Genomic DNA, 72089 nt, shown 5'->3' with positions numbered 1-72089 from the left:
CTTATGCTCAGCGACCCTGGAATAAAGATTGCGAGACGTCATCCCGACGTACGCAGATGCACATTGTGCACAACGAAACGAAGACGAAAATAGAATTGGAATCATGTTAATGTTCTAATGTTCTAAATTTTCTTTGAAGGATTTGCAGGGATTCCAAGAAAGATACAGGCAGGATGCTGTATATAAGGCGTAAAATCCCAAAGATTAATAAGGTGAATAATAAAATAGATTTTAGAAAAGATGACTCCTTCCGTGCTGTTCGGCCAATCTGATGCGCGAAAATGAAACAAATTTTACATTTATTAGCCCAAAATGCATGCAAGTTAATATTCAGAAAATGATTCACCGATAAGGCATTCAAATAGTTTGAACTAGTTTTACACCAGAGTCAAGGTATAATAAAAGATCCTAAAAGATTTTTCTGCTGCCATTTTCTTCAACAAGTTCATTATATCGCTTAAATATGAACTTACACGCGAGTGAACCCAAGGTTTGAAGATCTCCCACTCGCTTGTACGTGAAATATTTTACGTGTAATAACTTGCAGGTATTATTGATAAATAAATTTAATTTTTTTATTTATTTATGTGTCAGGTGGCTATATATAGATAAGGGGGCGAGCACATATTACACGTCAGCTTACATTACACGTCAGCTTACATTGTACGTCAGCTTGCATTACACGTCAGCTTACATTGCACGTCAGCTCAATTTACAATTCCGGAGCGTCAAATTTGATTTTTTATGCCTTTTGATCAATAATCTTCTAAGTAATGTTCATTGTTCATATCTGTCAAAAATTAAAAAAAATGATGTTATGATTATAATCTTGTGTGATACAATTTTGAACCGATTTCGGTACCGTGAACTTTTTAATTGAAAACAGGCGAAAAAAGGCGAGAATAGATTTTTTATTTAGAACGATTAGTTTTATTATGCTATGGTCTGCTGATTATCTAGCGATTGCCGGAAATTAGTGTAGAAAATATCTAGAATATTATTTTATTCTTTTACACGCATTCATATATTTCTAATTGGTTGTATGCGAGTGATGGGTCGGCATCACGAATCTGCCTTAGACTCAACGGCATTCTCAACCCATCGTGGTCCACCACCAAATTTTGCAATTCACCGTCGAACAGAAATTTGCAATCTCATCAGAATTCACGAATTTTGGAAGTGAAACCTGTTTCGGCCCCATCTATTAACCTATTTTAATTTTCAAACAACATTTTCTACCCAAGCTTAGGGAATCTTCGTGACTTTTTCAGTGTAAAAGAAACATTTGTTCATTTAAGTCGAAAACGCGTCCTGTCTATCACCCTCCCTCAGCACTGGATTAAACATTACGAAGATGGAAGCTGACGGGAAAAATTTAGATATCTGGAGTACATTATCTATATGAATTTATAATCGGGTCGATGATTTGTCATCGCATATTTATAGAGCTCATATAACACGAGTGTCTCCTGCAGAGTAACTGATAACATACAGCTTTCTGCTTATGATAGACACTTTGCAGACTTATTTATTATTGCAGACTTATTGTTCCCTTTCAGACCTTCCTTCGAAGAATACATAAGGAAGCTAAGAAATTTAGGAACACAAGTTTATCAAAGAACAAGTTAGTGTTTCGCAGACTCTTGCTTCGATGTAATGTACTGTAATATTTTATGAAATAATAAATGCAGGCATAACTTGGGTGTATTGAGGCGAGAAAAAACGAAATTATCATGCAACTTTACTTGGAACTTCAAGTGAAACTGATGAGGCCAACCATTTGTCACTGTATGGCCACTCTCAATTAACTAATGTATGCCGTAAAATATCACAAATACAATCTCAGCATATTGCCATGATCCATTTCTTGTTCCCAGCACCTCAATGATGCCATTAAAGCAAAATGAAGAAGAGGCGTTTTGTTTAAATCATTCAGTAGCCTCGGCTTCATGGTGGTTAAATAATCTGGAGCTGCGCCAAAGCCTGATCATAAATTCATCCCAGGCATGAATATTCTGCATGAAACTCAGAAGTTCATCATGGTCGTTGCAAGACGTACGATGGACGTAACTGCAGCAGCGAGTTTATTTGAAAACCTGAAAACTAATTAGATAAATGCATATTATATCTTTATAATATATAATTCATAGTTCTTGGCATGATTCAGCAATGCGCATACGCAAACATTCATTCAGTAATTTGTGATAATCAGAAATGTAAATGTACTATGCTCAAAATAACATTTAATTTTTTTATACTTCTAATCACGAAATTTAATGGAACTTTTACTGGAAACTCGCTTCCTAAATAAAATGAACATTAAACGCGAAAATTATTCGTCAGGGACCACCTTCATTGCTGCATCACATCGACCGCCCTGACGACAAAATCTTTTAAATTATAATGTTAAAATTGTTGCAAAGCAAAACAACAATTTATAAATTCAGGCAACCATTATCAAAAGATGCACCACAAAAGAATACAACAAAAGAGAACTGTTTAAAATCCGCAGTAGCTAGTGTCGTGAGTAATACGAGCTAAACTCTTCAATAGATTAATTCAAAATGCCCGCAACATTCCGAGAAAATATTGCAAAATTTTTACATCATCAAGTTGGTGGGAAATGAGTGTGTGCCTTTGACAATGTTTGGGAGGACACGATGCACGAAATGGCCATTAATGAACTATGCATTAGAAGTATAAAAATAGGAGTGCATAAACAACTACCGACTTAATTTGACGTGAGTGAACTCGAACGGTCTTACCATTCTGTAGGCTAACTGGTTAAACTCCAAGACACCGGTAACCGGTTAACAGCCTCCAAGAAGAGCCGATGTATGCAGTACTTTGTCCATGCATGGAATCCTTTGTCCATGCATGGACAAAGGATTCCTTGAACGCGATAAATAAATTTTCATACAGCGAGCTTGGCACATTTGCCCATCGCAATGAATCTCATTACTCCGTGTTCCGTTAACCTCAGTCCTGTTGTTCCAAAACCCGTTAACTCGAGTCGCTTTGCCACAAATACATCAGGTACTTTAACATGCATTATTTTTAATGTTATTACTCACCAAACTTTATCGAACTCTCACTGAAAACTCGCTTCGTGAATAAAATGAGCAAAACCCGAGTTTTGCTCTCCCGAGTCATGTAATCGTTTAAAAATGTAAATTTAATTTCGCTATTGGCAAACATAAATTTAATTTAAAAGACGCAAAATAGTTTTATCCACATGAAAAGAAAATTGCGTGGAGTCCAATCTTTTATGTAAATGCTTATTATAAGGTTTATTAATATATATTTAATTTGCAGATTTGATCACAAAAAGTGGGAAATTAAACTGCGTTGTCCAGGTGACAGTCGCATGAACTTGTATTAACGAAACGTTAATGCCCAGGAACGACACCACAGTAGAGGATTCCCAAAGGAAAATAAAATAGTTGACAAAGGACTGGAGTACCTTAATGAATTCTTCTTTACGAGCGTCCGGAAAATTATTCAGGCTACCCGCACATTTTCGTGTCTCAACGCACTGGCATTTCTGAACGTCTCAACATTTCTGTGGTCAGTCAGGTAGGTATTCCTGACGTTCTGACCACATGTACAGCGCACTCATGCTCATTTTCAATGGCACCAGGCTGCAGTTCTACCCATCTCGTGAATAAAATAAGAGCTCTAGGGTGATATCTTAGCCATTTGCATACGTAAAATTGCACGTGGAAGAAGCGGCCACTTACCTGGAAAATTCCGCGCAAGAGAAATGCAGTTACGGTTCTAGGGAGAGGGTACAAAGCATACAATTTTCAAAGTTATGAAATTATCTTCTTTAAAAAATGCATGTTTTCATCTGCCAATTTGTTCACTTTTCTATGACACAGTCTTATAATAAGCGGTGATCAGTTATAACAGTCCGTAAGTTTAATTAATGTTTATAGCAGAAAGTGTTAATAACCTGTTGAAGTGCTCTGTTAGACACATAGGTTATGCACGATCGAGGGATAGATGGGTTCGATACATTAAAACCCTGAGGTGTGAAGACATCCATCAATAAGATGTATAAACATTGAAAATGAATGTATGTTACAACTTATTTCTACTTTCATTGTTCGGTTACTATAACTTTTCGCGTGATGGGTAATTGTACCAAAATTTCCAGTAGGAATTAAAATTCGTGCAATGCCAAACCATAAAATTTATTATTTTTTCAGTGTTCAGCATCTTTTCGTTCAAGGTTGCCGATCTTCACTCAGTAACCAATGAGGGTAAATTTATCTTTTTACTTTGTTTCTTTAAAAAATATTTCGTATCTCAAAAGCTTTTACAATTGAGAGCATAGAGGCGTTATTAGAAATTATTAATTGTTACAATGAAAGGAAAACTAGCAACACTCTCCTGAGTAGATACCGGATCCCAATACCCGAAGTAATTTTACAGATTCTGAAATAAGCGGAATGATATACAAATAAAGTCGACGGTTTCGTGCTCAACTTTTGGAGATATTGTACAAGTACACCTATGCACAATTTTCGTTATTACATTACATTTACGAACAAAGAAATATTTACTATTATTAAAATGCAAACTAATGCCTACTTAAAGTTCAGGACCCTTCAAACCTGAATGATGAATTCTTCCGCCCTCCTCTCCCCTTCAGAATTCCTAATAATCCCACGAAAATCTATAATTAATCAGCGGCCACTTTTGACATTGAATTGAAATCTAAATTTTTACCACAAGTTTGCTCGCTATTGAAAGCGAAGCCCTTGAACTGAAATCATTTCAAATCACAATAAGAATTTTCAATAATGTTAGTGAAGGTGGTGGTTTTCTTGATGGGCAAACACATTGCTCGAACCAAAATGGTTGCTCACATTGGAGCATTGCAGTTTCATCAGTGTCGCGAATTAATTCCGAACGTTATTGTTGTGGCGAGATGGGAAGCCTCTTTGTGGCGCTTGATGCGTGGCCACTCATGCGTTCTATGACATTGTGCCACAGCTGGCAGCTGTGCCAATTCCTGTCGTGGTCTGCAATGCAAGTCAAGAGCTACTCCTGCCATACACACAATTTATATTCATTCTATATTCGTCACGAATGACAAAAACGGCTACACGTGATGACCAGAATTGCTACAACTTATCTGAGGCTACCGACGCCAAACGAAATAATTCCAGGATCCAACTGTGATCAATGATGGCGGCAAAGGTGGTGATATACTTTACAATGAAAATGTATAGCACCGATGAATGGGAAACAAAATTAAATTAAAATTTATATTAAGCGAGCGAGAAATGTTTAAATTTAGGCGAGTTTAGCGACAAATGCGACAAAATAAAAAAATTTTTTGGTCACATTTTCGCATGGATGAGTTTAATTATAGGTGTTTTTCAATGGATCAAATTTTCCTTAGAAATGTTGCAGAATTGAAGAGTAACTCGATACCAAAAAATTCATAGAATTAGTAGTCAAAACGATTATTTCGAAAACACAAATAGCTCCCTCAGGAGCATTTTCCCATGTAGATTCAGCAGAAATGATGGACTATATTTTGTTACAAAAATAAAAATGTTATGTAAGGATAGTAAAGATGTAAAGGTGATTTAGCTTAAAAAGATTTAGGATAGTAAAGATGGATAAAAGGTGATTTACTGTATAATTTTGCTTGTGGCGGTCCCGTTGCTTTTGTTGAATATAAGACGACGCAAATTTCAAGGCATTCACAAGTGAAGAAATTGAGTCAATTGCATTGAATGGCATACAAATTGGTCTTTAAATGTAACATATACCAAACTATTCTAACGATAAATATGAAATGATGCCGTTCAATGGCTACATTTTCATAATCTCATATTATTATTAAGTATTAATGCTTTTAATTTGCTCTACAAAAACAAAGCTATAATTGCGCTGCTCGCTTCAGTTTCGGTAACTACAGGCAACATTTTAGGTTGCGTCCATTGGACTGACACAGGCATTGTGTTTATCGTTTACATATAAGGGAATTGTGACGCCATATGACTTGTTAATCCATATATCGCGTGCATATTAGTTAGTCTCGCAAACGTCATCATAGTTTCTTGTCATAAATGATTACATAATCACATGACTAAGCAGTAAACTTACAAAGGCGCCTCATATCTTTGCACATACGCCGAAGCACGTGTTATATAATATATATTATATTATATATTATATATAGCATGCCATAATAAAAATATTCATCACGTATCATCCGCAAGAATTATCGTTGTACGTCATTCGAAAATTTTCTTACATGACTTCAACCTAATAACCGTATTTTTCGTATCTTTTCCTACTTAAAACCAGAATTAAATTTCGTATTCATCGTTAACCAATTTAAAAAAGTAATACTTTAATATAAAAATGATTCCAGTATGTTGACGTAGACACGACTATTTAAAAAAAAGTTTCGCTCCTACGTTTTATCTGATTCTTCTTTTATGTAGTATCTGTTTTCATAACTTTCGTTATTTATATTATTTATTTCACAAATATTGTTAATTCTCATCTTGTTCCATGGTTTATTGAACGATGGTAATGTGCTGGCAAATTTGATCATTAAAAATTATAATGCGGAAATTTCATCAAGTGCGGAAACCGTCATTGAAAAATTTATCACCACAAGAAAGGATCAGCAATACAATGTCAGGGACATCACAGCAATAGCCTGGCTAGCATAACTCGCGTTATTACGTGGACATCAGCAGTGTTGGCAGAGCAGTGTTGGCAGAGCAGTGTTGGCAGAGCAGTGTTGGCAGAGCAGTGTTGGCAGAGCAATGTTGGAAGATCACCGTGGGCTGAGCAGGGTTGGCAGAGCTGTGTTGGCAGAGCACCGTGGGCTGAGCAGTGTTGGCAGAGCAGTGTTGGTAGATCAGTGTTGGCAGAGCAGTGTTGGTAGAGCAGTGTTGGCTAAACATTGTTAGCTGCACGTAGAAGCCCAACTTTATGCTGAGGTAAACTTTCCGCCATACAGCAACTTCCAGGCAAGAACAACATTGCTAGTAATATCATATAGCCGCTTGTACGAGAGAGTCAACATTAGATATTAGGTGCAGAAAATTCGAGAGCTCCGAAGACGAACTCCAGGCAGTTCATTGTACCAATGGCTACTTAGCCATTATAACTTTAGACGCTGAAGTGAGTGTTATTCATACCTCTATTCATTGCTAGACGTCGGAGTCCCGACCATCACTCAATATACTCTAGATACTCTGGATAGTTGGATTGAGAGTAGCGTCGATTGGAGAGAACAACCATTAAAAAAATATAACTCAATACTCACTGCAGTGAGTGACAGAGAGCGCATTTTCTCGTTGACGAAAACGTGAAGTCACGGACGGACAGACAGACAGACGGACAGACGGACGGACGGACATGGCAAGCACAATAGCTTTTTTCCATAAATGAGAAAATGCGCTAAAAATGAGGATAGACTATGTGGTGGTGTGTCGGGATTCAGGAAGTACACTTAAATTCCTTCAGGTCTATCTGTGCAGATTTCGAAAACACTCTGAAAATTCTCGGGCGACTAAACATCTTATGTGCCAGTAAATGCAATGATTTCAATCAAATTCTCATTCATTTTTTGAATTCATTTATTTTATAAATGTTGCTAGTAAGCTAAATTATAGTGATCAATGCACAGTCAGCCACCCAGCCATCCTAGCTACTGGTTCTCGGAAAAAGCAACAATACATTTTTAATTGAGACCTGCATGCATCTAAAAACAATAGCATAAACTTTATTTCTTTATAGGAAGCCATTTTTGAAACAAGGAAATTTATTATAACTATATATACGATTGTTTGTTTATTTATTTGTATGTTTATTTGCCTAAATGTTGAACGCTGCCACTGTAAAGATATAAGAGCTGTTGGTACATCGATAATACCAATCATTTTTTACTTTGGAGCTGAAATTTAACTTCTAGTAAACGGAATCAAATTTGCAAATAAAGAAGAATTTATCGTTTAAATTTATTAGATTTAATAGTGTTAAGAAAAAAAAAACATAAAAGTATTTCAAACTTCGAACAGCAGGTATAATTTCATGATAAATAAATTTCAACTACCTTTCTATATGGTATAATTTTAGTTTGGAAGTAGCGACGCGACTTAGGATAGCGCGATTCTCAATTCACAGGGATTATTTATTCATAGCAACGCCGGATTGAGCTGCTAATTGTGAAACTAATTGTTACAAAAGTTTAAACTAGCGTTGCACGGTAGGCTGTGCGTGCAGGAGGTTGACCCAGCCGGTAAATCCTGCAGGTTAACACAGGAGGGTAATCCAACGTAACAGCTTAATCCCTAGATTTCATCCTCTGGGACGAAGTTCTTCATTATCGAGGTAACAAATGTAAGGTAACATTGACATTTTGTTAATGCACAACTGCGGAGTCAAATACTAGAAAAATACGTAAGAAATGCGCGAGCGGGAAAATGTGTCAATGAAAGGAGCATGTACAATACAAAAAAGGTATCCATGAGACTCGAAGGAGCAGACAAATCACTGCGCTTTAAAATACATATTATTCATTTGGTAATAATACGATAAAAGTTACTGTAACAATGACCAAATTACTCGTGATATTTATCTGCAATATTGACAGATATAGTCGCTAAATTCATTTAAATTACGACATAGATTTTGTACATTTCAGTGCAACGACAAGCTACTACACTCACGCGCCAGATGACGGGCAACACTTTCTGCCTCAACGGTGGCCCCTGGGGCGTTGGACTAGTAGATGAATTTACTACTTAACTGTGATGAGGCTTACACCTGAATGGAGTTTACATGTAAGAAATTTTCCGCATTTTACCACGTTTTTCTTAGCTCGCTTCCGTGTCCGTCTGTCTGTGATGATCAAATCTTGCAATCGATATTTCACCAACTTTCCCGCTAGCTAGCGCTCTGAAACTTTTAGGGAAGCTCAGCTCCCGATGACAATACAATAATCAATAATTTGTTGCACGTTTCCAGGCGTATTTATTCAATGAAATGCGTGGAATTTATTCAATTGGTGCATGAAATGAAATGAAATTACATGCACCAATGTATCCCCTCGAATACAATTTTCTACAGAACTTCGAAAAGAATTTTCTTTCGTGCATTTGCGTGGCCAACTGAAATAAAATGAATATTATGTAAGACTAAAGAGGAGAAAATAAAATACGTAAAAAAAAAACTTTTTAAAAAAACACGTTTTTCTTGTGGACTAAAAAGTCGAAAATAAATTATGACTCGCCCCAAAAAACGTGGGTCGGGCAGATTTATGATTAAAGCGAAAAGCACCCAACACATGAATTTTGGAAATTTGATGGTGAACGTACAGCCCGATCCACGTTTTTTGGGGCGAGCCATAATTTATTTTCTACTTTTCAGTCCACAAGAAAAACGTGGTTTTTTAAAAAAAAATTTTAAGTACTTTATTTGAGCATTAGAAATCATTGACTGTAACATTAGGCATGAAAATATTTTACTTGTAGGTCATAATTAATATTTTTACACCAGATGCAAATAAAAACTAGTTTCTGAAGTAGAAATTTTATAATGATTATTCTAGAGCAAATTTAGCATTAAAAAATATATTCATCAGCAGAATATTATGAAAGTTAAGCAAGTGCGCGTGCTTAATTAAAAGTCTACAGGTACAGCTTATGTCTATTTATTGTTCAAGTTTTGCCGTACAAAAGAACTGGTGAGCATCGGCCATGAAATGGCAGCGCTGGCGGCGACAGCAGCGCAGACTCTGCTAATTACACCGCGCGCGCTCCGCCGCACAATCAAGCAATAAAAAATATAAATAAATTCCCTTGAACATGCAGAGTGGAGCGTGCGTGCCTAGGCCTGGATATGGGCTGGCAAAACCTTTGCAAATACGGGGTTAGACGTGTGTGCTAAGGCCTTTATGTGGGCTTTCAAAAACCCTCAATCCTTAGGGCGAGACATGTGTGCTAAGCCCTATGACAAGGCTCGCAAAATTATTTGAACCGATGGGTGAGATGTTAGTGTTCAGGTTCAGGTTAGGGCCTGTAAAAAAACAACTTTGTAAACATACAGGGCTGAATAATTTAATTTAATGACATTGGCCAACATAATTTTTTTAAAAAGATATGAGAATTTGCTTGAATTATATGAATTCTTAATATCCAGTCATTAACATTTATTCACCTGGGATCAGGCAAAAATCAAACAGAACTCGTATAAATATTTTTCACTGTGAACTTGTAACATTACATGAGAAAACGTCAAAGTTATTACTAAAATAACAAAATTAAAATTCATTATTCATGCTTATGAATATATGCATTTTACTACACTGACTGCTGTAATATTGCTTGTACGATTTCGTATTTTCAGCTGGGTCAAAAAATAGTTATTATTATATCATCAGTGAAATAAGAAAAGGAGCAATACTTTTAAGCTGACTATTGCATAATCACTACCAATAATTATTCTTGCATAGCAAAATAAAACTGTTTAGGTTATCATCGTCTGATATTGAGTGAATAGATTTTTCGCGAAACATGATATATGAAAACAAGGGTGAATCTAAAACAGGCGTCTCTCTCGGGTTTCTCGCTCTCGCGGCTTCAATTTAACTGGCTTTTTCTTTCTCGGAATCCTTTTAAAGAATTTAATTCTTTATATCATAAAGTAAAATAGTAATGCACACTACTAAAGCATAGAATTAAGGTGATTCCTCTGAAAAGCCATTATTGAACGAGTCGCAAGAAAAATAAATAGCATATTATATACAGACTCTGTTCGATGTCTGGAGCGTTGGCTAACGGTCGTGAAAATTTGAAGAATTATCATGAATTAATTCAGTCGTGTCCGTAATTATGCATCACTTCGCTCCTCGTTTTGGCGCTAACCTCTTCATCTTTTATGAGCTCGATCTTCTTACGTATGAAAAGTTTATTTCTTATTATCGGGGAATGGCAGGGTAAAAAGCCGACTGAGAACAAAATCTGAACGCTAGGCATTATGAGTAACAGTTATTATATGTGCGATCTTAATTGATTATTTCACAAATTTGAAGATTATGTAGCTAGTATATTATTTCGTTTTCGGAAGCATGTTCCAAATTACTCCGTTCAATGCGATTGACGTTTATTGAATGATAGATTACAATTTATTTTAGGTCGTCAAGATGTTTTAAAATCATAAAGTTATCATCCGGGAGATTCTCATGTTAAAAATACATCTTAACTTCCCTGCATTAATCTCATAATTAGTTAAAACGTGGTCACTAATTATTGAAAATCATTTTATTACTTTACCCTCATTATTTAATTAATTATTAATTAATTAATATTTAATATATTAATGAATAATTAATTTACTAATTATTTTAACTTGAACTTACACTTTAAAATTATTGTGGTTAATCAAATAAAATTTGTCTAATATGTGTCTTCATATTTGAATATTTGAACGAACTAACTCTTAATTTTAATGAATCACTTTAAATAATAATTTATATTAATGATTTAATTTTAAATGCTTGGATAACTAAAAAATCGCATACACTGCGTTAAAAATATCGATGTCATCAATATTCGACTGTGATAACCTATCATCGCCAGAAAAATGGCCTCAGAAAATCAAAAAATATCGGCCAGAAACAAATTACAATGGAAAGCCATCCTGTATCCCGAACGGTCGAGATAACGCAATGAGATGGAACACGGCAATCTATCAACAAGGCGCTGTCTCAAAATGTTCATTTGTTGATCAAAGAACAAAATGGTTTCAAATGAATCGCGCCAGCGATTTGGTTGACAACCGCCAATCTTTGATTGATAAACAACGGGATTACGCGGCCAATATAGTCATTCTAGCCAATATCTTCTGACGAGAAACCAATACGATTTTTCTGGCTTGCCGGGCGTTAAAGGCCTTCTTCTAAAGACTGTGTCAAGGATTTCTATTCAATTTTTTTCGGGTGATGCCAAAATTTGAAGCTGATTGCAATCTATTTACAACCTATTCGGCGAATTTTTGGAAACTTCATTGGATGTGAAAATAATTTCGGAGAAAGATTGTGCAGAATTCAGAAAATTTTATAGACAGATTGTTTCAGTATAAACTGTAATTTTATTTCCCCATACAAATAGGTTGATTAAAGACTCTACTTATAAAATATAAATATTTGCCCTAGAACTTAAAGCTTTAAATCTAATAAGAAAAGCTTTAGAGAACCAACGTCGCGGCCCGACACTCGAGACCAAAGTTCGACAGGTGCACGGTAACGAGAGGCCCGGTACTCCATGAACATGGAGCTTGTCAGGTGCACGGTAACGAGAGGCCCGGTACTCCATGAACATGGAGCTTGTCAGGTGCACGGTAACGAGAGGCCCGGTACTCCATGAACATAGAGCTTCAACAATACGGTTCATCGTCGCTGAGGCATAGCGCGAGATACAGGGTGCGGCAGACAGGACGGACGGTTTTAAAAACGTCATATAACAGTATATTTTTACTGAAAAACCACTTTATTGATGCAATCAGATTCACTAAGAAATAGCATTTCACACAGTTAAGTGTGAAAAATAACATCTGGCATGTGGTGGCCAAAATTGTTGATGCAGTGCTGTAGGCGTTCTTGTAAGCTCGCTTAGACTCGAACACCGCACAAATTGTTACTCCCTCCAACACCACTCAACACCTCATATTGTTTATGAGTGACGAAGCCCACTTTCACCTAAACGGCATGGTTAACCAGCAAAATTTCCGTTATTGGGCAAATGAAAATCCGCAACAGTTACACGAAAGACCGCTGCACAGCCCATAGGTATAACGGTTTGGTGTGCTGCATCGCAAACGTGCATCATTGGCCCATACTTCTTTGAAGACGGTAATGGTTGTGCTGTTACAGTGAACTCAGAGCGCTACAAAGAAATGATGACCAACTTCTTTGTCCCTGAATTATAATGGCATCGTGTTCCAACCCGACATGTGTGGTTCCAGCAGGATGAGCATCCGCTCACACAGCCAGAGCATCAATGGACGTCATCCGCCCATTCTTCCCTGGTCGCCTTATTTCCAGGTTTGGCGATGTTCGTTGGCCTCCTCGGTCCCCAGATTTATCCATATGCGTTTTTCTTATGGTGACATCTCAAGGCTAAAGTATACGAACAAAATCTCCGAACTCTGGACGAATTAAAGGACGCAATTCGCGTGGAAGTCGCGCATGTTGAGAAAGCGGTGTTGGAGGGAGTCTACGCGAACATTCAAGAACGCCTACAGCACTGAATCAACAATTTCGGCCACCACATGCCAGATATTATTTTTCACACTTAACTCTGCGAAATGCTATTTTTTTGTGAATCTGATTGCATCAATAAAGTTGCTTTTCAGTAAAAAATATACAGTTTTATGACGTTTTTAAACCCGTCCGTCCTCTCTGCCGCACTCTGTATCAGGCTCTTGTTGACATTGATCTTCAGAATGTCAACATATTCATTGATCTTCAAAATTTTCCCTGAAAAATTTTAAATGTCATTGATCTTTTTTTGGAAATTTTTGAGAGAATTTTGAAATTATATTTTTACATCTCAAATTTTCTCTGTCAACAGATTACCCATTGGAAATTTTTTGAGATCCTGTTGCAAATTACAGGCGGCTTGTGCCGGCTTATGTGCGACTAATAGCAGGCCAGAAAAGATTCAGCACTTGTTATTCAATATTGAATTCAAAACCCCCGCCAATTTGATCCAAGCACCAGAAAGTAATTTTTTCCCCGAACTCCGTTGCTAACTAGCTGACGAAAAAAAATTTATTCAGTCACTATTCAACATGCTTAACCTCAAATATGAATTATTAATTATCGACTGTGACGAAAAAATTATTTTTTGGATATTTAAAAATACACCATACAGGAGCAACAAATTTAGCAATGCTTTAAACGATTTAGCTATGAATTAAACCCTTTATTTATCAGTCATGAAAATTAATAAAATTAATTGCGCATTTTCCAAATGGCACTTTCTGTGAAGTATTCGACTCCACAACCTAAGAGTGGGAGGAATTAAGCTCATGTTGAGTTTTCTAACCTTTTAAATATTGGGTCCAAACCTCGCCCGAGAAATTAGATCCGCTAACATTAGATCGAATATATTTGATCTGTAAATATTATTTCTTGGTAGCCCTGATTAGGCCCGTGAGTATTAAAAGACGTAAGGAAACAGGAATATTTCTGGCTGAAAATTTACCGTTTGGATGAGATTCCAAGAAACGCCCACGACGCTGACAACTTGAGTACCAAAAACCTTATGAATTATGACGGTCACTTTGGCGAATTTCCGGCGCTTCACTTTCCTTCATAGGGAATTTTTATTGTGCAGGGGAATAACAGCTTAAAATTTTAGTTTATGTGAAATATACACATGCATACCCCAAAAATGAACGGAAAACTATGTTTATATGATTTGAAATTATATCTACACTCGTTTTCAACTCGGAGGAATGAAAAGCAACATTATTAATGGTGAAAAATATGAATAATTACTTTCTATAATTATATTACTCTTATATTAATTTCCTTTGAAACCACTTCTTAGAGTATATGCAACATTATAATCATAAACTTGATAATTATTCATTTGCATCCGAACATTTATTTAAAAAAAATCTGCGTATACATTTATTCAAAAGTAAGTTTCATGTCTCTGTGAACATTTGACAACAAAATTATTTATATAGAAGCAGTCGTAATGGTATATTTATCGATCATCATGATATCAATATGAATAATTATAATGATAAAATAAATAATCCAGATAATATAAAATAGAGACTTCGACGATACATTTCGTAATAACTTTAAAACTGGCGTAAAATGCATATTTTTCTAATAATTTTAATCTCATTTTGGTCACTGAAAAACAAAGAAGTAATTAACATCATTCAATAATTTTCCTACACAACTAATTATTAAGAAATAATTTCCTGCGTTTATCGAAAATGGAATAAATAATAATGCATCTGTAAAAATATGGTTAAACTATAATAATTATTACTAATATGCAAGATCTCATATTTTTAAAAGAAAGTCTAAGTTATTAGGTATTAGTTAATTATTGTTTGTAGGGAACGCTCAATGAAATCACTTTGAAAAATATTGTAAACTATGCGTATAGAACTAATTCCTTCGTACTAAAAAATTATTCTGTTACGTCAAAAGGAACTTATTTGTACGTAAATAGTTTTTTTTATTATTTTGGTTCGTATCTGTCAACGTCAACTTTAGTTTAGTATCAACAGCATTTGTAACATTGCAAATTGGACTTTACTGTGAATGTTGAATATAAAAGGTTTTCAGAATTATTAATTCGTTTTCTATGAGTGGCAGTTAACTGCTTCATAGTTCTGGTATCATTTCATTCATGAAAATAGCAAAAGCAAAATGCGAAGAAAGTTCTTCTATATTGAGCAGAGCTTTGGCTTCTCGATAACAGCCGTTATCCAACAATAAATATTTTAGAATTGGACTAGGATACGGATTAATAGAACACGTCCTGCTAACTATGCTCGCAGTGACCATTTTTCAATCAAGTCGAACCCTTGTAACTCATGTGGACAAGTGACAGATTGGATGGGGGAGTAAGGCCCCAACGAGTGGATTTGCAGCATTTAGTTTTTATGAAGCTTCAAGGATTGCAAAGTTATATAACAGAGTAAGAACACAGCTTAAGGAACGAGTTCATAATTAGGCATTATAACTTACTTGACTTTGCTGAAAATATAAACTTAAGCAAACAGACTTACCGCATTCTTATTTTATTCTTGGCGCACGCTCCTGAATTTCCAGCGACGTTCACTGGTCCACACAACTGTTTTCTCGCCGTGAAATTTCTCTCTACCTCAAAAAAGACTGACGACCTGAAATTTGAGAGTGAAGGAAATTGCTTCATTGCTGAGGTGATAATTGCCTATTTTGAGTCCACGTATATATATATTAGTATTAGATGGCAGAATTTAATTGTTTATACACGTGCGATTGATGACCAGAGAATTAGTTGATTTATATTATCAGGGAATGGAACGTATATATATATATATACGTTTTTTCAATAGATAATTGTTGCGAACATAATTTATTGCAACGACGCAACTTCCGTCAGACTTAAAATATATTATATATCATATATGTAGTTGGTTGATGCAGATTTGTCATGTAGAGCGATTGATTTTAATAGAATGCACTATTTAATATCTACATATACAAGGATAGAGCGTGGGGTCCTAATATTGATCAGTAGTTGAATGAGTTTAGATTGGAAAAAGTCAGCTCTAGAATACTTTCTATGAAGCCCAAAATTCCTGCCAGAGAAATTTCTTCGCCATGGCAGACTGATTTATAATGTGAAGCTATGGAATATGTAAATCATGTATTTAAAGGTTTTAGTACACACCATAGTGATAGTATATTCCGGTCTACATTGAATATTCCAGAGATCCGGTGTTAAAATCTCAAGGATTAGATTATTATTGTGAATTTATTTTTTTAGACATCCGCTTTGCCAATTCCTGAAAAATTTCTTTCATTCAATATCATTACAATGCTTATGAATCATAGAGCCAAACTGGCTTGCCAAGACAATATTTTTGAGCTATACAATCTTGTTTACAATTGAGCCGTGTCAAGTTTTCTGCATCAAGTTGAACCGTGTGAAGCTTTCCCTCCTTCAGCACAAAAATGTTCATGTCCGTACTAGGCAGGACCCTACCTACTACAATAGTAGAAAACACACACAGTTTTACGTAATGTATTGACATATAATTCAGTATCTCAGACATTTTGAAGTAAGATTCTACTTGAAAAATATCGGAAACTCGAGACTCCTTTTAAATGTTATTTGGGTTATTTTAAATGTTATTTGTAATGTTGTTAAATGTTATTTCAACCAGTCAATTTGCTATTATTACTCTGCCATTTCAGAAGGATCATATGTAAACCTACACAGTTTGACAAAACTTATAAAGAACGACATGTTTTGAAACGATTTAATTTTATTTAAATTTAATTTCTTCAGGTACATTGTATGTTTAAAATTGAATAAAAATGCTTTTTCGATGTTCGGCCTATTGTTTTATTACGGTTTTAATGATCGCGCAACGAGGGTTATGTATCGTCCATCAAATATGATGCAAATAACCCTGCCAAAGATAAACACAGAATTCCATAACCATTTTTGTTACCAGTTGTTTGCAAAAACTTGGGCACTGAACGGAGTTCTTCGTTCAATTTTAATTTCAATAACTAGAGCGCTCAAAAACTTTCTCCTTTCCCAGAATTCGAATAACTCCATTCCGACAACATAACATTCTCCCAGCAAAGTACATGTAATATTACCAGCACGCAATGTCAATAAGCGCCCCCTAAATGTGCAATGACCTTGCAGCAATGTAACATAGAAAAATAAAAAAATATATATATTTTTAGAATGGTTTGAAAGGCTATACAGTATTGGGTTTTAAAATTTTTCTTACTGTTGAACATCATTTTCATCTCTTTTTTTGCGATTCGAATTTATATTGTGGTCTGCGTTATTATTATTATTATTTTTTTTGTTTTCTTGCGGCCGAAGAGCGTTATCACAGAACTGTGCAATATTATTTTATTCTTCTGTGTTATTTTCTGTAATTTATCATGTTTGCGATTATTCATATTAGATAGCGAACTGATCAGTGTTGATATATTATTTGTGCACGTTTATATATTCATTCACGCAGGTAGGTTTCTGTAACCAAGCAGGTCAAAAATATTATTGGTTTGTGTCAGGAACGTTTCAGATTCTCAGTCCGGACTCCTACATCCTGTGACCGAAAGTCGCAATTCGATACCACGGATATTTATATCCTGACTGGACTAGCAACACATGGCTACTTCAGTCCTCATCAACTTATGAATAAATAGTTGTTATCAGCATAAATAAATTTATATACAAATTGTTATCAGCAATTTTCTCAATAACAATCATAAAATTAAAGGCATCAATCATATAGGTAGTCACGTTATGATATTTGGTGGGACACTAGGCTTGATGTATGCATAGTTAGTGAAAGACAATTATATTTGCTATAACTCCGCCGCTCAATAACGCTCACCGTACAACAGTATCTGCAATAACACCGGCACCCAATAACGCTCACCGTTCAATAACACCGGCACTCAATAACGCTCACCGTACAACAGTATCTGCAATAACACCGGCACTCAATAACCCTCACCGTACAACAGTATCCGCAATAACTGTGGCATTCAATAACCCTCACCGTACAACAGTATCCGCAATAACACCGGCACTCAATAACTCCAGCGCCCAATAACGCTCACCATCATCTACGCCTCATTCATCACAAGCGTCAGGGCGTATCACGCTGCGCCAGACTCGCCGTGGCCCCAAATTTATAACAAAAATTTTGTGTCGGCAGCTGAGGCAGCAGCACATGCCGTCCCTGATAGCGGCTGGCGTCATGAAACACAACGGAGTTCAATAGTAAACGTGGTTGAGTGATTTCGTTCTTTAACATATGTGAGGGTAGCAATTCGAAAACAACTGCGATGCGCAGCAAATTTTTTATTAGGATTATTTTTTGAGAAATAAATGAAAAATTTCTCAAAATTATAACGGGACTAAAAATATACCGTCACGCAATTTTCGTATACATGTGAGGTCGAAGCTTGCTTTACGAAATAAACCGAAATTAGGTTTTAAAATCAACTATGTCATTTCAATGAAAAACTATAGAAGTCTCACTTTTACATCACAATTTCGTTATAATGTAATTTTACTGCTAGAGGGAATGAACTGGATGAAAATCTTTTCAAACAAGTGCAGGATGAAAAACATGGTAGTGTTGAAAACTTAGCCTTTAGCAAACTTATATAAGGCTAAGTGGAGCATTTTTTATTAGATTTGATCTCGAAAATGTACAGCCTGCATTAAGCCATGATCATCGGACGTAAACATTGCCTTGACTACATCAAGTAATCAAGAAAGATCACTTACTCCATCAATTACGGTCGCCCATTAACGTCTCAGTCTCGTCTGACTCTCGAATGCTCACCTCCTTCATCAATTACGGCTCCCATTAACGTCTCAGTCTCGCCTGACTCCAGATTGATCACTTACTCCATCAATTACGGCTCCCATTAACGTCTCAGTCTCGCCTGACTCCAGAATGATCACTTACTCCATCAATTACGGTCGCCCATTAACGTCTCAGTCTCGCCTGACTCCCGAATGATCACCTCCTCCATCAATTACGGTCGCCCATTAACGTCTCAGTCTCGCCTGACTCCCGAATGATCACCTCCTCCATCAATTACGGTCGCCCATTAACGTCTCAGTCTCGCCTGACTCCCGAATGATCACCTCCTCCATCAATTACGGTCGCCCATTAACGTCTCAGTCTCGGCTTCAGTGCTTAAAAATTTCACCAATCGCGTTCACGTCAGCTTCATTCCCGAAGCGCCATGCAAGGTCTCAAGGCGACAAGAACAAGGAAGTATTATTCTAAGAAGTACTGAAAACAATGTAAAATTTAATTCATAAATTCGGCGCAACGAAAAAATGAAAAAATAAAAACCAATCACAACTCACAAAAAATATTGTTTGGTTGAAATTTGCGAATACGACAGCGAAACTGAAAGTGACAAACCCGACTACATGCAGGAAATTAAAATATATTTTATGAACAAACATCTATGTTGTGCGCACGTATTTGTAGTTTTGCGCACTTAATTATAGTTATGCGTACGTATTTATAGTTATGCGTACGTATTTATAGTCATGCGTACGTATTTATAGTTATGCGCACGTATTTATAGTTATGCGCACGTACTTATAGTTATGCGTACGTATTTATAGTTATTAGTGTAGGCTGGCAGAATTTCTTCTTTTAAGCAATTTTTGTTAAAGACCCAGAGAATTAGTTTTATTTATTAGCTTCTTGTTAGTTTTTCAATAAGTCGTACTAAACTCTTCGTATAGGTGTTGGAAGATTGAAAATTAAATTACCGATAGACATTTTTAATATTGAACGACGTTTCAAATGTACAACATACATTTTCAAGTTAAAGACGCATTGAGTAACGAAATTTGGGTTGACATATGTACGAAATCAAGTAAATTGGATACCATTCAAATAATGCTAAAATTTCGTTAATGTGATACTACAGGAAGATTTTACAGGCGCAAAAAACTACTCGGAAAACAATCTCAAAGTTCTGACGAAGCCGTGGTTTGAAGGTTGATAGCTGGAGTCCTCTGCTTAATGATGAGGGCCTCAGCTATAGCCAGTCGTATAGGATCGGGGCACCGCATAACGATACTGGTGCATTCTGTGAGCCCGATGTAGTCCATATTAGGAAGAAGTCTACAACCTTCTTTATTGCAAGAAAATTTATAGACTACATTGGTCTCTTGGAGAGGTCCTGTTCTTTTGCAAGGGTTATTGTTCATGACAATAACCCTTGTCATTTATAGTTATGCGCACGTATTTATAGTCATGCGCACGTATTTATAGTTATGCGTACGTATTTATAGTTATGCGCACGTATTTATAGTCATGCATACGTATTTATAGTTATGCGCACGTATTTATAGTTATGCGCACGTATTTATTACATTCTCGTGTGTAAATTTTTTCCAACATTGAGTTCGATTTAATAAAATAAGTCTTGGACAAATATAAGCGGGAATAACAAAAATCAAAAGCTCGGCGATTTCAAATTGTAAAAATATATTTTAAACTAAAAGAAGTTTGCTATGAATAACGGAAATGACAATTTAGTTCACATCTTTACAGAGGAACCATAATTTTACTTCCATCACCTATGATCATTCCCCGTAATTTCAACCATTTCCCATCGCCTTCAACCAATCCCCCTCAACGACTGCCATCCCCCCGCAGCGACAACCATTCCCTCACACTTTCAAACCACCCTTAAGCTATTTCCCTCACATCTTATAAAACAACCACAAGTTGAACGCCCTACCACATTTTCATTAATAACGTGCTATCAAACTAGCATATAAACTTGAAAGTCTGAGTTTCCTGGAAATCTTTCCAATTAGCCAGCACACCTGGTCGTCATCCTGAGTGAAAACCTGCACACGAACCTGCGAGCAGATCTGCTCATAAACCTGCTCAGAAGCAGCTAGGTCTGCAGTAATGTCCATAATCCTGCGAGCATTTCTAGCCTTGAATCTGCGTGCATGAGTTTGTCAGTAAACCTGCTTGCGAAGGTGCTTGTATACCTGCGCCTGACCTGTGGCTCGAGGTCACTCGCTGCTTGGTCAACTTGTCCGTTCCCGTCTTCAGATTTTTCTATCACTATAAGGCGACATTTATAAGGCGACTATTTATTTATAAGGTGACAATTGGTACATTTTTACTTTCTTTACTTCATTCACATGTCTTCTTGGACCTCAATACTTTTCTTTGCCACGTATGCCCTGTTAACAACAAGTGAGCGCTGTATTTATAGTGAAATAGGAATTATTTTTAAATCAAATGTTTGCAGCTACGTGAAGAAGCAGTCGTAAAGGCACCGGCAGTTTGGGCGCTTGGCACTCGCGACGGCGCGTCGGCGTCACGAGACGTCGGGTCTGAAATTCTTCTTCAGTAGACGCCGCGATGTCGTCGGGGGAGGAGCGCGTGGCTGCGCTCCTTTCTGTCATCACCGAAAGCCGCGTCGACGTTGAAAAACTTAGAAAGCTAAAGGGATATAGGAAATTAATGAGACTTACTAACTCGCACAAAACTGCGACTAGTAGTCTCATTAAGGACAACAAGTGCGGTGCCAACAATATTATTGAAAATAATAGAAAAAGAAACGTTAATTCTAGATATGATAACAAATCTCAAAAGTGCAAACAGGATGCCGGTGCTAATTTAACAGATAGTGAGAGTGAAGGAACTAATGCAAGATATTGTGAGTTGTCATGTGGTGCACATGACACATCGTGCAGATCTCGTCCTGTACTCACATGGATGACAGGATGTTGCGTGGCTCTCATCTTCTTGTTCATCCACCAACACGAGCTGCTCACCCATCACGGCTTCTCGAGGTTCTGGCTCAGCTGGGAGAACGTCGCCCTGCACGCTGAGGTGGTGAGTGCAGTAATGCAGTCATGCTACTCATTGCTTCTATTACTTCTGTTACTTCTGTTACTTCTGTTACTTCTGTTACTTCCATTACTTCTCGAGGTTCTGGCTCAGCTGGGAGAACGTCGCCCTGCACGCTGAGGTGGTGAGTGCTGAGTAATGCAGTCATGCTACTCATTGCTTCTATTACTTCTGTTACTTCCATTACTTCTATTACTTCTGTTACTTCTATTACTTCTCGAGGTTCTGGCTCACCTGGGAGAACGTCGCCCTGCACGCTGAGGTGGTGAGTGCTGAGTAATGCAGTCATGTTACTTATTGCTTCTATTACTTCTGTTACTTCCATTACTTCTACTACTTCTACTACTTCTACTACTTCTATTACTTCTCGAGGTTCTGGCTCACCTGGGAGAACTTGGCCCTGCACGCTGAGGTGGTGAGTGCAGTAATGCAGTCATGTTACTTGTAATACTATTACTTCTGTTACTTCTTTTACTTCCATTACTTCTACTATTTCCATTACTTCTATTACTTCTGTTACTTCTATTACTTCTCGAGGTTCTGGCTCAGCTGGGAGAACGTCGCCCTGCACGCTGAGGTGGTGAGTGCTGAGTAATGAAGTCCGGTTACATGTTTATCTTATTTCTGAATTAGTCTCGTCTATAATGTGCATTTTATGAAATCGCATGAAAACATAATTTTCATGCGGTTAGTTGGAATAATCTACCACGGAAATGTGAAAGATTTTTATATATTACTACAATAGACGTAAAGGGAATACAATACAATAATCTACTACGAAATAACTTGAAACGGATGGAAAGGTTCTTCAAAATATTTATTGTCTATTTCATTCAAATCATTATTCACTCTTACCGAAATTAAACTAGTTTGATAATTCTATACTATTGGAATGATTATTGTTTTATTGTATTGCCAAAATAAGATGTTCTTATTCCAAAACTCTTGAATGGTGTTCGTATGGTGAATGTGTCAAAGTTAACGAGGAAAAGTAGTTGATGAAATAATTGGAATTAAACAATACTTATTTTATAATAGAATAATTTTTCCTTGATTGCTTGTTGCATAAGGAAATAGTATTAAGACAATTATTTTCTCAGAACGAGTGTTCATGATGGGCAATGTAGCCGCGGCCGTAGCTCTAGCGCTTTTAGCCCACGCAGCGACACGTGTAAATTCTTGTAAAATAGGACAAGGACGCCTTTGGGTCGTCGTCGAGACCCTGGCCGGTGTTATGCAGCGTTTTGACCTGCGATATGTTGTGTTCTGGCCAGCAGTCTGTTGTGTTCTGGCCTGCAGTGTGTTGTGTTCTGGCCTGCAGTGTGTTGTGTTCTGGCCTGCAGTCTGTTGTGTTCTGGCCTGCAGTCAGTTGTGTTCTGGCCTGCAGTCTGTTGCGTTCTGGCCTGCAGTCTGTTGTGTTTGTGTTATGGCCTGCAGTCTGTTGTGTTATGGCCCGCAGTCTGTTGTGTTATGGCCCGCAGTCTGTTGTGTTATGGACCGCAGTCTGTTGTGTTCTGGCTACAATCTGTCTTGTTCCGGACCTCGAAATTTTACATCGCGTTATACTAAACCGTCTTCAATTGTTAAAAGAATGATTCATGGTAATTACTATTCTTCACAATTTTCTTGGTTACAGAAAATATATAATGGCCTATCAATTCATCATTTGTAACCCTTTCCGCCTGGTGGTTCTTTTTTCTTTTGGGCTCAACTTTATTGCAATCTTATGCAATATTCCGATCTTGAAAATAAAATCAAAACAACATTTTGAACCGCGATACGAGTTACTAAAATAAGAAACGTGCGACAGATCAGCAATTTATTAACATTTTTTAAAAACATAATTAAATAACGGATGTTTATAAATTTACACGCACAATTTCTTTTCGTAACAAATAATATTTTTTCGCCGTCGGGACCTAACCCACTTAAGCAACACATCCATCTTCCCTCGCTTGCTTCGTCCGCTTTATATAAGCTGACGAATAATTCAAAAGATTTTGCTTGGAATCTTCCTCAAAATTTATGTAGAACAGAAAAAAATCCGGTGCGTCAGGCACGTCGGAATGCTGCAAACGTGAACACGTTAAATCATTTTTATCCAAGAGGAAATTAGGGTTGTGGGTTACACAAAATTCTTTTTATTGCCGTGGAAGGAAAAAATCTCTTATATATACCCGAATATGAGAGATCTTTGCTATTTAGCCTGAAAATGTTAGATCGTTTTACGTACCATGAAAGTGCTGCAGATTTTACTCTATTCTCAACTAAAGAGGGAGATCATTTAACTTAGCTTAGGACATATACTCTTATGTTGTAAGATCTTCATAAGTTATACTGAGAGAAGTTCTGCATTTTTCAATGAGAGAAGTTCTGCATTTTTTCAATTTTCATGACACAATGAAAAAGTGTCACTATTACAAGTTTTCCTCCATAATTAATAATTTAAAATAAAGGATTATTATTCAGCAGCCTGTCACCTTGCTAGCAAAAATAATCCGATCGTATAAGGAACTGCAAGAATATTAATGGCCACTGAAAAGTCAGTTTTTGGACAACGATAACTGAGCTTTAATTTCCGATCATAATTCCTTCATGTTTATCACCCTAAAGTTTCTTTAATTAACCTAATTTCGGAATATTCGCTCAGTTTTCTTCTTGTCTTTAATCTGAAATAGGACTGATTTTAGGCGTACACCAAATTCATCTAAATCAAAATTCATCCTGTGCTAGCCGTGCAGAAAACATCAGATGCAAATATACATGTATAATCCAATCGTGAAATGAACTGCATGAATATTAATTATAGTTAATAATTATAGGTTTATTAATAATACTCAAAATTACTTCTGCATTTAGAAGTTTTAGTCCAGTCCCATGCTACGAATTATACACGTGTCAATTAGCCCGCACATATAATAAATATTACATAATCATTTCATGCATTTTCTCCTCAGCAAGGCATAAATAATCAGCCAGCCACTGATTAATCTGTCAATTCCCGGGAGCAAATAATTCTGCCGGGATGCGCAAGACAAATTTGAGTCGCTCGCAAATTTTGACCTGACAGCCAAATCCAACGTGAGCGACCCTAGGGGATAACTGAAATATTCAGGTGGAACGGCCGACACGCTCTTACCAGAACATTTTTTATGCAAACATTTTCCTCGCATCCATAAATATCGACCTCATTAACGCTTATATATATGCAGTGCAAGCGGATTCATGAAACAAGTCACGCTGCAGATCTGGATGCAATAACACTGACATCAATCACCTCTGGATTTTAAACGTCAATCGGAAAATATTCATGAAATTATAAGAAATAACTGCAACAATATACCCACTATACCATTATAATGGTATAGTAATCGTCATTCTAATCAATACTTAATCTTTATTTATCGTGTTATTTATGTCACACAAAAATCGCCGAGAGAGAACGACCAGAGTTCATAATCTATAAAACAGCTTTTATTCATCATATTCGGAAATTCATGGCGTCTTGGTACGTTGAAAGATCTCACATTTTCAGGCTAAATATGCGTACCTCCAAGAAACTTTTTACACTCAATAGTACAGGCAAAAAAATACTAGATAAACAGCAACCTCATTTGTGAACCAAATTGTTAGGTTTGAGGCAGCCTTTTTAGCCTTTCCGGCACGAAAAAATAATTAATTTTGAGAGGCCACGAAATAATTCCAGGAAATTAATCGAGGCGGGTAATTGAAATGTCCGCAGAATATCATTAATTAAATCGTCCGGAATTTTTCCGGAAAGTTTTACCTTCCTGTGAACGCCCCGAAAAAAGTAGCAATTAAATTAGGCCTTACATTGAAACATTGATAGCCTGGAGACCGAATGTTAAAAGCTTCTTTCTAGGAGTAATCGTGAACTACGATGGTGATTTCATTTTCTAAGTTTTTCATATATATAATGAAAGCTCAGAGTTGGTGAAGTAATGTAGTTTGATGACAAATTTTCTCTCAGCATCTTGTTTTCATTTTCGACCTCAAAATATCGTTACGATGTCATTTTAAGATGGAGGACGCGAGTTTGGGCCGGCAGAGGACTTGGGGTGGGCCTGTGGCCGCGGCCTCCGCGGCGCGGCTTTTGGGAGCGGCGGACCAAATATCCAGGGCTCGGCTACTTGCGGCGGCGAGGAGAGAGAGTGGCTTGTGGCTTCACGCTATTCCTTCGGATGCTCTTGGAACACTTCTAGACCCCGACTCCTTCCGCGTCTCAATTGCTCTTCGAGTTGGCGCAAATGTATGCGAACCCCACACTTGTCGGTGCGGAAAGTGGATGGATGCACGAGGGCTGCATGGCCTTTCTTGTAAGTACAGCGCTGGGCGACATCCAAGACACTCGGCTCTGAACGATGTGATCAAGAGGGCTCTTCAGGGCGCTGGCGTCCCTTCATGCCTTGAACCCGTTGGAGTGGACAGAGGGGATGGTAAGAGACCAGATGGCTTAACGGTTTTCCCGTTTTCTAATGGGAGGTGTTTGTGCTGGGATGCAACCTGCGTCGACACTTTTGCTGAGTCGCACGTCAATAATTTGGGCCCTGATCATTGACATGAAACCATTCCCTGTTTTTAATTAATAAAATCAATTCCTTTTTTTTTTGTTGGAATGGTGAGTGTGGGAGGCCTTTAAAAAAATGTAAGATAATTATTTAGCAACAAGATTTTCATTTAATAGTACGAGTATGATCTATGGAAAAGTGCCTCAATTTGTGTGATGATTAAATTGAATAAATTGAACCGGAATAATGGTATCTTATTAGGCGTCCAACATTCGGTTTTTCCCACGAAAAGATATCCAATAAAGTTAACATTAGACTTGAAATGGTCAATATAGTCTTGTTGATAGATAGTATCTACAGTATCTACCTACATGATATAGTATCAACAGTATCTACATATATGATATAGTATCTACAGCATCTACCTATATGATATAGTATCTACAGTATCTACATCTATGATGTAGTATCTACAGTATATAGTATATACCTATGTGATATAGTATATACACTATCTACCTACATGATATAGTATCTACAGTATCTACATATATGATATAGTATCTACAGTATCTACTACATGATATAGTATCTACAGTATCTACATATATGTTATAGTATCTACAGTTAGAAGTTGCGATGATGATTGAATTATGGCATCAGCACTGCATATGCGTCTGCGCTTGAAATGCTGCATGGAAAATATGCTTTCTGCTCATATTTTGCTACTGCTTTAGTAATCCCCCTCAGGGGGGACTTCTGACGTGTGCCTGTGCGCGTCAAAAGTCCTATGGGATTTCGCGTTCCTAGGGGGATTGTTCCTGAGCGCCCCACCGCTGAGCTCGCGGTGTCTGACTGCAGGTCTCAGTTGTGGGGTTAGGTTATTATGTAGGTAGGATTCCTTACATTTCCCTTCTCTGTCTCTCTCGTGCGGGCGGCCGACGTCCCGTGTAAGCGACCTCTTGTTCGAGTGTCTTAGTTTCTGTTGCTTTCCACCTGTCCCTCCTTGTCACCTGTCCCTCCTTGTCACTTCGTCTCTCTGAGATGCTAACGCTGCTTCTTTCGAGCCAGCTTCAGCGGGCTGGACATCTGAGACCTTCCGCCCCTTGTGGGTGATGAATAATTGAGACCTTCCACCTCTATGGTGATGTTCATCTTGACTTTCGGTGCGAGATAGCTAAATAGCTGAAGCGCTAGTAAACATTTGGCCACTAAACTAAACTAAACTAACTGCTTTAGTAATCATCAGACGCATCCCTTGAGTTGTCAAATAATTTTTTGTTGGTAATTAACTCATTTCCTACAGTAGGACCTAACCTACTGGACAATTTCTAAGTGACAAGAATGCAAGTTAAATAAGTAATTTGCCCATCTATTAACAAAAAACGATTGTGGTCTATTAACCGAAATTATTCCCACTGTCAATCATCTTAATTGGTCTAGTGTCGAAAGTTTTATTTCACTCCACAATCAGAAAATGTCTACAGAAAATCTCACAATTTTCCGTGCGAGTATCCATTTAATCAAAAAAGTTTCATGATGAAATATTTGCATTTATCCCAGAGAACTAAAGTCAGATCATCAGATAATTAAAAAAACTTTACTTTATAAATCAAGTTTGTTTAAAAAAATATGCCTTATTTACGAGGTCAGATCATGTCATGGACCTCTCAGAATTTATGAGCCATGCCGACGGCCTACAAAACAAAGCGCTGACTTAGCGAAGGGCGAGAGCATTCTGCTGCTGCCCTTAAAGTTCTGGAGCACATGCTTGCCAGTGAGAGTAATTTTATTTAGTAGGCTGCATGCCTTAGTTTGAATACGAATGATACCTATATAGAATGAAGTTTTACAGCAAGTCATAAAAGAAAGAGAACAGGGTTGACGCCCGAAACATCGAACACCTAACAATACGTATTAAATGAAAGAGCAGGAGCTTCAACGAAGGGTTCGTTGCTTCAATGTATCTTCAATGTATACAAATGCTATTTTTAACTTTCCTTAGTTGTCTGCAAATCATGCTCCTACCTTTTCACGGAATAAATTCGCGCACCCAAAGTTGTATACATAATACATATACGAAGTTGTATACATAATTAATATATATTGGTGTAAATATTTTTCGCCCTGAAATCGTATGTTATAGATTTCATGTGTGATATATTCAAGTATTTGACTAATATTAATCTTTAATATCAGTGATGTGATGAACTCATAACTCTAATCACGATAAATGTGCGCGCATCCGACGCTGACAAGGCAATAGGACCACGCAGATGACATAGAGGACGCGTGTTCATGATAGATGACGTCACCGCTCGACAAACCACCAGAATTTTGCAGTGAAAAACTGTACCCGCGCTGAATGACGAGTGGGAACAGCCACTTAAAGTCGGGGAAAAAAGGCAATCATTCACGTTTGTGCCCGGCCTGTGGATAATTCACTGTGCAACAAAAAAATTTTTTTCATAACTCAAACCAAAATACCTTTCTCTTTAGGAATCAAGGTCGCATATAAATCTGCAAACAGAAGTACTCTAGCACGTATAGTTTTCGAGATATTAAAAAAAATTGATGAAATTCATAAAAATACAACATTTGGTAAACTGAGCATGATTAAATAATATTGGATTATACATTTCAAACATCGTATTTATGAAATAAAAATATAAAAATGGTAATCAAAACAGTTTAAAAGAAATTTTACCTAATTGCTATGATATTTATTTTACAAATGCTTTTTCCTTCTTGATTTGCGACGGTGAGTAGATTCTTCCTCCCTCTGTAGCAACCAACAATAGTAGCAACCAACAACCAATAGCATCATATTTGCATTAAATCGACCTTGATACCGACTTTCCAAAAGCGCAATATCTTGGTGAAAACGCTCACCATGCTCATCACTTATATCCCCAAGGTTTTCAGGAAAAAAAATCCAAGTGGAAAAAAAGCATTTCCCAAGTGGGGTTTAGCAAGGGGAAAATCCAGATCATTGGAACAGCAAATGACATACTCTTCCTTTTTGAGCTTAACCATTGTGTTAAACTGACACAGCAGTTAGAACAGCAGATATGAGGTGCCCAATTTTTATCCTGGTCCCCAACTTGACAGCAAAATAGTGCCTGTATGCTGTCTTCACCTTGGAGGCCAGATTTTTTCTCTGGTCTTTTGGGGTGAATTTGCCACAAATGTAACAGAAATTGTCAGGGTTGTTGTTACAATTTCGACGATTCATTTCAAACAATTACTGCTTAATTGAAATTTAAAAAATCAAATTAGTGCTTACTTCAGATTAATTAATAGCCTAGATTTATCACGACCAAAATTTCTGGAATTAAATTGTGAAAAAGTTTCAGAAAAGTCAATAGCAATGGTACAAACACTAAAAAATATTATCTCAGCCATTATTATACAATAAAAGTGTATTTGAAACCACCAATACACAACACACTTTTACCAGGCAATCCTTATTTTGAATGTACTTTCACTTTTGGAGGCTGACCCTGAAGTTATATGCATAAAATACTATAACAAACATAACTCGAAAACCTGACGTGCTAGAGAAATTTCAAGGGCATACATGGAATCAGCGTAAAAAAACACATCAGATACAGGTAATTTCATATGAGTAGCAAAAATTTTGTTGTACAGTGTAATGGACTAAGACGCCAGCCAATATATAATACAGTTCATTATATCACAGGTGCTGGTGAATACTGGTATTATTTTTAATGTGATTGCATTGTTACTGAATTAATGGGAGATATAATTGTCAAATTCATTTTCCTCTTCTTGTGTTCAGTCTTCAGAGAAATAAAAACATGCACTGATTTGAACTATTCTAAAAAAACATGCATGAATTATTCATCCATGTAATGAACCTTTCGTATTTAAATACAAAACGCCTAATTTTCTTAATAATGAACAATAGCAATATCCATTTGGTTGTGTGAAACGAATGCATGCGGCCGGCGCTGGCCCGCTGTCCAAGGCAATTTCGATGCCGAGGCATCGGTTTTCGATGGCAAATTGTACTGCTGCCGCCTGAGAACGACGACCCTGTTGCCACAATTTTTATGAATGTCGTTGCAGTGAAATGAAAAATTTCCCGCGCACCTAGCATGTTCAAAAAATTTTCCTGTATTGATCTTTTGCATATAAATTAAAAGTTGTAAATGCATGGCTGAGTTTTTAAACTAATTCAAGGAGCCAAGTAAATTTATTAAATTAAACAATGGAAGGAATTGGCCTAACTTAAATTGTACGAGGTAAGCCCCAAACTTAACACAGTAATATGCACATAAATAGTAAGTCATTTACACGCGTTAATTTAATGATTTAAACACGTTTCTACCCCAATTATCGTTAAAAATATAAATTTAAATTAATTAATTCCAACAGACGGATGAAGACTTCGACTATTATGAAGCTCAAACCAAGCCAAATCACAACAAATGCGACGGAAAATACGCGTATAAACAAACAATCATGGTTCCATAAAGTTTACAATCACAAGCTGGAGAAACTTATGCAATGTACCTATAGAAGGAATTTAGTGATGAGGCATCACCGGTTCATCGTCGGCCGGCATTTGTCCTCTTATAATTCCTCTCTGGATTTCGACAAGAGTTCTGCTGACTGCGGTTGAATAAATTGCTGAGGTTCCAAGAAGATGTAGCTTTCCCTTCTCCTCTCCATTGCGCCTGAATGATTATTTTTTATGCCTCACAATAAACAGGCTTTGTATCGTGTCCTGAGTGATGCCATTCCTTTCTGCAACCCATCTCTCTTTTTTAATGTCTTTCTCTTCCCCCATCCTCCTTACCCGGCCTTCACTATCTTATAAGTCTTAAATTTTTCCCAGTGACAGCTTTCATTCCCTCCATTCTTCACACGTCACTCCACTCAAACCCGCAGGTGGCAACATGTTTTCAATTTAAACTGCGAATGTACTTTCCTGACGTTATCAAACGGCTATGCCCTGACGTTTTCAAACGGCTATGGACAAACTGTTTGTCCAATGTTCAGAAAGAATAAATTATTGTTACTTTATTTTCAATTAGATGTTTGATGATTCTTGGTGTTTGTTTAATGAAAGATACATTTCTCATGATAAAGAAACAAATTAACTGAAGCTTTATCATGCCACACGATATTATTGTCCTCCAACTCCCACATATAGAGGCATGCAGTTCTTATCAGTTATTTTTACAGATTCGAGCTGCTTGCCAAAGACCACCGGACCCATGTAACCCTATAACGTTCTCTGCTAAGCCAATTCAAATCAATCTCAATGTTTAATTCTATATCAATGATACCTCCGACAAATTTTCTAGTTATTCACTGCCGTTGGGTTTTATTTTTATAATAATACAATGCGGACTACAGAATGAAACATTGAAATTTGCATGGTTAAAGTAAATTCCTCATTTTGAAAAAACTTTAAATTACTGTTTCCTACCGAAAGCTCTTCTTGTGCCTTGAGCTAGACGAAGCAAGTTTACGAAGCAATAAAGGGAAACTTGACAGCCTTCATGCGAATAAAATATGAGTAGCTTATCTTGCTGGACAAACTAATTAATCTGTATTGTAATCTGCGGATAGTTTGATCTTCCAACAAGCGAGTGTAAAAATTTTTGTTTCTGGACTTCCAGGATCAATTATTCATAGGAGGAACTGAATAAAATTCATCATTGAGAGGCACGAGCAATTTAAGAGTGGTAGTTCAGTAGCTGTAAAGAGCTGATGAGTGATGCAAGAAACTCACATGAAGCTTCGAAGGATAACAACTTTCAAAATGTTGTCTCGCGTAGGAATTAAGTTTTGACTTATTCATCTGATTAACTATTTGTTAGGGACTCCAACGTGCCTAATTCTGAATATATTGCTCGAACAATCGTTAGATATTTTCTAATATCAAGGCTTCGTTTATCATCGATGTAATCGCAATAATTATAGACAAAAACGAACGCTGCTTTGCATACTAACGCAGGATCCTGCCTACGTTGCTGAGAAAAACAACACAGTCTCCCAAATAAAGCAGATTATCAGGCTGGTGAGGCATCGAATAAAACAATACCATGGCTACTGATAAGTTTTTGCCGAGCTTTTGTCAAACTCGTAAGCTTGCGAAGTTTGCTATCCGGGCTTCCTGCTCCGATGGTCGATGCCTCGAGGCTGCATTACTGCGCAGGATATTTGCCTGCGTACAGCAACACATTTGACCGTTACTTGAGCGTTCAAGAATAAGAGCAATTATTTTGCGCTCATGACATTGTATTGCATGACATTGTATTCACTTCAAAGCGTTGAAATTTTTTTTAAAACTATTTTCTTGGTTTCTGTATGTATGAAAAAATTATTCGCGTGTTGGGTACATAGATCTTCGTCTGCGCCGAGATATGAAATGAAAAATAAGGAAGAGTAGAGTGGGAGTAAACTGCTCAAATGCTTGGAGGATTAGGGATATACTCACCAAATTAAGCTTCACTGGTGACTGAAATTTCAGTCTTAATATATGAAGAGGATAACCAATGTTTGGTTGGGACTGCGGATTAAGATTCTTAATTGGGTGGGAGTTTGTGGCATAGTCCCATTGCATGGTGGTGGTTCAAGTTCAAATATTCTGACTTCACCTGGCATTGGTTAACGGCTGGGTAGGAATAGCATGTGGCAAGACTTCTGACTTCACCTGGCATTGGTTAACGGCTGGGTAGGAATAGCANTTGCAGTAATGCATCCGTTATCCATCTGTCTCTTATACACATCTAGATGTGTATAAGAGACAGGAATAGCATGTGGCAAGACTTCTGACTTCACCTGGCATTGGTTAGCGGCTGGGTAAGATTAGCATGTGGCAAGACTTCTGACTTCACCTGGCATTGGTTAGCGGCTGGGTAGGAATAGCATGTGGTGTCATGGCGGTTGCCTTATATGGCAGCCGCCCACTACACCTGCTGCACCGCAGACCGCATCTGCCAGCCGTGCAGCCTGCCACGCTGCCAGAGGTACGTTGCAGAAATAACTGAAGATGAGGCCTTCTATGTACATTTTCCGATAAAATTATTTTATGTTTCGAAAATATATCGTTTTTATGCAATTTTAATGACATTATTATCACGCAACCAACAGTACGCAAATTTCACCACGCGGTGCGTATCATTCACCACGCAGTACAAATCACGCATCACGTATCACGCATTATACAAAACGAAATACATATAATGCATCAAGTACCACGCAGAATTCACCACGCACCAAGTTCCACACAGGAGATATTATGCACCACCTCATCATGAAGGACGTATTACGCATGAAGTGCCACGCGCCAGAAAAGAAGGTATCACGCATCACGCACCACGCATAACGCCTCAAGCACCACGCAGCAAGTATTGAGCACCTCGTAACATGCATCACGCACCACGCACGCTCGGAGCGACGAGAGCGAAAGTGCCAGTTTTCTGTCGCAGTCGCGAAAAAAATAATACAGAGAAAGATCAGCTCCGCGTTCACGCAAATCTTGCTATGTCAAGTTGAACGTCCTGTTCCGTCAACCACTACCATTCTTTGGAAAAAATAATAATGCATTGTTAAAATTATTTGGGAATTGCATAACTTAATTTTGCATTGATATAATTTTTAATGTCAATATAATTTTTAGCCATTGATGAAATTATTTAGTCGCTGCTAAAATTATTTGTAAATTACTAAAATTTTTCGACGTTGCATAATGTATATATGTACTGTACAGTCTTCTAAAAAATTTATTTCGCTTGTTGCAGGCTGCTTTTGTTCCGCCATTGATTTTTGCTTCGAGTTTGGTCCTAAATAACTTTTCTTAATGCACTTAACAGTTGATGATGTATAGCTTTTATATTTTGTAACCAAAATTTAAATAATAATAATAATTTCCGTTTATGTAATTTGTTCACTATACAATAATTCCTCCTCATTCAGTCAGTATAATTTTCACTTATTTTTAAATTGATTAACTCAGGAAAAATTAATTTACCTTCACCATTTCCAATTTTATATTTGCTTCCGGTCCTCATTTCGTGATTCCGAAGTTGCAGCTCGCCACTCGCCCTCGTTCATTCCTTTGATCCGCACGCTACGTTGACGCCGTACGTTGTACGTAATAACGATCTACGTAATTTCGACGGTACGCGTATGACAACTTTATACGTTGTACCTTCTGTCTGCCGTGCATACATCGACTTCTTGCGTTGTAACATATGTCGGACGTAGACGTAAGTCGAAACCGTACTTTGTTCGAAATACTGATACCGAGCTATATAGACGAAATAGACGCTAATTGAACGTCAACTTCCTTGCGTTGACGCCGTTCGTTTCACGCTTAATAGATTCTGTCCCAATGTAAACTGCTTAAGTTTCACGTTGTATTGACACCGCATGTGTTAAATAGACACCGTATGATGTATGTTATGTACGTTCGTAAATCGTACGTTGCGAGCTGCACGTGGAAGTTCCCCGCTTTCAGGGCGAGCGAGTGGCAAAGGTCGCGGGCGAGCGTGACGTCGCCCTGAGCACGTCTTAAATGTCAGACTCGTTCCCGACGGTCCATTTTTATCCATTAAATTGACGAGGTTTTGTTCTCCGCTTAGGTGGATGGGGCAGCCTGACGAAACGCAGTCATGAGCGACTAGGCTCGGCCTTTTATTACAGTAAAATGCTTTTCAACTGTGAATTATACTGCTTTCCAATGTGTATGTGCTGTATAATGCTTCCTGTTGTGTAGTCCGTTGCTTACTACTGCACAGAATATATAGTTTGCTACCGTTCAGTAGACTGCTTTTTGCACCCGCTTGAATGTTTTTGAAAGTCACTCCCAGTACAAGCAAACCTTCAATATTTTCTTGGTCTCTTAATTTCAGCTACTCGTGCAATAAAGCTTTGGATCTGCTGTCGCCTACTGAAAAAGAAATATGTTTATTTAAAGATAAATTTGCTCCTTGATTTTATTTACTGTGTAATCTCTTATTTGTTATTTTAATTAAAAACGTAGATGTCACAACATAACCTAACTGTTTAGGTAGAAATTAATTCATATTTTTTAGATTTTTGTGCCTATAAAATTCTCGATGCTGAATAAAATTTCAGACATAATTATTATTCCAGTGCCGTTTCCTCTTCTTGAATTCTTGAAAACGCAAACGAGTGGGGGGTTTGAAAAAAACGCACGACAACGAACTAAAGTTAATTATATTGATCGTAATGGTTTCGAGCCGCGTCGCCTCAATCGCACCCCGAAGCAGCGGCAAACTTCCCGACAGCGTCGGGATTGCTGGAGTGCCGCCGCTGCACCACACGCGGTTGACAAGAGGTGAATGCCTGAAAATTATGATGATAGATTTTAGCAAATTGGGATGAATCTATATAATTAAGAATAATGCCAAGAACATAGTTCTGGAAGCTATATATATAGTTCAATAATTTGAGGGTTATAACTATAACGTAGGACATTCACCTTTAAAGAGTTCACGAGTGGAAAAAGCATTAGTGATCACAATGTGTATCAACTAAATAAACTGAAGGTAGAAGGCCGACCGGCATGTCACTCCAATCCGTGCACTGCGACCCACCTCTACCGCAGTAGGCTTTCATAGAGTCCACAGACGAGTCAGCAGGCGACGTAGTCGGCCTCCTGCGCGCCGTCGGGTGCTAGCGTCTCCACGGAGTGCCATCTCGCTGACTGGGTTGACCGAGAAAGTGCTAGCCGCTCTTCATAATCACTCGAAGACTAAAGTACAAATACGGAGCGATCCGTACACGCGTTACAGTAGTGTGTAGAGGAGGTCGTCATGCGGTGATAGTTGGTGCTGAACTGGCTTGGAATGGCTGCCAGGGCTGAAAATCTCGAGGCTGCGGATTAACCTCGATATGGCGAAATTAAGTGGGTGCAAGTAAACACGTAAAGGAGATAATGCCGTCGGAAAATGAATTTAAATTTAGACATGGGGAACATTGTGATCACTCCTTGCTTTAAATGAAATGAAATGAATGATAGCAGTTTTCAACATGAATGGAAAATATTTTGAATCAAGCAAGTCAACCTGAAAATGAGAATCCTAAAATAATTGAGAAACTGGCTGGCGAAGAAATTCTTTTATCTTGGACTTCAAAAGCTCCTTAGGAGCGTTCGTCGGAAGTTTCATCATTTTCACTTTTAATTACTTTTTTTATATTTTCTAAGCACCTGGCAGTCGAGTTCAAGGAGCACTTCAAGAACAAAATCCTAGACGTTAATTGAAGTCAGTAGAAATAGTTTGATCTAATGACCGTTTAATATGCTGAGTAAGTTTTTGGTCAAATAAGCAGAGAAAAGAGGGTAGGTACGAGTTTCAGTAGCATTCTCATATAAAATTAAATAAAAATTGCTTTAATTAAGTTCTCACCATTTCAGCTGTTTAATATTTCACTCTTAAGTATGTGATTTCAAAAAGTTTTTTGGTCTCTGGGGACTCGTACTGCCACGATACAACAATATTTGACAACACTATTCCAATTTAAAATGACGATCTAGTGTAATAGCACAGGAGGAAACATTTTGATCTTTTTACATTGTATAGATTGTGAACCTCTTGCACTCACTCCTTTAATATTGGCCCACGTCGCAACAATAACAGCTCTGCACTGCACCGCAGTCCACAAAACTTTCGAGAATTGATTTACGACAGCAAATTGGGTGTCAGATTCAGCACTCATGTTCTTGATCGGTCAATGGCGACCACTTTTTCCATATTTTTTCTGCTTCACAAGATCTTTGACTATACAAAAGTGATCTCTAACTAAAGGCATAATTGCATCATTTTTTTGCATGAATCTGTTCCAAATTACATTTTGAACTCGACTATTTTCTTAATTCACTCTATCTGATACACACTTCTTCGCTTAAGATTTTCTCGGCGCTGTCAGTTTCACTGGCCCTATAGGATGGTCAGCCTGGCAGCAAATTGGCCATCTTGATAACTCATTTTTTTTTTGCTTATGTCTGCGCTCTGGACACTGAAAATTGTTTTTATCTCCCCAAGGTGACTTGCGATGTACGTACTTTTCTCTTCAATAATTTACTATTATATTCGAAATGTGTTTTCGTATATGATCTGGTAAAAAACCCACGTTATCCATTTAATTGCATTCATACTTTTGATTCCAGAGATGACGCAGTGCAGTACGATCTTGGTTAGTTTAAAATACAACTTACAGCATCCGCAATATTCGATCTTTTGATTTTTTATAAACTTGAAAGTTTCCTGTAAACTTTAAACAGGTTTAATTTTCAATGGAACAGGCGAGATCTTATTTTGAGTGTCCCATCTTTCCCGTCGAGTTTCCTTTTTACAGCATCCGCCCAGCCACTAAGAAGGGCCACTCAAGGTGGGCGGCTAGATTTGCGCTTCCCGTCTCTCCCTCGTCTCTCCCTCATCTCTCCCTCGTCTCTCCCTCGTCTCTCCCTCGTCTCTCCCTCGTCTCTCCCTCGTCTCTCCCTCGTCTCTCCCTCATCTCTCCCTCGTCTCTCCCTCGTCTCTCCCTCGTCTCTCCCTCGTCTCTCCCTCGTCTCTCCCTCGTCTCTCCCTCATCTCTCCCTCATCTCTCCCTCGTCTCTCCCTCGTCTCTCCCTCGTCTTTCCCTCGACGATCGTTGCATATCCTTCCTGTGTAAACAAGCAGCGCTTTGCTCCCTAACTTGTGGTGGCACATAGAGTTAGGAGGCAGGGCAAATACAGGGCGTTGCTGCGAAGTGGGGATCGAGACTGGTTTAGAAAAATAAATTCTGCTTACATAAGCATGGGTTTCGAAGTACAGGGTGAGAGAGGGAAGAGTTCGATCCATTTCACGATAAAATGCTTGGTTCGCGAGATATTCGAAAAAATCGAAGTTTGAATTACAAGAAAAGACCGTGGTGAGCGATGGCAATTGAAATTTCCTTGTGAGGTCTCGTGCGTACGCATGAGGAGCAAATTTAACTTGTAAGTATTCGGTGGAAGCCATGAGCAGAAATCTGTAGTCAGAGATCAAGGCTGAAGATAACGCTGCCGTGGCCAGCGCTTATGTTTTATGCGACTGAATCTGGTATCGGAATGGCATCGTCATTAATGAAAATAAACATAAAAATTTTTGTAGTCCGGTATATAATTAGCGCTTTAACAGTGCTTTCCTCGTTCAATGCAGCAACGTAAAAAAATTCAAGCAACAAATTATTTTTGGGTAGAAGTTCCCTCTTAACTGATTTATGGGGAAATCTTTATTTTTAAAAGACTACGCTGATGTAGATATTTGTACCAAAAAATTTTATAGTTATTTTTATTTTTGCATCGCGTGTCATGAGTTAAGAGATGTCGCATGGAATTGGCAGCTCATATTTTCGACCGTTAGTGGGAAGGTCGAAGCAAAATTCTGCACGATCAATCTTCTTTGAAAGAAAGAGCTTCCTCCACAATATTGAACACTATGAACAGCATTTGTACAGCTATGACATTCAAACAAGTTACTTGAACTATATCCCGAAACTTGAACAAATATCGAAGTAGTTTCATAAGTGAAGCCTGCGCACTACGCCGCTGCTTGCTTCTCTTGCACAACGGCCTCTGGAGCGCAAGCTCCCTCCTAGCTGCGCTCGCATCCCCCCGCGAGAACGCGCTGGAAACGAAGGAGCTCTAAAAACGCAAGTCTTTTATACTTTATATGCGACAAAATATGGCTAATCGTAAAATTAATTTCAGTAATTCATCATGATGATTTGATAAAATACCTCAGAGGCATACTTCGTAGCCTTGAACTATCAGTTTTTCGCCGTCATTCACAGCTTTTATTATGCAGCTCTTTAGATCTGAACGAAAAATTATGCCATCAATATAGAACTTATTATACAGGCAAAGAAATAGCATCCGTCAACACTTCATATGATGAAGGCTTGATCACCTTAACTGCGTTTTGAAAAGTGACTATTTTCATGGAACTAATCGAACACTGTGCTTTTACTTTCAACTGATGGACGGTAGATGAGCAGATTTTGCAAATTCTTATAAAAAGATTACAAAGGCGCTGAACATTCTTTCACACCAAACTGATAAAAATTGAAATTCCTTTCGCATTTGCATGTATTAGATTTTCTCGAAATGTTGGTATTATATTATAGATTCAACTGAAATATTCATGTAATGCTATTATTTAGTATTGAGCTAATCAAGGGGACTGAATTCTTCACACTAATCTGCTTTCCCTGCTTAATGGAAGCTCCTAATCCGGCTTAGGATTTGAATAATTAAGCCTAAAGAATAAAAAGTACCAGCTCCTGCTCTCTGGCCCAGCATTGATGAGACGCGGAAGCATGCCATGTGCCACCGCCGTGTCGACTCTCTTAATTTGCCACTCGATCTGCACTTCAAGTTAAGCGAAAATAATTAATCCGTATATACTTGGCAGTGATGGATTTCTAATCCTTTTTAAGGATTACTAATTATTGCTGCAGAAATTTCAAGAATTTTCAGATATATCATGTAAATCATTCTTTAGAAGTTTCAATTTCACAGCGTTTGAAATTTACTATTACATCTAAAATTATCAGTTGAATTATTGTTAACTTTTGAAGATCGCATGGCTGTCACTGGGTGAAATTTCGAGATTCGAGCCCAAATGAGCGCTGCACGAATGACATCAAGAGAGAACTCAGAGAACAAAGGGACCTGCATGCCATAACTGCTTTGTAGGTCCTAGCTGTTTAATTACCGAGTGGCAGTTGCTGTCCCTTATACGTGTGGCAATAAGAGATAATGATTTCTTAATGATAATATTTATTCGAATGAACATTTAGAATCAATAATTAATTGATTAAATAACAAATAACTGAAATTAATGAGCATACAAATCTCAAGTTCTGGTTTTAAAACTCAGTTTGTCGAGCTCAAAAAAATTAGATATAGGTAAAAAGTCATGGATGTTTCTTGTAGTTTTAATTTACCAGATTTAACTTTTAGGATTTTCACATATATAGATTTTTTAAGCAAGTTTGATTAAAGACCAGAGCATGCTTCTTATTAATAATCTTCTTATTCGTTTTTTAAATGAGTCGAACAAAATTTCTTGCTGGCGCCGGGAGATCAAAAAGCAGGTTACCAAATGACATTTTAATGAAATGCTACGTTTCGAAAATACAATTTTCATTATCAAGCAGGTGAAGGTTTTTGCAACACTTTAAATTGAACTTTTGGGAATTACTGTAGTACAAATCAACGGTATTGTGGGCACAATTTGAAATTTAAGCTTAAAAATTACTCTGAAGATAATTTCAGTGTCCGGACGAATTTCAGTTGTAGTCTGGAGGTTGATAGCTGGAGACTCGCTCTTGATAATGAGAGCGATCAGTTATCGCCAGTCTCGATAGGTAATTTTTTAATTAATTTTTTCAGACCTCTATTCAAGTTTGTTGGGGGACAACAGAATTACTCGATAATTTTTTTTAATTGTCTTTGTTCTCCGCATTAGTTACTACGTTGGATTTAATATTCATGTGATCAACACTGGACCAAATTATGAACTACAGCATCAGCCTTAAAATTTTGTTATACAAATTCATTCATTTCATTTACTTCCTCGTAGGGAAATATTGAGCAGGCACCACTTCATTTCTTTCCTCTCAAACCAATCTCAAATTATTAGAAATCATTATCTTTTTTCCAGGAGTGAGTTCAAATCATTTTATAAAAATCACGACAGAAAGCCAGTATGGATAAGCATTCCGCATGCTAAATCTTATTTACTCTGGGAAGCACATCGTTATAAATACTGATCAAACATTTGAATTAAAAAGCCAACAACGGCTCCGTTGTTTGCTCCTCTCTTGGGAGATTGCCCATTTCATCCCAATAACTGACACTCGTTAATGTTAACTAATTGACTCTCCGCACTAAAACGCAGTCCAAACTGCTATAATGACGTGCAATTTTATTACTCTTTGAAATGGTGGCGCCAAGGATGCTTTGCACCGATGCTAGTGCATAGCAAAGACGAAGCTACGAAATTTGATCACGATCTACGATGTATTATCAGTGGGGTTCAGAATTTAAACTCGTGTGGTAATTGAGGGCAATTTTTGAATGGTCAGTAAACTTCTGAAAAATTAGAAGGTTCTCAATTTTCTCCCGTTACGCGAGCCCGAAATTCAACTCCGTTTCTTCGTCTCCGTTTCGCGGCGAACAAAACAAATTTATCATTCAATCCGACGCTGCTTTCAGATTCAAAGAAATAGACCGAGTATTGCATCGAAGACCTATTTGTCTTGTCAAGGATGAATGCCTTGCATTTCTGGGCTGAACTTCACAATGATATGATGCCATCTATAGGTCTATCTGCGTTACGTTGAAGCTACGGTCTCAAGATGTAAATTTGACTACATCAACGCTTTAAAAATGTAAACTGTTTTTTTCCTTTCCTTCATGTGATGTAACGATAATCGATTAAAATGTGAAGGTAATTATTGCTAACTGGAGTCACAAAAAACATTTAAGTGACTTTAATATTCGAAAATTCTACTCGCGTGATCCCTGCCTCTAGGAGAATAATTAAATTTATTTGAAGAAATTATGAATCATTTCCGTGGAGTCTCTTAGAATCTACGTTTCTGCATCACCACGAATAATTTTTTGGATAGATTCTAGTAAAATTGCAGTTATATCGGTCAGATGACGTAGAATCCGTACTTTAAGGACGCATCTCGTGGAATGGTCAAATAAAATCTGGAACACGAACTGCACTGCTTAAAATGTGAGAGTGCAGAGGCTTTAAAATGTGAAGGGGGAATCTCGCGTCCGAGGGCAAAGCGCTGTGTGGGGGTAGTATGCCACCTGAGGGCACCGCATGTTGCTAGGCGCCTGCGTGCGGTCCTAGAGTACCGCGTAATGCGAGGGTATCACGATTTACGAAGATATCTCGCTGTACGAAGGTTCATTCTCATCTTATGGTTCCACGTTGCGCTTGGGTATCTGCTGTGAGAATGTACCCTGTCATCACTTTCGAAGATACTTTTTTCGAAGTTCACTTTTTTCGAAGATACCACCTCATCTCACGGTACCACGCTGTGTGAAGACCTCATCTTCTGAGGGTACCGCGTTGCGCCTGTGTACCGTGTAATGCGAGGGCATCGGAAATTAGACTCTGCGATGATGGCCTTGCAATAAGCACTAGGGGACAAAACCTCAATTTTAGGAGTTCCGTGATAATTTTATTTACATTCGTGACCCGAACACGAGCGTCGAGTGCAAACGCATATGATATCTTCAGCTCGTTCGAATTATCCAGCCATTAATGTCAACATGAACTAAATTTTTTTTTTCAAAATTCACTAATATGAAAAGTTGTCTTTGCTTGTCTGAAATTCATCAGCATTGAATAAATTTACTTTGGATTATTCAGATTTTTCTAGGTTACAGTTAATGTAGTTGGTCATTATAATCACAATCTATTTCATAATTTAGAGTGGTGATTTATTTTGTTTGCATAGTTGAAGCCTGTGCTGGAAATATCGTATAAGACTTTTCCATCGTACAGCCACAATAACATTCGCATCGCCTTATTACAAGGATGTGAAATTCTACTGTTAAGATGATTTAAGATGAGGTTGAATGTGCATGGAAATTAAAATTAAATTTTATTCTAAATTTACACTTATTAGAATTTTATCCGTAAATGAAAAGACGAATTTCTTTGAGGCGTCCCCTCGGGACTATATAAGCAATACTGTGTTGAGAGAGAAAATCGAAATTATTGTCTAGATTCGGGATAAAAAGATTCTCATAATTCGTGTAATGTCTATTTTTTCTAAGAGAAGAGTTAAGCACCTATTTTGTCATATATTCCAATGATAAATCTATTCCCACTTGTGTTATCCATTATTCTCTTGCATACTTTATTTAAAATTGAAAAAAATCGGTTCTGTACTTTAAGGGTCAGGTTCAAAAATCGAAAACCTAGCTTATTTAGTTTTTTAGCTCATTTGTAGCTGCGGAAAAGACGCGTCGATGCGGAAAACCGCATGTATTTGAGTTTTTCAGCTTTTGCGAGAGGCAGTTCTAAATTTATATAAAATGATGATTTTTCAAAAACATGTAGGTACAACAATTTATTTCGGAAAAATTTAATTCATAGGATATTATTCGCGTTAAACTGGATAACAATATGTCATGCGGTGCATGATGGTATCTTCAATACCAGACATAGGCGATGGGAAAGCTGGGCATTGCTACAAGCTATAGGCTACAAGGAAAGCTACATTATCAAGCAAATTTTTTAGCCTTTACCCTCTTTAATCCATTTCACTTATAGGGCTCTCCTAAACAGTTCAAATTGGCATTTTCGCCTCGTTTAAAATTTATCTTCTCCTCTAATTTTCAAGCTAAAACATTGAGATTCATATCTTGCTTTCTTCTGATTTAGCTATTGTTTAGATTATATATTGTAAAAAATAGGGGAGAAGGGGTGGGAGTGGTGTAAAAATTGACTGTAGAGTCGCGAGAAATTTGCATTACGAATCGAATGGTATGTTTCTATGTCGTGGCTCGTAAATTAAAAAAATGAAATAGATTTATAAAAGTCCCAATTATTCCGTTTTCCATGCATCCCACTTTTTTCTTTCATTTTTCAATAAAATTCATAGAAACGAAATGTTCTTGTATTAATCTTTTACGTTTGTCTACGAAGTTTCAGAAAGATCGTTCCATTAGTTTAAAAATCTTTTTGAATGGCAGACTTCCCTTTAATTTGGCCTCTCTGAAGTGGAGGGATATCATTAATAACCACCGAAATATTTGAGGAATGCAGCTGTCATTAGCAGGGTCATTCCGATTCGTGTAAGATTATAGGTGAGTCAGGGACAGCCTCTCTTACGCGGCTCTAGTTTTCAATGAGGGAGGCTCGTGATCAGGAGTTGACTTCTGAGGCCTTAATTAAGCTCGTTACAGCTCGTTTATTTTAATAAAAGTCAATTGGATGACTCGCTTCTTGCCCGGCAACCTTATCCTATCTTGACACTCGGGATGTTGGATATCACTTTGTTAACGAAAAACATGCGTAATCTATTAAAATTATTATCAGTGTTCAAAATATAGCGTACGTACAATTTTTATATACTTTTTTATGTATCTCGGGCCATAGTATAGAAAATTTTTACAATTCTTAAAGCCACTCATTGACGGTTTTTCGTACTAAACCCACCAATCGCAGACGAGAAATCGGTCGTTCCAATTACTTAAGCGAGTTTTGAGAATGCGGCCCCAGTTAGCGCAATATTTCTATAGAATTTCCTACTCAAAACAACAAACATCTAATACCGGAATAATAATAATAATCTAGTCTAGTACTTTGCCGTTATAACTTAATCAGCATTCTCTTTTCTCAAAACTCCGTCTAACATTATGTTGGCAAGCGTCTAATCCTCACACTGTGTTTTATTTTTAAAACTGTAATTATTTAATTCTTGTGAATTATTATTGATCAGTACACCAGAATCCAAGATACAAATTCGTTTCATAATTAGTTTTATCGTGCTTCTTACAACATCATTGACAATCCTGAGGCCACCTTACTATAAATATCAATCTTGTACATAATTATGAAAGTATGTGTGTTACTGATAATAAAGCGCTATAGGGCTGTTGTATGGGGCTGTTCGTTGTATAGGGTACAGCACTATATCGTGGCTGTTTAGGTGCGAGTCCGGGATGTTTGTAGAGTTGGGATATTGCTTGGACCAGAAACTTTATTTATAGTAGGAGAATAGTAAGGTATTTCAGAGCGGCGTTGGATCATTAATTGAAATTTTATTTTTAAATTGGGATATTCAAATTAAAATTGAAAAGAATAATTTTTTCCTCTTTTCAAACGAAAATTACATGAGATTTCTACATTTTCTGTAAAATATGGCGTAAAAACTTTTTTTATTTAATCAACTCGCATTAGGTTTATTTCTATTAGCTTGATTCATGATAACAGAATTCTAAAATTAATGAGATTCGCGATTTTCCATAACGCAAGGCTAACCAGGAAGTCTTCAATAAATTGGGATTGCCCCTATTCACCATCCCCATTATTCACTTGTTATAAGCTATCTTCTCATGTCCTGCAGTGCACCATCGAGCTGCCGGACCGTTTCCAGGACATCTTCCGTCCCGTCGTGGACTGCGCCATGTGCCGCAACGTCACGCACGTCGACAAGGTCGCCCGACTTTCCCCACAACTCTTCGAACAAAGGCGAGCTCGCGACACTTCCTTCCCGTCTATAAAAATTTTAATTATGAAAATTTCGTCACTGTTCGCTAAAATGAGGAGCAGCGGCTGTACGTATTCTAGAAATGCAGTGTAAAAATTAAAAACTGGACGCGGGATGACGAGATTTCAGGATGACCAGATTTGTGTGGTCGGAATTTGGACTAATCGAATTCTCAATTTACAAGAATAGAATATTCTGGGCCACGCCAAACCCGATAGTTCATTATAAAAACCAATATTATTTCTGAAAAATCTACCATCCTGTTGAAAATACGGTATCATTTTTTCCGCAGTATTGAAAAATTTGAAAAATTCCATCTATGCTTAATGTTTTAATTTATTACAAAATTAAATTTAATAAATTATCTTATTGATTGCAGGTTACTGTTACTTTATCAAGAATGTGAAAACTTGGTTTTTACACATATCAATATTGTAATATCTGTAAATTATATCTTCGTATTCTATGAATAATATTACGCTGTTTAAATTCCTCAGATACGCATACACAGGCAGGCCAGTGCTGGTGCTGGACGGCCAGCGGGACTGGACGGCGCCGCGAACTTTTTCCTTCGATTTCTTCAAGAACATTTACGCGCCAGACTCGCCCGTGCTGAGCCACAGCTACAGAGACTGCCAGTTCTTTCCTTACCAGACCAGCTTCAGCAGCCTCAGAGACGTCTTCAATATGAGCAGAGACAGGGTCAACATGAGGGGTGAACCCTGGTATATTGGGTGGTGAGTGGCGGGTGAGCCAAGTAAAATATATTGTATATTAGGTGGAAAATTATCATACAAGACACTCTGAATTAATACTTAAAAAAGAGACAGCAAAAAATCATTTACATCGTTACAATTTCAGTCACAATTATTTTCGTCATGTGCAAGCGTAGCAACGAAGCGTAGCAACGAAGCGCCGCATTTATTATTTCAAACAAGATGACAAATGACGACCACGAACAGTCATTTTGATCAGGCCATTCCGCAGCCTCTGATGGCCTATAAAATGCATAACAGTGCAAGGCCTAGAAAGTTTGCTCGAAATATCCACTAAAATATGTGGAAAGTTTCATGATTATAGCGAGGCAGTTTGTATGATTTCCCGCTGACAAGAACCGGTGTCCTAAATTGATCGTCAAAATAATGATTTAAACTTTTGCAAAAATTTAATAGGCGGAATGTCAGTTTTGGCAGCCATTAAAGCATTGGACAGCCGAAGGCTGTCAGTTTTATATTATTTCTTGTCACGCTATAGACGTGACATGATCTCCCACGCTTGTCTGCATAATTATATTCCATAAAAATTATCGTGTTAACACGCGGATAACTACGATGATTCTGATGAAACATTTGAAGGAGTTAGGACATTTACGACATCATGGTAGAGATTACGTTGCAGTCAAATCACACATGAAACAAACATATCGAATTGAGGATTGGATAACAGTCCATTCGTACTGCAATATTCAGAAATAGTGATGACAATTTTAATTCATTTAGCAAAATTTTCTAGATTTTCTGAGAAATTTTTCATCCATTTTAGTTGGGCACCTGCGTGGCCTGCTCGTCCTATTCTTAAGTTGTACACGGGGACGTTAGTAGCGGCCTGTATCATATTTAAATACTAACTGCGACTAATAATAAAGCTACTGGCCTTATTTCATAGGTTACTGTGACCTTTCGTGGCCTATAGCGCCCGTACACGAGCCTAGTAGCACGATGAACAGTCACGGTTACTTTTTAAAAGTTGTACTGGCTGCCACTACTATCTCCGTGTACATGCACCTTCACTAATGGCTAACCACTGCCTCGTGGCCTGTAACGCCTGTACACTAGGCCACCAGTAGCACAGTGAATAGTGGCGGTTAGTATTTGAAAGTTGTTACTGGCCGCCAGTACTACTGTCCCCGTGTACATGCGCCTGTACTAATTTACTCCCAATTACCGCGGCGCAGGAGTAACTGCGACTCTGCCGCGGCGAACGAGCTGCGACAGCACTACACCCGCCCCTACTTCCTGCCCGAGGCGTCCGAGGCCTCCAAGATGGACTGGATCTTCATGGGCACCAAGGGATACGGAGCACACCTCCACGTATGTAGGCTACGTGATCAGGGCACACCTCCACGTATGTAGGCTACGTGATCAGGACACACCTCCACGTATGTAGGCTACGTGATCAGGACACACCTCCACGTCATTGTTCCTGCCCTCATCGTTGACTCATCAAACTGACTCCCTCATCGTTCCCTCATAAAACTGACTCCCTCATTGGCCCTCATATAACTGGCTGACAAATTTTCCAAAAAATTTTCAAGTATAATGGAAAATTACTGAACAATCCGTACTTCAAAATAAATTATACTTTGTTCAATTAAGGTTGGTTAATTGAAATTTTATATTTGTTGTGCATAGATGCTGCACTTATCAAATTTTCAAAGATATTTTCAATTGATAAATCATACCTCAAGCATTAATCTGAATAAATTCAAAATTATCAAATAACTCATAGTTCAAAACAACAATTTCTGAGGCAAAATTTTCTAGAGCCATATTCTCCGTTGCGTTAACAATCTTTTTGTAACGATTACCATTAATTCATTATCGTTGAATGCTATGAATTACTAATACTAGTCGCCTCATAGATACAAGTTTTTGATTATCATTGTTAAAATATTCAGAGGCTTTATTTCGCTTTTCGTTACAAAAATAAGAATACATAAATCGTCTAGAATCTCATTATTCGTTTATTTGGTATTGCATTCTAACTTCACTATAGTTTCTTAAGTGACTGAATACATTCGTTAAAATAAAATCTTTCTAACGTACGTGCGGCAGCCAGTCTCATCCTTGAGCTTCAGTGCTCTAAATTCATAAGCCGTTTTAGAAATTTATTCGATCAAAAATGAAGAAAAAAAATTTGTCGCAAACGATTTATTCAGAACTGGGACGAGCTAAAGCTCGAGCTCTCGGGAGCATGAACTTGTTGCTCTGAACTGCAAACATTTCGGAAAAAGTTTTGGACATTTTGGTACAAGTTTTGCTTCGCTAAATAAACTGAATAACAAATATTGGTTCGCTAGAACCTCCTGACAGAATAGCTTCTAATGATAATAATTACTTGATTTTCGATTTGAACATTATGAATGTCAATTCAGTTTTTATTATAATATATATGTGTGTGTGTGTGTCATATTAATATTTTATGATAAATATTATTATGAAATACCAATTGCCCCTTACGTCAAGAGTCTCATCATCATCAGTCATCTCACTTTCACAATCACAAGACTACGATAAATTTTTAAGTTGCGATTAGTTAAAAAAAAATTCTGAAAATATTTAAGCAGGTTGTAGAGTTGCGCTCGAGTCTTGCTGTATTTGATAACATTTAACAAAACTATCATTAATATTATAATAACAGTAGGCACATAATAAACGTTTAATGCCTGGGACTTCTTAACGAAAATGTCCGCCATCCGATTAAATCTCATCATATGTATTTATAAGCACAATAATGGTGTACCAAGAATTGACGACTCAAGCTGATGCCTTTCCTATCCTTGCACTTGCCAGATTCAAGAGCTGGAAAATATCCACGGCTTTTAAGATACTATAAATACCAAGTACTCGCTGCCAACGCCAGGAAAATTTTGTCGGTTTTATAATCACTCGAGGTAAAAAGAAATACTGGGTTGCTTATAATGCCCTGATCACCAAAAAATTATTTAATGCAAAGCGTTTTCTCTTCTGCTCAGATCGACCACGTCGGCAAGCCGTCCTGGCAAGCGCAAATTCGTGGCAGTAAAACCTGGACGCTGGAGCCTCCGCCTGAGTGTTACTTCCAGTGCCAGACACTCAGCGTTACTGTACATCCTGGCAACATCAGTAAGTAGGTCCTGTCACCGCTGGCAACATCAGTAAGTAAGCTCTGTCAATGCTGGCAACATCAGTAAGTAGGTCCTGTCACCACTGGCAACATCAGAAGGGAAGCCCTGTCACCACTGGCAACATCAGTAGGTAAGCCTTGTCACCACTGGCAACATAAGTAGGTAAGCCCTGTCACCACTGGCAACATCAGTGAGTGAGCCCTGTCACAAGTGGTAACTTCAGTGAGTCCAGTATAAAACTTTTGCATATTGCATCAGGCTGGAGCGAAAGTTCGGTCCCATATGTAAGAGCACCAATGAGGTTATCCAAAACTATCGCGAACTAAATAAAGAAGTTGAATGTTATATTGCGCGCTGAATAATAATAACTTCACATTTTTCAATATAACTGATGAACACCTTCAGTTATATTATTTGTTCCTACGAACAAATACTTGTAAGCCTAACACAATTTACTTTCAAACGAATTTTTCGCTTACAAAGGAGCTGAAATATCAATTACCAAGGCCGTGAACAAAGCCTCGACGGACTCATCACACCAATTAATAACCAATAAACCCGTAATTAAGTTTTCAACATTTTGCTTCCCTCATGCCAAAGTGCAAATAGTTTACATAATTGTAATTATAGGTTTATAATTTGACCGCCTCACAATAGCCATGTCCTCCCCGTGCAGTCGTGCTGGACACCAACGCGTGGTACCATAAAACATTGATCGTGTCGGACGAACTCAGCATCACCATCGGCTCAGAGTATGACTGAAGTGGCCCGATGGCAGGATTGGGTGTTCGGCTGAAGGAATCGAGCGTTAAGCGCGTTAAGCGAGAGGAATCAAGTGTACAACTAGAGGAATCAAGTGTCCGGCTGGAGGAATCATGTGTACAAATGGAGGAATCATGTGTACAACTGGAGGAATCAAGTGTCCGGCTGGAGGAATCATGTGTACAAATGGAGGAATCATGTGTACAACTGGAGGAATCAAGTGTCCGGCTGGAGGAATCAAGTGTTCGGCTGGAAGAATTGAGTGTCAGGGTGGAAGAAGCAAGTGTTCCACTCAAGAAATCTGTTGCTCAGCTTCAGGAATCAAGTTTCCAGCTGCAGTGATGTAGCACCGAAATGGTGCTCTGATGTTGCCAAATGAATTAATGAAGTGCCGAATTGAAGCACTGGCGTATTTAAGTGAAACAATAACGTATCCACAAAAAGAAAGAACTATTCAATGGAGTCTCAGGTTTTGATAAGGCTTTGAATATATTCTCATTATTGGTTTCTGCATTTATATGAATAACTTTTTCCAAAAATGTTAGCATTGCAGCTGCAGGCATTTGAAAGGTTCCAAAAAATTTCCTTCAAACGTATTTCTTGATTCCTTGTTTGAACATAAAATTCTGAGTTTCTTCGAATCAATTTTTTCCCGATATTACTGTAAAATCACGCATAGATATCTTTACACGCCAAAAAACTTTTTATATCTTCAAAAGACTATTACAAAATTCATCAATGAAGGTCGAGAATCAACTAAAATATTGTAAAATAAATTAATTGTGACCGCTTATTAAGGGCATAAATTATGTTAGATAACTTAATAATAAATTTTGTTAGAAATCTATATTAGTAGGATTCAGATAATGAAATTATTCATGAGCTGTCGTAGAACTTTCCATGCTGAAAGAAACCAGCTTAGACAGAAGTCTACTGCCACAGAAGTTTGTGAAGACAAGAGTCTACCCCCTCAAAAGTCTGCCCCGACTGAAACCTACCTCTACGGAACCCTGCCCTGACGGAATTCTATTCCAACAGAAGTTTCCCCAGAGAGTAGTCTAACCGCCTCCAAAGAAAGAAGCCCAGACACAATATACCCCTTGAAACGTTCCCTGACAAAATTCTACCCGCTCAGAGGTCTTCAAAGGCAGAAGTCTACTCGCTGAGAGGTCTACTTAAACTGTATTCTACCCTCCAAAAAGTCTACCCTACTGAAGGATACCCAGTTTGAAGGAAGTTTTAAAGCCTCGTCCTCTCCACGATCAGTATTATTTCTTTGTAACAAAACAAAACCTAACTGGGAAGATGGACGACTTTGAACTTTTTTATTTAAATATGAATTATGTGCTTTCAAAAAATAACCTAGATATACACATAACATCACGGCTGCCGTTTCTCCGTGTTCGCAGCTGAACAGATCTCTTCGTTGTAGCTACGAAGAAACGCTTATGAAGAGTTTTATTATGAATAGATATAGCTATACTCTACCTGAAATTATACATCTTCGTGTCTCTGTGTATGTGATATAAACTTTAAATAGTCAAATTTTTTAGAATAAATAAACATATTTTCATAATATATCTAAGGCATGGATTTTATTTCAATAGTTTTTAATCAATACCTAGAAATTCTAAGCTCTTCCCTCGACTGATCCGGTCAATTAATTACAGGATTTCCTCCATTGCCGTCTAGAACGGAACCATTAAGAATATTCCGTTTTTATCGAGAATTTACGCACGCTCAGCTTCACTTTATTTCTTGAAAGTTCTTTAATGCCTAATTTGTTTAATGCCAGACCTGCAGCCTATACCTGAATCAATTAGGAGAGAATCTGTTTGATGATGATGAGATGAAGGCAACATGCCAGTTATAATATTGAAGCTTTGTCAATAATGAAAATTATATTTTAGCAATAGCATCACGCTAGAGTTGTAATGTTTCATCCATGCCATAATTTGAATCTGAAATGATAGGTTATTCATGCATCCTGTTGCTAGTCAAATATAATGGTGAAATGAAGTAGCCTATCGTCATTTGATTAAATTAAATATTCACTAGAATATAATGTTTACAATATGTACAATGATATGATAAAAATCGATTGTGGCATCTGAATATTCGCATTATTATACCTATGACATGTTCTAAGATGATCGAGTATTTATTAGGTTTTTTTTTTAATTTTCAACTCTGGCATCGCGTACGCGATTTTTAAACATGACTTATTTCCTCGCAGCATTAATGGCTTCTGGCGTCCTTTAACAATCAGGTAGCCTCTAACCCGTGTATAACATTCATCTTAAATTATTAAAATCCCCCAACAATGCTACGTAAACGAATGGTGTACTTCGTAGACATCTTTCGTGCAGCATCAACAGTATCATGGCGAGAGGTAGTAAATGAAATAAGCTTTATACACCGCATCCTTCGTGCGGAGTTCATTACATACACAAATAAAAAATCTACATATGATAATAACGCTATTCCTGTATTGCAAGGATAATATAGCAGGGATAGTATCGCCCTGACAAGCTCTTCGTAATATCTCGCAGTGCGCGACGCACGCGCATTGCAAAAAGTCTCACTGAAGCTCTAACTGTCAGTTGCGAGGCTCTCTGCGTTTGAACGTGCGCGGGTCAAAAAAAATTCAGAATATTGCACGGAATACACGATGCCTGAACGATAAGTTACGGATTTCGAAATTTAATGCGGTTCTTTGAAAGTTTTTAAAGAAAATCACTTTCGAAAATTTGTGGTTGGCCTTATTAATTTATTGGTGAATTAATTAATTAAGACCGAAATAATTATTTAGAAGATATCGGAAAGGGAACGCAATAAATTCATCAAAAAGGTATTAGGATTTTTAGAGTTAGAAATTATTCAATTAAATAGCTAAACACCGTGCTTCATTTACCATCCACTCACCCCTAATTCCTCGGTTTTGCTAAAACAAGAAAGAACGGACTTGCACAAGTCAAGAGACCATTAGCTTTATCCGCATGGTACAAAAAATCACAGTTCAACTGTTTTCAAGAATCTCCGATTTATATTTTACTGAGATAAACAAGGCGACTTAAGTGCAGTTGTGACTGATGAATCAGAACCTGTGATGAATAGATAAATTAAATACCGAGACTATCTACCGCAGAGTTTTATCAGATTATAATATCAAACAGCGGAATGTGTAACCTTAAATCATGCAATTACATGCACTCATAACGTTTTTTCCCCATTTCAATTTAACTGTGGTTTTATTTTTCATTAAATTTATTATTCGCAGTGTAAAACCGTCTCATTGGGCTATTTACTTATCAGTGCTCTAATGCTCTAAAAAATACAGTTGAGGTGCAATTTAAATTACTCCGTTTTATCATTTTATGCAAATATTTGTAGCTTATATCGTGAAATATAATGATTCAATATATCTAAAAGGAATTAAAACTGGTCGTCTTCATCATTGCGTGTTGTAGAAGGTAACTGCGTGTTGTATCTGCAACTGATCAGGCTGAAAAGAGTTCATTTATTTTATGTCTCCTAGTTACCGTCCGATATTTAACAAAAAATATTTCATTATTTGCACGTTTAAAAATTTTCATGGATTCGTATATTCATTTGTATATTATTTAGCAGGTATCGGTGAACAAGAAGAATTACAGATGCATTTGCCGCTCAACCAACAGTTCTATTTACACTGGAAAATTTTATAGTTGGCCCACCGGTGGCCAAATATGCGCTCGCTACAGCCAGTGTTGGTCCCACTATGCAATATGGCTTAGTGACTGCAATGAAGTCCCTAGAGCGGCCGCTGCTGCCTCAAAAGTTGAGAAATTCTGACACCTCGTCTTGGATTGACGGGCTTAGCCGAAGGCATTGTAAAGGCAATTTCATAGAGATGCTCCCTGTAACATTCTTGTTCCGACCTTTTCTAGCCTTATTTCTTGAAACCGAAGTTCATATGACATTTCACACTCCCGCATTCATTTCATACCTGCCTTAGGAGCGAATTATTTCGGTAAATTAGTTTCACGATCCTGCCATTTGTTCATGAATTATTGTCTGAAATAGTCTCGCTAGCATCTTGCACTGAAATTTTCAGATTATAGAATTTTTTAGACCTTGCATCGAAATGTTTAAATTATTAGATTCATAGCAAATATTCTGAATTCAACTTACAGAAATTAAACATGTTGTCCGAAGACATCGAATAGAACTCATTGGAATCACTTGTGTTGAAAGTTCGCCTGAGCCATAGGCTTATAGGCATGAATATATAATCGATTTTCGTACTTCGCACCATTCGTAGTTTTCACTTAATTTCCAATCTGTCAAAAATGAATTTTTTTCTTTTTACATTCAGTGCAGAAATACATTTTACCGGAAAATTATTCATTAATAATTTCCATAAATTCTCTCCATCTTACATAATAATTATTTATAATCTGCAGATTAAACATAATCCAATTTCTAGTTATCTATATTGTAATGTTAACATTTCACTCAGTATTGTGCCTATGGGACATTAAATCAGTAAAATTATATAAAAAGTAATTGCATTTATCGCTTTTGGACCACACGAGGTGCATCGATAGTCTCTGGTCGTTAATTTCACAATTAATCCCTGATCAAATATTCCTGAATTAAACCTTTTCACTTATTCACTATTCATTGCATCAACATTCTTACATTCACCTCTGAATATCGCACAATGAAGATATGTGAACTATAAAATTGAATATGACTGCATACGTTTAATATATTTGTCACTCAACACTCAAAACGAAACATTAATTGGGACAGGAATTTTAAAAATAATCCAGTAATTTTTCAGTATATAGGAAAATTCAGAAGAAATCTTGCGGAAACGCTCAAAATTCAGCGTTAATGGCACCCTACTCTAGAAATTTTAAATTTATGCTTTAGAACCTCTGAGGTGTTAAATCAAAGCTTAGGTGGCGGCATTGAAGTCAACATTGCAGTAATAATAACTGGTAATGCCAAATATTTGTCTCAATTAGCTCCTAAAAATAATAATTGATGGAACCCTATCCTATTTAACTCGTAAGTGACGGGACGTAAACTCCAAAAACTCAACGCCTGGAGAATACAATCCGAAATTTTCTTTAAATTTTCATGTCTAAAACCTTAACATTGATGGCACCCTATCATAAAACTCAACACTGGTGGCACCACATTCTAATTTTAATTTCACACTATCCTAAAACTCATCATTGATGGCACGAAAACTCATGAAACTCCACATTAATGGCACGCAACATACTATAACTCAACATTGCTGGCACGCAAACTCATGAAATTCCACATTAGTGACGCGTAAACTCCTGAAACTCCACATTAACGGCACGCAACATACTGTAACAGTGTAACTCGACATTGCTGGCACACAATTGCTTATCACGCTAGACAGGAAATTATTCAATGTCAAGTACCCTGTAATTAGGGCATCTGTCTGTCGGCTAATTTCCTTCACAAAAATCCGCTAAATTATATTGCACCGCGCCAGACAGAGGCCTACGCAAACATAATCAAGAAGAGCGGCCTCGTAATTTTACAGGCCCTTGTTTGTTGCCGTTGATTTCTTTGCATGTTACATGTACAGCGCACGGTCCATTTATGTTTAAGGATATTCATGGCAGAGCTGCGAATTGGATGGACTGTGAAAAGGGTTCCGGTCGTTTCATTTGGTGACGGTGCAATTCCGAAGACATTTATTCATTGCTAAACAATGAGTAGCTGAATTTTCCGCATATTGGACTCTCAATCTGTCCCGCAATGGCTACAGAATATCCTAAGAAATATAACTCAGTTCTCACTGCAGTGAGTGACAGAGCGCATTTCCTCGTCGACGGAAACGTGAAGTCACGGACAGACAGACGGACATGACGAGCACAATAGCGCCTTTTTTCCGTAAATGAGAAAATGCGGTAAAAAGAAAAAATACTATTAATTAAATACCTACTGTACTTACTGAAAGTGCTCACTCGAATGGCTGAAACATTCTTCTAGGGACATACCTGTAGATATGAACCAGCACAAGTAGGTGGAAAATCGAGCTCACCATCACAGTTTGTATGGACAACTTAAATCACAGGGTTCCAATCATTTACCCACAATTTTATTTTGAATCTTGGCTATCTAAAATTTGATCACTGTCCCCCGATCAAAAACCTGCATCATTTACCTCCGACTGACTATGCACTTTTTAATCTCAGGACTTGACCTAGTGTTACGATGGGAGATACTTCTTTGGAATATATAATTAATTTAGATTTTTAAAATATTTTCCAGAACCTGGGTGCTCATCTTTACTGATCAACACAAAACTGTATTGTACTTTGTACGTTTCATTACACAGTTCTTGAAACTCTGCAAAGGGCATATCGCATGCAATGTAATCACTGTGAATAATCTTCACATCGATGAAAGCCTTGAAAGGTAAATCGAATAGAATTAATTGATTTGAATTCGTTCTAATGGTTTGTCTTGGTAATATGTGATAATTTTTGGGATAAATAAAGTGAACTAAAGTTGTTATGTCTTCCACGGCTGTAAAAACTATCAGCATGATTTGGATTTTTTCCGTACAATATCATCAAGCATGAACAAATTTTTCTTGCTAGGATCTATGTCACTTCGATCAGGTACAGAAGCAGTATTCTGAAAGAATTCGATTGCACATTTTTGTTGGCGTTTTTTAGGTAAGTTTTCATGATAATCATCAAAATTGCCATTGCCGTTGGAACATAAATAAATGATTTCAGATTTATTATATCCCTTATCGAAAGCATTTTTCAATAACTTATATTCAGGCTGATGAGTTGATTTGCTATACAGGCAAAGGTCGTTGAAATCAATTAAATTCTCCAATAACAACTTCAGTGGCAATGACATTTTTGCGCAGTTCCATTTCCCATTTATGCAACACTTCAAACTTGGAGGAGGAAACACATAGTTGATCTGTTTATTTTTAGTATCGTCTTTCCACTTGTAGAGCATTTCATACAATTTTATTTTGAAAATAAAATCATTGTCTGTTCTAATATATTCACTTGAATTATTGGCCCGTATGCTAAATAGGGCACTGGCACTACGAAGTAGCACTACGCACTACAAGCCGTAGTGCCTACTATATAGTGCGACATGGAACACTACGGTTGGCATGCTAAATAGGACACTAGCACTATGAAGTAGCACTACGCACTACAAGCCATAGTGCGGCATGGAACACTACGGTTGGTATGCTAAATAGGGCACTAGCACTATGAAGTATACAGCAAAGGCATCATCGCGTAAAAACCTCAGGAACTACATGCCATGAATATAAAAAAGTGTAACGCTTCAGTGAACAACATGTTATTCTTATGGCTGACATTTTCCTTGGCGAAACAGATGAACAGCGTAGAAGTAGAAAATACTTTTCTTGTTTTTGATACCATGTTTTGAATTTTCTTTTTTTTTTGAGTCATTTTGAATTTTTCTGCAAGAACTTTCCATGCTTCTCTCTTTTGTTCGATGTCTTTGGGAAGCGTGGACTTTGAATATATGATGGGAAAGGTGCGCAGACGCATTGCGAATTTCAGCTCACCATCACAATTTTCACTAGTACCATTATATACCATCACAATTAGACAATTTACATCAATCTTCTGCAAAGAATGAGAATTACTTGGGGATTAATTAATTATTTGAGCACTTAACTACCATTCTTCAATAGACTCATACCGTAGTGCGGCACTATAAAGTACTCTAACAGCGAAGTAGCACTTCAAAGTCTTTCTGCATACGAATCAGTAGTGCGACACTAAGCGACACTAAACATTGTAGAGCTACTTCGAAGTGCTTAGTGTCTGTGACGTTGTAATAACTTCAGCGGGTTCCTTTCATTATAGGTTCCACCAAAAACTAAGTGCCAACCAATTTCTTGTACTTGTAGGTTAACAGAATCTGGTTCAGACGTAGTTTTATTGAAGGAGTCGAGAAGCAGGAACGAAGCGACAGAGGAGGGAAGTACCCCAGACTTCTTATACCTACAATTAAATAATCACATGCTTAAATACACAGTACTAGTAACAAGATATCAAACAATTATAACGCAACTCTTACAATAATTAATCTCAAGTACACATTCTATTATTCAATAGAAAATCTAAGCGCTTACCATAGGTACAAGCGGCCGACTGCCCAAGTTACAACGAATAAACAAAACCTGGAAGGAAGCCTTTTCTATGGTTCGGGAGATGTTGCCAAAACATCAGGTTCACATAATCTAAGTTAATAAGTTAAATCATTACAGACGTATTTAGCATACCAACATGACACTTCGTAGTGCATAGTGCTACTTCGTAGTCCTAGTGCCCTATTTAGCATACGGGCCATAAGCTGATAATTCGGTGGAGAGATGGTGAATATCATCGCGGATATTATCAACATCAATCTGCAGCTGATTACTATTTCCAGAATTGAACATCCCCTCTCTTTTGATAGCTGTTATTGCCTCTTCCATTTTTATAAGAGATTTTTTCAAGCTTTTTTTCTCCTCACAGACTGCCTCAAATGACAATAGCTTGTTTTGAACTACGCGATATTAACTTTAATTTACCTCCATCATAAATCATTCTATATTTTTGAATATTTTCAATAGGCTCATCATATTTGACTAGATGAAATGACTTTTCTGAACCGAAGCGGAAATACATTAAGTATAGTGAATTGGAAATCTTTTGTTAAGCGTTATTCATATGGTATATTAGCTCTAATTTCTAAAAACCGATATTATAAACTGTATTTGATATTTGTAACCGATAATATAAACTGTATTATAACTGTAACAACATACCAGAAACCTACTAACTTAATTCAATCAAAAGGTATTTCAAAGCCAGTTTATTAATACCGTCTGCTGATACATGTCTTTCATCATCGTCGCCATTCAGTGAAATCTTAAATATCTCCTTCGTATATAATAATTTTAGGAAGATGCTATTGTGGCGTCAGGTTGAAACGAACTTCGAGGGCTCGTCATACATAAGTTTGATAGCGAGCGAAAAATAAATGGACACGAGACAGGATGAGAACGGATAAAAATGACTAGTCACATTTTTGATGGCCAAGATTTGAATTAAGATTGTGGTTAAATGGTCGGTAACTTGTGATTTAAGGGGGGGGGGGTTACCCTCCAGAAAAACTTCCACATTTACTAACGGATCTTTCTGAAACTTCACACATATATGTAAAACCAAAATACAAGAATATTTTGTTCATATGGTTTTTTCGGAAAAATTAATAGAAAACGCGAAATTCATAGAAAACGGACAAAAAAGGGGGTACTGTAGAAATCTATCTCCTCCTAGGGTTTTTGAGCTACAACATTGAGACGCATATCATTCAATGCGTAAGGACCATACCAATCGGGTAACGAAGCCCGATTTTTTATTTTTGCCATAGTTTTTTTTACACACATTTTTCCGTTTTCTTCTCATTTTCTTCAAATTTTCCCCCCCCCCCCCCCCATTTTGAATCCAAACTATGCACAAATCTAAAAAAAACTTAGTTACTCGATAGGTATGTATGGTCTTTACGAATCGAATGGTATATCTATCATCGCTGTAGCTTTAAAACTCTAGGAGGAGATAGGTTTTCCGTGACAATAACTGTGAATGTTCAGAAGAGCGCGACAAAGTCCCGGCCGCATCGCAATAGGCACTCAATGTAGCAAGGATACGAAACGAAACGTTTCTGGAGCTTGATTCCACTCAAGGATGGTGGGAGCGACTACATGCGCACCTCCTCATACAACGCCAGGCGGGTTACTGAGCTTCACCTCAAGCAAACACTGTATTATAGTGCTGGGCAGCGAATTAGCTCCTATCTAATATGTTAAAGAACTCCCCCGCCGCCCCCCTGTCATGATCTGTCGTGAACGCATAAATCAACGTACAGAGATGGTAATGGCACCGTTGGATTAGGCAGAATGTCAGCTTTAAGATGAGACTAAACGGGTAACTGAAGCGCAACTCAAGTAGACACTATATTCAAAGTGCTCAGCAGCTAATTAACTCCTATCTAATTTGTTAAAGAACTCCCCCACCTGCCCCCCTTTCATGATCTGTCGTGAAAGCACAAATCAACGTACAGAGATGGCAATGGTACAGTTGGATAGTTCAGAATGTCAGCTTTAAGATGAGACTAAAAACCGGAAAAGCCAAATCCGAAAATTTTAGGGTATACCCCCCCTTAAGCTGTTTACGCAAACCGTGATAATGAGTAGCCCGCTTTTCTACTTACTCGCACACTATTTCACAATTTTTAAAACGAAAAATTACCGAATTTAGAGGAATCTGGTTTGAGTCACAAGGTTACAATACCATGGATTTGCCCAGCGTCCGAAATTTTAGGACGATGTCAATAATTTCAGAAATCCGTGCACTCATTTAGCAACAGCAGTGCATTTAGACTTTCCGGAACCCTTTGTCAGAGATGATCATGGATTGCTCGTCAGGGGCCATACCTTCAAAGCTCGCTAAGTGAACGTAAATACTTACGCTCTATTGTCTTGTCTATGATTGGTGAATTTTGCTTGAAAGGCCGTCAATGATTGGCTGATGAACTTACGATCTCTTAACTTTTTTTTAAAGTATAGGCCCAGAAAACTGGTATTGTTGTGGTTTTTAGGTAAGTTTTTTGCGTGTAACCTCCTAACCGTCAGATTACAAGTGAGCATTGTTGAGTTGGGAGGTGTGAAATGGAATTTCACACACTCTGAAAAATGTATGGATCATATTGTGCAAATAGCGACAACCATACAAAGGGGAAATGTGCATCACAACGAAGTCTTTCATTTGTCATAGTGCGTGAAGGAAAAAGAGCTGGATCCGATCCTCGTTCTTATTCACGTTGCCTACTCATAAGTTAGACACGCCTATTGCTGATAACGATTACAAACAGGGCAGATTAATTGGAAGTGTCTTGCCACTGTGCAGCTGCTGGGCAACCTGAGGGCTGGGCCACTCGGGGTTATGGCGGCGAGGGCGACCGGCCTGGCGTCGGCTTGGGGTCGCCCTTTTTAGCGCATTTTCTCATTTATGGATAAATGCACTATTGTGCTCGCTATGTCCGTCTGTCTGTCCGTCCGTGACCTCAAGTTTTCGTCGACGAGAAAATGCGCTCTCTGTCACTCACTGCAGTAAGTACTGAGTTATATTTTTTTTTGGGGGGGGGGGCGGCCCGGAAAACTGACCTAACACCCCCCTCCCTAGTCGCCACTACCAGGATTGGCAATTACAACAACAATAACGGCTTGGGGTCGACGAAAAAAGAAGGCGACGCAATAGCTTGGTATGGGACGACCGTGTCCACAATACCAAACAAGGAGAGAACGGAACAAATTAGAGCAAACTCCGTTTTAGGCTGTTTGCTTTGAACATTTTAAAGCTCTATTTGATCTTTAGATTGTTTCTTCCTCGAATTTAATCGTAGCGATAAAGAAAAAGGAAGAAAGCGGCCTTTGGCAGCTTTGCTACCGTTGACCTTGAGTGGTGCAGCATGTAGCAAAGCTGCCAAAGGCCGCTTTCTTCCTTTTTCTTTATCGCTACGATTAAATTCGAGGAAGAAACAATCTAAAGATCAAATAGAGCTTTAAAATGTTCAAAGCAAACAGCCTAAAACTCCGAGCTCTAATTAGATTGTTTTCGTTCCTCAAACGAAAATAATTACATGCACGTCGGGGCATATACGGGCATCGGGGTATCACATACACACGTGTATAGGTATGCGGGTAGGTACACATGCGCACAGATATGTGTACGTACACGGGTATGTACATTGAACAACTGCGTTTGAGCAGAAGCTCGTGCATCCACAAACACATTGGGGCAGCAGCGCGCATAACGACCAGAACATAGAACCATACACATGCATCGTATAGGCTGGTTACGCCAATTCATTATTCTTAGCCACCATTTGGAGGCGAGCAGCTTTACATTGTGTAGAAATGCTGTATTTATCTCAGGCAGCCTATAGGTGGCCGGAGAATAGCAAGCGATAAGGCGGCGCGGCTACGGCCATAATTTCCATCCGAGCATCGCATTTAAAGTGAGGCTTAGCAGGAAATTCTCGAGCTCAGCGAAGACAGCTTTGTATTAGTCGATGTCCCACGGTGAATTTCAGGAGAATGAAGTGTGGAAGATTTTCTTACGTGGAGATTTATAAGCCAAGTAACTTGTTAGAAAATCTATAAAATGAAGAAATAATTATTCGGGAGCGTGAAATACCGTCAAAAATTGCATCTTTGGATCCATTTATTCGAATTTATTGCGATGCAATTCTAAGAACACTTATATATAGTACTTCAAGGCGCTGGGGTAATTTTCTCGTGGGTAAAATTATCATCTAATTTTTATAGTGATATGACAATCGGTATTCGTGCGGTATGGTCATCAGGTATTAGTGCGGCTTGGTAATCACGATGAACGAAAGACAGGAGGAAAAAACATAAATCGTGCCTTCATTGATTTTCTGAATTAGCTTATTTTAATTGAAATTAGAGCGTTCTGAAGCAACAATTGCATTTAATTTCTTGTCTCAGAGTCTGCGCGTTACTTGTTAATATGCTTAATAAGCAAAAATATTCTAGAGATCAGTAAAACTAAGACGCGAGCGCGACAACTGTGAATTATTGGTCATTCGAGTCATGTTAACCATGACAATAACACTCACATTAGAGAGAATGGCTTCATATATGTAAGTGTTCAGTAAAAAGACGGTTAAATCCTAAGCGTTCCCGTCCAGTTTGCATTTAAAGCGTGGGTGATGATTTGATGGCCGTTTGGAAACACAGGACGAAATTTCCGCTCATTTCAAATGGGCACTCATTAAAAATTATAAGCGAATATCCGATAAGGGTAACTCCAATTATGTAACTATAATTATAATGTTTTAAGTGTGTCAGCTTATAAGCAGCGTTTGCGAAAATTTCAGCAGAAGAAATTTGTCTAGTTTCATTACAGTTTTTTTTAGCTTTCTAGCTGAAATTTTTGCGTGGACAGCTCTCAACTTTGCCTCCCGACTGGCAATCAAGCGACCGAGTGAACCATGCCTTTCGTTCTGATTGAAAATGACGTAGACAATGTTTATGAAAATTACCCTTGATTTGTTTTTATAATTATGTAATGATTTTTCCAAAATGAATTATTTGGTCAAATATTTTAAACTTGAAATTATATATATATCGACTAGTAGGGCAACATGGGGGCAGCGCGCCCCCCACTTTTTTTAAACTAAAATTTTGATGAAGTTTTAATTGATACAAGGTGGTTCTCTGTTTTGTTTAAAGGTACAACTAATGAGGAATGTATGATGCGAATTAGACGCCTATGAAGTTATTCAATTTTTAATGAAAAACTATTTTGTAAAAAGTGTCAAAATGGGCCCATTGCCCCACCCCTGGGGCAATGGGCCCATGGGCTTGGGGCAAGGCGCCCACCCTTGGTCCCTTTACCACAATTGCATATTTTCGTTTAAAAATGATAAAACAACACTTTACAGTTAAAAATAAGAAAAATGTAATAAAAAATATGACCTTCATTCATTTATTAACAATTCAAAAAATCATATCCTTAACTTGAAAAAAATATACTCTTGGCTTGAAAACTCTATCACTGACGTGAAGAAAAATATTTCATTGACATAAAAATATATATCCTTGACTTGAAAAAAATATATCCTTGCGATAAAAAATTCGTCCTTGACATGAAATAATGTTTCCTTGACTAGAAAAAATATATTTATATGATCAGAAAAAACTTCGTTCCAGTTTCGTCCATAATCCAGATATTATGTGCAGAGAATTCGTACCTAATCGTGATTTCAGCCAACACCATAAAAACTCATCAACTTTTGGCTCATTGATATTGACCGAAATCAACTTTTGGCAAGGCATGAGTCAATAACTCGATAAGCGGTCATAAATACGCATAACTAGAAATTAAATATGCTGCCTGGAGGCGGCAAATAAAAATCATGCAATATGAATTTGTAATTCAAAAAGCTAGTCATAGTTTTGAAAAAGTCATTGAGACAAATCTTGAGACACAAGACTTCACCATGGGCGCTTTGCCCCGTGACACGCGTGGGCCCGTTGCCCCACTAGGTATTATTTCAATTTATATCGTGTCAACATTTTATTTTGAAGCTAATAGTCTAAACTGGATCTAAAAATTATCCCTATAAAAATTACTTTCAAAATATAATTCACAGTAATTTCAAAAGCTTCATCTACAGTAATCGAAAGCAGTTTTGTTTTGCAGCAAAAAAAATTATCTGGGCTAAAACAGTTATTCACAAATAACTTAATAACGCAAACAGTTAGCAAAACGTAAATCGGTACACTTTATCCCAGTGAAACTGTCGACCGGCAGTAGAGAACATGTACCGATATCTGCAATACTTAGCTAGAAACCCGCTATGGGCCCATGACCCACAGGGGGCTCGCTGCCCCGTGTTACCCTATTGATTTTAACGTAACTGTCACATCTGAGGGTCAAATCCTCCCAGTAATTGAATTAAACTTTCCAACGATAAAATTGACAGGGTAAAAGAACATTAATAGTAATAATGTTTTATTTAAGGCTTTTATCATCACGTGTCTAGCGAAAAGCAAAACTAAAAATGAAGCCAAAGAAATATATTTCTGCTTCCACAACAACTTTCTTGACATTCTGAAAATCAGAACTAATTACAAGCTTCACGTACCAATCCGTGCCAAATCTGAGAAAAGACGACAAATTGAAATTTGAAAAAACTAGCAAGTAAAGCATTTGTAATCGGAATGGAAGTTCGCCCTTGAATGATTTAATTTTAATGATGCTGGCAGCAGGCCCTGAAGCGTGTAAATTATTTATTCCCTAAAGCGAGTGAATTATTTATGAACACCAGGTCGACTGTGGACGTGAACCTATTCCTTTTGATTTATTTTAAACTTTTGCGGCAGATGTTTTTGATGAATTTATTATTTCTTAAGGATTTTAACCTTCCTGTGGCAAGCTTTGGCGACGAGCCTATTTTTTTGAATGATTTAAACCTTAAAAGCGACAAGTTTTCGTACACCTGTCATTGTTAGTGGCAGTTCTCATGCGGTAATTTTTTTGCTTGCTGGATTTTCACGATTTATTGGAGTTTCCCTGGTTTCTCTAGCGCTGGAATTTCCACCAGGGTAGTAGCTACCCTTGTGGAGTTTCCCTCAGACTGGTAGTTCTCTCCACTACCATAAGAGTATCGCCCACAAGTGTAGCGCTTAGTAGTTATGCTCGACTACCAGTGTAGCGTCGTCTAGTAGCTTCGCTCTACTAACAGTGGAGTTTCGTCTGGTATTATATGCTCCACTAGCAATCGAGTTTCGTTGTCTGGTTCAACAGCGCTTGATATCGTATAGTATATGTCAGTCTACAACTAACCTGGATAAGTAGCACTGCTTTCGACTTATCATGGTACATTATTATAAGAATCCCCCTCTATCCGGTTGATATAGACAACCTGGTCAATCAATTAAAGTGTCCAAATCCCGAAAGTGATTCAAAAAACATTTCGCTAACCATGGACTAATGGCAGACCGACCACCAACGGCCCGCCAAGAGCCACCTATGATTTTCTATATAAGAAAGAGCTACTCTGTAGAGTTACATCGCTCTCGCCTTGATTGATTTCACACACCCAAATTCCGACAAATCTCACACATAGAAATGAATTGAATTTGCGTGAGCGCTGATCGGCGAGGCAACGCTTATACACTCAACGCTGCGTCAGGTTGCGTTATTTTCTAATAACCCCTTGCAATGGCCGTTCAGTTCTTCCTTATATTATATATATAAGGAAGAAATGATATTTTCTGATTTTATGTTCGATTTTATTTAAAAAAAATCTGAATGTGTCAAAATTCCTAATTGAATTATGATTTGGTATTTTAAGAAATGGTTTAATTCATTTCCTTGAAAATTTCTAGTCAATACACCATTTTTCAAAAATTTAATTTGTCAATTATTGAATGGTGTTTTAAAGCTTTACTTTTTTATTATTGTCGAGAAAAATTGTCGAAAAAATTCCTGAAATTTGATAGTAACCTAAATCGTCTTAGGTGGATCAAATATTTGAATTGTATTTTTCGAATGGTTGCAAATTATTATAAATGGTTGCAAATTATTATAAATGGTTGCAAATTATTATAATCTGAATAAAACATATATATGGTAAGTAGTTAACTTTCATTGTGCTTTATTAATTTCAAAACATGTCGGATGTCAGGTTTTAAATGTCGACGCATTATTGAAGCAAGTATTTCATATTATCATTCATTTCATTGAGTAAAATATTTTCCTAAATCCAACAAACGACCGATAATAAATCTAGATCAAATTTCGATAATAGATATTGTTCAATAAATTCATCATTCACAATTATAAAGCTGATTAAATAAATGTAAGACGACCTTGAACTATTAATTGATCTCTCTATTAAATTAACTTTTGATAAGGATCATCAAGATTGAACAGTAACGTAGTTATGAAGCAATAGCTTGCACTGCAATCCTGAGCTCAGGCGCCCGTCGAGCGCGTAGACTGGATACCGCGCAGCCGTACAGCGCCGCGGTGCTGTCGTCCGCCTCATGGCCGTACAACCATGGTTGAATTAATACATGTATATGTGTTAATTCAACCGTGTGTACAACGGCCTTGACATCCTGCAGAACCTCAGTCAGCACTGAGACCCAAACTACATGTTGCCAACAGCCTTGACCTCCTGCAGAACTTCAGTCAGCACTGAGACCCAAACTACGTGTTGTCAACAGCCTTGACCTCCTGCAGAACCTCAGTCAGCACTGAGACCCAAACTACGTGTTGTCAATGCCTTGACCTCCAACAGAACTTCAGTCAGCACTGAGACGAGAGCGACGCGTTACCAACACTGAGACAAGAGCAACACTGATATATCCCGTGTTGCACGGGCCCTGATGAGTGACGCACTCGTGTTGCCAACACAATTATTCTTCCAACTTAGCAGGCGCTCTCTTCCTGACGGTCTAAGTTAAAAGAGAGTATTTATGTGAGCGTTAGTTTGATTATTATAGGGCAATGTGTGATAATGTTTTTGACAGCCCGTAACCTCGTTTCTCGGGACTAACTTAACCGAATTCATTATAGTTCATTATTTCCCTAATTGTATTGCAGGATCGGATTTGAATAATGGCCAAGGCCTAATAAGGAAGGATGGTAGCGGGAGAAAATTGGGTGGCAAATTTTTTGACTATAGCTTTAGTATTACTATATAGGGAATAAGACTAGTAGTATATGGAGTCTAGTATATGTATCTAGTATGGAATGTAGCTTTAGATTAATACTACACATAAATTTATTGATGGTAGCCCGTTTTAATTTTGAATTAATACTGTTAATAATTAGATATCAATTTCACAATACAATTAATATAAAATACCGCGTTAAAATTGAAAATTCATTGTGCAAGTATATTACTGAAAATTTTTGAACGTGAATTACAATGTATTACTGCATATAACCATGATATTCGTGCACTCACGAATACAACAAATGTTGTTGTAGAATGTTGAAGAATGACGATATATCAATAAACACTAGCATTGTCTTCTGAACGATTGTGACAGGCGATGGGATAGTGCGCGCGATATGCTCGTAGAAATAAGGACACATTTATTACAATACTTTTCTTTAACTTCACTTCCTGTTGTTTGTCTGCTACAAATCCTATATACGATATTTAACACGTTTCCAATTGTCCAATAGATCTGAAATTGTTCACACTTTCGTAAAGTCGAAAGCGATGCTTGAATCGATTGACAGAATAAATAATTTGAAAAATTAAATATAAAATTTAATATGAAACAAATTTAACAAATAATTTTTTTAAATGTTTAAAAATAAAATTAGAAATTCATTGTACATGTGTATCATTGGCGACGTGGCCTCTTTAGAAGTATTGTCTTTAAAAAGTAATTTTTAAACGCATATTATAGTCTATCAAATCGAGATTCCATTTAGCGTATCATTTCTACGGACGCATCATTTTTTCCACTAACCCATTTTGGCTTTCATTTCTTACTTAGGTCAGTTATAAACTACAGCTCAATTATGATCATCCCTCACCAACATCCATTACTAGGAGCTATTTATTTTCACTCATATTTAAACGTTGGCTAATGTTACTAATCCACAAAGAATTACACAACACTAATTTCATACAAACAACGTCTACCAATTACTCTTCTTAATTCCCTCCTCGCCGCTGCAACAAATCACAACTCACTTGCATTCCCCACATCCCCGACGTTACCCCGACGTCTCCCGACGTTACTCCGACGCCTTGCCGAAGTCACCCCGACGTCTCCCGGCGTCACCCCCACGTCACACCGACGACACCCCGACGTCTCCAGGACGTCACCCGACATCATCCCGACGTTTCCCCGACGTCTCACCGACGTTACCCCGAAGTCACCCCGAGGTCTCCTCGACATCACCCCGACGTCACCCCGACGTTACCCTGACATCTCCAGGACGTCTCACCGACGTCACCCCGACGTCATCCCAACCTCTCCCCGACGTCCCCACGACGTCATCCCGACGTCTACCCGACGTCACCCCGAAGTTATCCCGACGTCACCCCGACGTCACCCCGACGTCACCCCGACGTCATCCCGACGTCTCAAGGACGTCACCCGACGTCACCTCGACGTTTCCCCGACGTCACCCCGACGTCACCCCGACGTCACCCCGACGTCACCCCGAAGTCACCCCGTCGTCACCCGGACGTCACCCCGACGTCACCTCGACGTCACCCCGACGTCACCCGGGCGTCTCCCCAACGTCAACCCGACGTCTCCCTGACGTCACCCCGACGTCACCCCGACGTCACCTGACGTCACCCCGACGTCACCCCGACGTCACCCCGACGTCACCCCGACGTCACCCCGACGTCTCCCTGACGTTACCCCGACGTCTCCCAGACATCACTCCGACGTCACCCCGACGTCTCCCATACGTCACTCCGACGTCACCCCGACGTCTCCCATACGTCACCCCGACGTCACCCCAACGTCTCCCCCTGGAAAAGCTCTGCCAAAGAGCAGGCAGCTTCTTGCTAGGCATCGGCACCCTGGAATTTTTAATCTCTGCGACACTCACGGAGGAATTTCGCTCCAATTCCTAGACATTTTCACCGACGGATACCGAACCGAAAATTATGTCAGTATCTGCAGACCGTCGGCCATCTATTATCCACTTGAAGATGTGGATAAAGAGGTGTCCTGTATCGCTGTCTAGCTTACCGGTATTGTCTCAAACAAATACTGGATAACATTTCGTTGTTTTTTGAAAGGCGTGTTTATATCATCATGTGACACAAATTCTATTGAGGTGTGATTTATACAGGCAATAAATACATCAATGGATGTAGATGACAGAAAATATTTTTATTGAACGTCGACACATTTTCTCGTAGCTTGTTCTGTTCCAATTTAAAATATTGTGAAGCTTGAAATTATAATTTTAATCTTAAAATTGTAATTTTGTCTTAAATTGAGCAACAATTTTCAGGTAGTGAGCTTGCCATTCAACAAATTCATATGAAAAGGAAGATCATTTGAAAAAAGCTCCTGAACCACATTCTCTGTGAATGTGATTTAGGATCCTTTGTGAACCACGTAAAGCCATAAATATCTCAACAATGAAGGCGAAAAAGAAAACTCACCCACAACAGCCGCGCCTCGTCCATATATGCCGCAACGATACCTAATTCTAATTAAATAAAGTTTAATTCAGCATCTGATCGTTGCTATATCAATCAATACATGTTTTAACAATCCATGAATTTAAGCAATTCATCTAACGATCCTCATCTTGACTCAGCATCAACACCACATGACTTATTCAGTGTTCATGCCTCGATATAGCAGACGACATAACTCAGGCTGAATCCAACTCCGCCTTCATTCTTCCATTCACATGCTTTGAAATGTTGGTTAATCGCTCATGAAATGAATAATTTTTCTCAAGTTAATAATTAAACCATTTTTTCCAAAATTGCCGTCATTTAAACCGCTAATATGAAGACGGAAATTTTGGAAAAAATTTAATGCGAATATTAATATTTCAGCACAGAGCACTACCTCTGCCTGAGCGAACATCGCCTCTAAATCTCACACTGACCCAACAATCATTTCTTCCTGAACCGGCATTTTGCTCCCGATATTTCGCTTCCTATGTTATGAACCGTCGTGTCTATTTCCTTGTTTCTTTCTCGATATTGAGAAACACTACAAATGAGAAGGGCCGCAGCCATAAGCCAATTGCACTGGAAAATCCTCCGGCGCTTGTGCATCACATATCTGCGTGGGCATGCGACGCATGCATGAATTAGTCAATGAACCGCTTAATTGCTTTGATTGATGCGTAGAGGCTTAGGGATGCGCTATACCAGAGCAAACGACATATTTCGTATAAACATGAATGGAACGTCTTGAGTACGCTTGAGGAGCGACTATATATGGTGCTCCTTAGATCATTTGTACCATTATTTGGCATTTGCGGAAATGGATATCATTTGTACCAAGTCTGTATTATAGAGACTGACTTTAATGATATGATATGTACCCCCCAGGTACAGCTTAAACCCACAAATGCAGCTTTAAAACACAGCTCATCTGCACCTCATGACATCTGCAACATCTCATGCGGGCATCAGAAACACGTACCTTAGCCCATCGTTGTGTAGTCGGGGTGACGTATACCTTAGCTCCGGAGACGTTGATTCTTATCCAAGAACCGACAGAATGACTTCGCGGAAGAAACTCGTGAAGATATTTCAAGTAGTTTCTTGGAGCTTCTCGGAGACTCGGGAAAACCAAGTTTCTCATTTCCCCGGAACAACTCCAGAGACTGGAGTTGTGGCAGGAGGGAAATTAAAGACCGAAAAGCTAGTTTCTATTTCGAACAAAAAGTCAACCTTGCTGCTAAGTGAAGACAGACGATGCCGTCTCAGGCTGCAGCATCCGACGCTTCTTGTTACCAGAGCGCATCGATAGTCTTGCCTTCTATCAGCATCAATCAAAGGCTTGCTGTCGAACAACATCAATCATAGGCCTGGTTTCCAGTAGCATCAATCAAAACTTTGGTTACAAGACCACATCAGCTAGATCTTTGGTTTCTAGTCCACAATGATTTGAGTCTTATTTGCAAGACTGAAACTTGTATTTATCAATCACGCTCTTGATCGTCAAAAAATTGGTTTCAGTTCCACAGCGATGAAAATCAACTGAAATCCACTTATCGGGGTATATGCGATTAACTGACACGAGTTCTGTACGAATGCTCGAGGCGCAGTTGTATCTTCGCCGGCGAGCTTGCGAAGTGTCAAATTTT

The 72089-nt window shown here is 37.9% G+C and overlaps 1 protein-coding gene across 1 annotated transcript; it reads left to right on the top strand.

Moving 5' to 3' along the window:
• The first annotated feature begins 22314 nt into the window (after positions 1–22314).
• Positions 22315–53059, top strand: LOC108669977. The gene is made up of 7 exons (XM_047882560.1): positions 22315–22319; positions 22399–22441; positions 45843–45967; positions 46484–46723; positions 47941–48076; positions 49741–49870; positions 50549–53059. The coding sequence occupies exons 1-7, from the start codon at positions 22315–22317 to the stop codon at positions 50632–50634; spliced, it is 765 nt and encodes a 254-aa protein (XP_047738516.1). The 3' UTR covers positions 50635–53059.
• Positions 53060–72089: the final 19030 nt, after the last annotated feature.

Source organism: Hyalella azteca, unplaced genomic scaffold (assembly GCF_000764305.2).
Source record: "Hyalella azteca isolate HAZT.00-mixed unplaced genomic scaffold, Hazt_2.0.2 contig10727, whole genome shotgun sequence".
In the NCBI taxonomy this organism is placed as follows: Eukaryota; Metazoa; Arthropoda; class Malacostraca; order Amphipoda; family Hyalellidae; genus Hyalella; species Hyalella azteca.
This window is presented reverse-complemented; position numbering and strand designations above follow the sequence as displayed.

Bases quoted from the DNA above. Each gene is read 5' to 3' on its own strand.
- LOC108669977 (XM_047882560.1), top strand. The intron at 22,442-45,842 runs GTGAGTGCTGAG...CATGTCCTGCAG, and splicing joins TCGCCCTGCACGCTGAGGTG to TGCACCATCGAGCTGCCGGA. The intron at 49,871-50,548 runs GTAAGTAGGTCC...CTCCCCGTGCAG, and splicing joins TGTACATCCTGGCAACATCA to TCGTGCTGGACACCAACGCG.